Consider the following 72,089-nt stretch of genomic DNA (forward strand, 5'->3'; position numbering starts at 1 on the left):
ATTTAATAATTTTGTAAAATTAAATTGAGAAAAATAAAAATTTAAAAATTTTATAACATAAAAAAATTATAATTAATGCTCAAATAGTATTTTAAAATTTATTTATAAAATTGTATAAAAATTATTACAATTATTTAATAAATATCAATAACATAAATAAAAATTTGAATATATGTAAACTAATTTGATAACAAAATAATTATATTTTCATTAATATTATTCAATAACAACAATGATTATAAATTTTTAATATTATACAAATTTTATTTTAATATATATATTATAATATATATATATATATATATAATTAGACCATGTAGCAAATAATATAAATAATATAATTATAAATAAATTATATAATAATAATTTTTGTAATTTGCATGTGTTTTAATTAAATTATTAGTTAATTTATCAATTTATATCTAATATATAGGTATATGTTTTAATTTGTTGTATCAGTAATATTTTCTGTATTAGATTAATGTTATAGCGTAGTTAATTTTATGTTTATTTGTAAATTTAAAATAACAAATTAATGAAACAAATAAAATTAAATATTTTGTAATTATTTTTTAATTTAATAGTTATTATTATTGTCATTATATATATATATATATATATATATATTGCATTAAGTTTAAATTTATTTATTTTTTAAAACATAATAATTTTTTTAATTGATTCAACAAATTGTATGAATATTATTTTTTGTGATCATTTTTACGTGTTTACTATAACTTTATTTGTTGAATATAAGATATCTTTAAACAAACAAAATATGTTTCTAAAATAAAACTAAAATCTTTAATATTTATAAAATTTCTAAAAAATAAAAAAAAATATAAATATAAATTTTATTAATATAAAATGTTTATAATTAATGCTTATATAATATTTTAAAAATTATTTATAAAATTATATAAATGTTATTATAATTATTTAATAATTATTAATAACATAGATGAAAATTAGAAAAATATATATACTAATTTGATAATAAAATATTTATATTTTTATTAATATTAAAATATTTTTTTTTGTAACAGACTTTATTAACAGGCTTCATGCCAGGCCAGACCACTTAAATAGATCAGGCCAGGCTTAAAATAAAGCCTTTAACAGGTAACAGGTCAAACTCAGGTCTAATAATTATATTACAGGCCAGACCTATTTAGAGTAAAGTCTAGCCTGACCTGTTTTCATCCCTACTAATGTGGAGGAAAGTCTTAATGTTGCTAATCAAGCAATCTCTCAAGTAACCTCTCTCCTTATAAATGCTATAGCTGTGGATGTAAGAATGGACGAAGGATTTGACTACCAAGATGAAATATTTAAAGGCTAAAATTAGAAAATTAATGATCATAAAGGAGAAATGAATTTAATATTTCTATATTATTCTCAAATTTTTTGCATAGTTGACACTTACCTATCAATATGTAAAGATTGTTCCCCACTTTTAGTACTGTACACTTTTCCTCTTAGTCCCAAAGTAGTACTTAAATTTTTAAAAGAAAATAATTGTTATTCTAATACAATATAACAAAAATGATATTAAAGAGCAATTTTGCATTGTTTTGGAGAGTGATTCAAACCGCTCTAACAAACATCACTATGCAAAATGGATGTACTTGAAGAGCAGTTATGTTACGAGAACCACTCTCCAACTCCAAGTGTCACTTAGAGAATAAATTTTATAACTGCTCTCCAAAGTATTTTTTACAAACTGTGAATTTGAAATAAAATTTTTTTTCCTTCATGAATTTCTTTTTATAAACCAAAACTGATTCATTAAGTTGAAACTTGAGTTTGTATTGCTGAAATTTGAAATTTCTTCTTTCATGAGTTTTTTTTTATTATAAACTAAAATCAATTCTTTGTCACATTGAAACTCAAGTTTGTATGAGTGTTAAATAAATAATCCTCATTCAAGTGAATGAAACACTAGTACACATAAAAGGAAGTCAAAGTAACGAGAGGTTTCATTGTTAAGAGAGAGAAAGAATAGGGAGAAAAGTGTAACGCCTTGAATTTTGTAATATCAATTATTAATAATTCTATAAATCTAAATGTATATTCATATGTGTGTTGATTTATTTGAAAATGATGTTTTATGTGTATTAATTACATGGATATGTGTATGTATGACTAGTTAGGCTGAAATGGGATAAGTGCCTAAGTACAGGGCGAGATACTGGGTTGTTCTCGCTGGAGCAAGAGGATTCTCGCTGGAGCGAGAGGATTCTCGCTGTAGCGAGAAAGCGACAGTTTGGGGTGCATTTTTGGGTGCAGTCTCATTGTAGCGAGAGGGTCTCACTGTAGCGAGATTCTGCAGAAACCAGAGTGCAGTTTTCTTTGATTTTTTCGCTGCAGCGAGGTCTCTCGCTGTAGCGAGAGTGTCACGACCAGAAAAAAGATTTAAAGGGGTTAGGGTTAGGGGAGAGTTATTTCTCCCTCTCCCTTTGAAATTCCTTTGATCCTTTCATTCCCAAAGCCTTATTCCACCAATTAATTGCCTCCAAAGTCGTTCGGGAGCGAGATTAGAGCTCGAATTTGTGTAGGAAACGCTTAGAGGTGAGTTTTAAACAGTTAGGGTTTTCATTTTTCCTTCCCTTTCTCTGTTTTTGTGGTTTCCCTGAGTTCTCATGGAGTTTCTCCATGTGTTTAGGACGAAATCTATGAGAGGGATCATCTCTCGGTGGATTTAGCGTGTGTGTCTTCAATCCGAGGTAAGGAGGGATTCTATCCTACTCTTTTGTGCATGAATTGTTGATATTCTGCTGAATATTGTGTTGTGACTGAGTTAATGGGTAGGAAATTGCTGAGAAATGTAATGTGAGCCATGTGCTGTGATACGTGAACAATATGTGTGTTGATACGAAATTGAGGGATTTGGATTATATGTAAATGTGTGATAGAATGAGTGTGGGCACTTGTGCCGTATATTTAAATGAACATTGTGAAAATGTGGGCCCAAGGGCCGTGTAATATGAATGGAAATAGGTTAGGGGCCGTGTGTCTTGAATGAATTGTGGGCTATGTGTTGTGTGTGCTGTGTGTGCTGTGAAAATGAAATATGGGCCTAGTGCTGTGTACTGTTAAATGTGGGTTATGTGCCGTATACTGAAATGTATGCAATTAGGGCGTGTAACACCGTTGTAATGTGCTGTGAATGGTTTAGCGATACACTGGAAGTGTGGAAGATGAGGACAATAGAAATACCTTGGGGAAGAGGGAGTGGTGCTGACACCGACTGTGGAACGAGTGCACCACGGGCTACACACTTTCTTCTTGACTAGACCTCTGGCCATTATCTTTGCTGAGCGACCCGTGACTGCCCACGTGGTATCTGTGAGACGGGAGTAACCGGCGACCATTCATGGTGTAAATCTGTGATCACAATGCTATAGTGAGTGTGGCTGTTGTGCGTATGCACGAGTTTGTGTATTGTGCTTGTGAATGTGAAATGTTGCCTGTGATTGTATTTGCTTAATGTATTGGTAATGTGCTGGAGGTGAGACTCTATGCTGACTATGTGCTTTTGGGTAGTGTAGAGTACTCATCCTTATATTCATTTTTCAGGTAACCAAGACAATCAGCATCGGACTCAGTGAAGGGACGGATGGACTGCTATAGGACATATAATTTATTTTAAAAACGTGTAATTGAACTAGTCCTGTAACAATTATTTGATATTAATTTGTAACCCTTCACTTATTTCAAAATCTTTTATGAAAAATTTGGTTATCCGATTTGTGAAATTATTATTTAATTGGAATTAAATTTAAGGTGTTACAAAAAGCGTAAGAAATGTACCGAGAGTTATGGAAAGTTAACCTTATTAGCGCAGAGAGAGGCAAGTTGCCATTTTTGTAACAGTGATATAAAGAGTGAGATTTGGTGATAGAGAAAGAGATAAAGATAATGAAAAATAAGACAAAGAAGAGATTAATGATGCTGCTATTACAAGTTGTCCAACACCTCACTCTTATGTGCGTTTATAAGTTAGAAGTTATTAGGGTATTGTAAAATTTTAGTTTGTGGGAGCAATTGGTACATAACCACTATCAAAATATGACTTTAGAGAACGATTAATACATAATCGCTTTTCAAATGTGACTTTAGAAAGTGATTTTAGTATCACATTTGAAAAGCGGTTATAGACTAACCATTCTCTAAAGACTATCTAGAGAGCGGTTATGTTATTTTTCTCTACAAGTAATCACTTCAAAATATTTAACATGAAATAATGATAACTAGTTCAATTTCAAAAGGTATTTAATTGATTCATCAAATATTTTCCTAAAAATTATTTGGTTTCAAAGAGAACTTACCAAAGTATGATAATTTTTTATTCAATATTCATCAATTATATCTTTTTTTTACATGTTTTTCAATAAATTCTATCAATTATATCTTTTTCATTCTAATTTTTCTTAAAATTCAAGTACTTAAAGAGGGAGAGTCACCAAAAAAAATTTAGGTATTGTTTTAAGAATCCCTCAAAAGCCAAACACAAAGTTAAAGTCTTTTAGTGAACAAGAGCAAGCTTAACAAGTGATGGAAAACATATATGAAATGAATCGTAAAATAACAATCCAAAGATAAAATAAGATAAAAAAAATACATGACTTAAATAATAAAAAAAATACAATGATTACTAAATATAAGAAAAAATTTAAGAAGAAAATTTTAAAAAAATTGTAAATTCATAAAGGAGGAGAAAAATAAACTTGTGGCATATGCCATTGATAAATGACTTAGAGCATGTCATGACTGTATTGAGTTTCTTGGTGAAATTGTTTAAGAAGTGCTCTCTATCATTCTTGTTCTTCCTCTATATGAGAAATTGAATCGTAAAGGATGAAAAAAAAATTAAGGTTGGAGTGATTTTTGGACGAGGATGGTTGAGATGAACAAACTTGTTTTCCTTATGACATTTTAATTTTAGAGCTATCAAAAAGGGGTCAAAGCCTTAGGGCCAACCTTACCCAACCCTGGAATAATCCATTAAGGCTTGTTCCTATATTAATTTAAAAAATTTAATTTGACACTAAATTATTTACCTCATAATATATATAGGTCAAGACAGGGATACCCATGGGTTGACCTTGATCCTGAAAATACTCCTAAATTTTATCCAAGGTCTGGAAACCTTAATCTTAATTCTCAACACTCATAAATTTGTAGCACACCATATACTCCTAAAGAAAATACTTAACATGAGCACCATAATTTACAATTTCCATTTGAGGTGCTCAGTAGCCAAAATCCAATTTCTACTTTTTGTCTCTCTTCCTCATCAATGATGGAAGCTATTGTAAAAAATGTACTCTTTTTGTCTTTCTCTCAATTCTTTTCCTTTTTTTTGGCACCGTATACTCATGAATTGTAATCTAACTTGGCCTCCTTCAATTTAAGTAAAAATGTTGGTCTTTTCCATTTTAACAATATTAACGTCATTTCATCCAATTACTTAGCTGCTTGGTGCATTCTTCTTATCTTGAACCAGTTTCAAATATTAACAATGGAAAGAAGAATTATGCGTATCTGTTTAGAAATTTTCATTGAACTATTCTGTTAAACCAAAATGTTTCTTGAATGACTAGAAAGGAATACCTTAAGGTGTCCTTTTGTAATTGAGATGTATTTTTTAAGATGAATAGAACATGCTAGTGTTAACGATGAGAATGTGTGTTTTTTTGTGTCTGTGAAGTAAGGTTATCTCTCAGTCAACAACAATGAAGATTGTTCTCCCTTTTGAGAAAAATAGGTATTTTAAAATTATAAACCCCTCTAACCATCTTATGAAACATAAATTACAGATTCATTTTATTATCTTGTATTTTGTATTATTTAGTTCACTTGTAGGGCATTTTATTGCCAAATTTATTATCACTATTGAATTATTATTATTATTATTATTACTTTTATACTCAATGAGACACTAAGGCCTAAACACACAAGAAACTAAGGAATCATCCTAAGAAAGCCAAAAAAAATCTTCTTATAATAAAGGAATTAAATTAGGAAGTGCACTGAATACTTCTCTAAAACTGTCATAACATATCAACATATAAACTAATTATTCTATAAGATTGAAGTAAATACTTTATTTCACTAATTTAAAGCTCTAATCTACAAGATCTCTTTAACTTTGACTTGATCAGCTGAATAGTAAATTTTTTATTAGGAAAAATTCGAGTAACAAGCTGATTCTACTAAAATTATAGCGCAGTAGTTCAAATTATTGACAAAGTCTGTAATGAAATTAATTAATCATATGATATTCTAATTCTCTCACGGTGATTTTATCCTACAAAAATTGTTTAGATAGATATATGATACACTTATGGAGAAGATAATTTTTATGTGCATTGTTTTGATCATATACTTAATTTGATTGTATAAGCGTTGTGTGTAGATATTGTGGTCATAATTGTGCTGTTAGAAAAAAAATCCCAAGATAAAAGGTCATTATGAAACTTCACAATTAAGTCAACATATTTCAATTTGTAAAATCATTCAAAGTTCAGGTATAGATGCAATTCCTATTGAAGATGTAAATTTTGGTGCGAGAAAGATTAACCAAAAGACCCAACGTAACATCCTTGCACAAGCCATAATTAAACATAACCTTCCTTTCAACTTTGCAAAGTATGATATGATCAAAGAGTTGATTAATTATGTGGATCCTGATGTTGTAATGTCCTCTAGGAATACTATTGTGTCAGATGTTGAAAAAATTTACATGAAAGAGAAGGAAAAACTCAAAGAATTCATGTCTAATATTCCTAACAGAACATCTCTCATCTTTGAAGTTTGGACAAAATATACTAGTGAGGGTTATATTTGCTAAACTGTTCATTTTATTGATGAGAATTATTTTTAATTTTTGTCTAATTAAACCACCTCACGCTGGAATTGAATTAAAAGCCACTTTATTTGATTGTTTGAAGCAATGAGGAATTGATGAAAAAAAAAAATTATTACCTCAGATAATGCTTCTGCCAATGACAATATACAAGATATCTTGAAGAACTATCTTAGTGTAATGAATAGTTTATTGCGTGATGGAGAATATTTTTCATGTGTGTTGTTCTGCTCATATACTTAATTGATTGTATAAAATGATAAAAAAGTAGTTAATAAAGCATTCTTTAAAATTAGAGGGTTAAGTATGTGAGATAATTAGATCAAAAGATGTTTAAATTTCAAGATTGTGTGCAAGATGCTGGAATAGAAGCAACAAGTTAGTTTAAATTAAATGTGTCTAGTAGGTGGAATTCGACTTACTTGATACTTAAGAGTGCAATCAAAATTGAAAAAGTTTTTGATATTCTTGAGTTGGTTGATATGAATTATAAATATTGCCCATCATATGATGATTAGAGGAAAGGAGAAAAATTGTGTGAATTTTTAGAGTTGTTTTATAAGACTACAAATGCGGTATCTAGTTCTTGTTATCCGACTTCAAATTTGTATTTTATGCAATTTTGGAAGATTGAATGTTTGCTAAATAAATATTTATTAAATAAGAATGATGTTATAAAGGATATGTATGCACGAATGTAGTGTTAGTTTTTAGAGCTATCCTTGACCCTCGTTTAAAGCTTGACTTCTAAGCTTGATCCTTTAACCCTCAAGAGAAGGTCATGAATTTCAAGGATAAGTTTGACAAACTTTATGAAGAATATGCAAACAATTTCAGTACTACAAGTGGTGCTCAACTTTCTAATGAATCAAATTTGTTATCAAAGTTACATAGAGAAAGAAATAAGTCCAAGAAATCAAAGTTGTTCAATGCATGCTCTTTTATGTTATTTTAATCATAATGTATTTCTTACTTTTAATTATTTTTATTTTGTTTAGTTATTATGTCATATTTTGAAGGAGTTTAAAATGTTTTTAAAATAAAACTAAGTCTATCATTGATAAGAGTGAATTGGATTTATATTTGGATGAGTCACAAGTTTAGTATGATGACATTAAAGACTTTGATGTGCGTCTATTATGAAGTCACACCTCAAGATTAAGAAGAAAGAAGAATATAGAAGAATAAAATACTGATATTCTAAATTATCTGCAAATTAAAAGAAATATAAAAGGATGACAAATCCTACTGCCCAAAGCTAGGCTTCTTCAAAGCAACCAGAGAGGTTCTATATTCCAAGAAAAGCAAAATAATAGATTGAATCCCCTTTCCCTCCAAGACTCATTCTCTAAAATAGAAAATATTATTCTCTCTCTTCCTTTAACTGCCCTTCCCCACTAGTTATGCCATCTCAGTCATCTGATTCTTCTTTTTCACATATGCTCTTCTCCATCATGACTTGCTCCCTTATGGGCTTGTGGTTCAAGAAGCCCACTTATCTTTTGGGCCTCATCAATATCCTCCCTCTTGAAGAATTGTCTTGTTCTCAAGACTCAGTCCTAAAAATTGGCTTCTAATTAAAACTTCATCTTCCTGTGTCGCCTTATTTGTTGTCTTCCTCATCTAATGTATGAGCCATTGATTCACTTGTTCACCCCTCTTTAGAACACTGTGGGAAGTTAGGACAGAAATAGGCTCAATGATTTCAGCACCATCATCCTCCAACCAGGTGGGTAATTCTTCCTCTTTCTTGTAATTCCCATTGCTTTCTTGAGAATGGACACGTGAAATATAGGATGTATCCTTTAAGAAGAAGATAACTTTAAACGGTAAGTTACTTTGCCAATCTTTTCCAGAATTTTAAAGGGACCGTAATACCTAGCACTCAATTTTGGACTTATCCTTGCCATTACAAAATTTTGTCTATGTTACTTGAATTTCAAAAATACCATATCCCCTATATCAAAACTTTTGTTCGTTTGATGTTTATTAGCTTGTACCTTTATTCTGTCTTGAGTTCTCAGCAAGTGATTCTTTAGTTGCCTTAGAGCCTCATCATAATCCAATAACTCCCTATGTACTACCTCAACTCTTACTTCCCCTAGCACACTTCGCACAATCAGGTTAGGCTTGCATCCATATACAGTTTCAAATGTTGTAGTGCCTATAGACTCATAATAGGTTATATTGAACCAATATTCTGCTCAAGGCAGTCATAAAGCCTACCCTTTCGCTTGATAAGTTATGAAGCAACATAAGTAAGTTTTGAGACATGTTGGTTATCTCTGTTTGACCATTTGTTTAGGGACGGTACGCAATACTCATCTTCAACGTTGTCTCTTGTATCCTAAAAAACTCTTTCCAAAAATAGCTCGTGAATAAGGGATCCCTATCACTCACCATAGAACTTGGAATGCCATGGAGTCTTACCACCTCCACTACTAAAAATTCAACAATCATCCTTGCTATATAAGAGTGTTTTAGAGGAACAAAGTGGCTGTATTTTGTTAATTTTTCCATAACTGCTATTATGATTTTGAACCCTCTTGATCTTAGCAGTCGTGTGATAAATCAAGACTTATGTCCTCCCAAATTCTTTCTGGAGTTGGAAGTGGATGCAACAATCCTCCTAGAGAAGCCGCAATATACTTTTGTTGTTGGCACATGTCACAAGATTGAACAAACTTCAATATATCATTTTTCATCCCCCTCCAATACAAGTTGGCTACCACATGCCTATAGGTTCTATGAAAACCTAGATGTCTTGCTTGTGGGGTTGCATGTAACTCCTCTAACAATTTAGGAATCCATGAAGACTTTTCTGCAATGACTAATTTGTCCTTAAACAATAACACTTCTTGCTTATATATAAACTCTGAATATACTTTCGTTCCACTTTGTAACTCCTCAATTACTTTCTTCCATTTAGCATCTTCGTGTACTTCAGCAACTAACGCTTGATAATCCAACCAAATGGGAATGTAGATCATACTCCTCAGTTCCAACCCTTCTTTACTCCTTGAAAAAGCATCTGCACCTTTGTTCTCTTGTCCTGTTTTATAAATAATCTCAAAATTGTACCTCAATAATTTAGCCAACCAATTATGTTGACTTTCCATGGTGATTCGCTATTGTAACAGTTGTTTAAGGCTCTTTTGATTAGAAAATACCTTAATTTCTTATCCAACAAGTATAGTCTCCAATGTTGGATAGCTAGAGTCACTGCCATTAATTCCTTCTGATAGAAAGATTTGGATAAATTTCATGACTCCAACGCTTTGCTATAGTAAGCCATAGGTTGACGGTCTTGTATCAAAATGGCCCCAATTATGGTCTTGGACGCGTCGCATTCCAGTTCAAATTCCATTTCAAAACTTGGTAGCTTTAGCAGTTCTTCAAATGCTCTTTGGGAATTTTTATTCCACCCAAAGCAGTCCTTCTTCGTCAACTCATTGAGTGGTCTTGTAATTTTTCCGTAATTCTTGATAAATTTCTAATAGTAATTTATGAGGCATAAGAACCCACACTCCCTTCACATTTTTTGGTACAGGCCAATCAAACACATTACTTACCTTGGCAGGATCAACTGATACGCCTTAAATTAAGATCATGTGCCCAAGATATTCAACACTTTTTTAGTCAAAATTGCATTTCTCCTTGTTGGCAAATGACCTTTATGGTTTCTAAATGCAGTTTTGGGAATGTTTTCGACTTTCATAAGAATGTGGTGGTATCCATATTTTAAATTCAACTTAGAGAAATACTTTGCTCTGTGTAACTCATCCAATAGTTCTTCAATGACTGGTATAGGAAATTTATTGGGGATTGTGACTTTATTCAAGGCCCTATAATCCATTCATATCTTTATTAGTTATTCTTCTTTTTCACCAGTATTACTGGACTTGAATATACATTCTAACTGTACTGGATGTGCCCATTTTCCATCAACTCACCAGCTTCCTTCTTAATCTCATTTTTGTAATGGTAGGGGTAATGATAAGGCCTCACATTAATAGGCTTTTGTTCAGGTTTAAGTGTGATACCATATTCCTTAGCATGAATTAGAGGTAGTCCTCTGGGTTCTTTGAAGAAATCATCATAACACCTCAAAATTTTCTCTAATGCCTCCTATCAAACAACCGTAAGTCCCTTATTTGCTACCCCTTGATTTTCATCCAACATAATATAGAAAGACACAAATAACAACTTCTCTCGAGGTACCCCTTTCAACATCTTGGTTCCTTGAAGTGTTTCTTTATGGTTTGCTTTTTCTATTAAAAAACCATTTCACCCAAAGAAATCAACCATGACATACCTAAGATCATATCAATGTCCTCTAAATCAAACAAATAGGCATCTACCACAAATTCCTAATCTTCCATTTTGATTCTAATTCTACGACACATCCCAAATGTTTCTGCCTTGTGCCCATCCTCCATTAGTATTCACATACTTTTGGTGGTCTCCCAACTCCAACTCATAGCTTCAACCAATCTTCTAGAGATAAAGTTATTTGATGCTTTACTATCAACCAGAATAAAGAGAGACAATTCATGTATCTTTTCCTTGAGTTTAAGAGTCTTAGGTGGCTCCTGTTTTTTAGCTCCAAGGCTGAGCAAACTCAGAGCTTTGCACTTGCCATTTATGTCTCCCTCTCCTCCCTCACATGCATTTTCTAAAAAAGTTTCTCTTTCGTCACATTCCATCTGGATTTCATCACCAACCAAGATGACTTGAAACTGTTTCGCAGGGCATTGGTGCATAAGACTGTACGGTCCACCACACTTAAAACACAAACCCCTCTTTCTCCTATCCAACAAGTCTTGATAGGCTAAATATCCTGTCCCCCTATCTCTAGATTCACTTCTACTATTTTCACCTAAGTCTTCTTTAGTGTTTAAGCCAGGACCATTAATTCCTCAACTTGACCCATGGTTTCTTGGAGCGATGTGACCCAAAATATTTTAGTTAGTCTTGTAACTTGAATAGCTTCCACCTCTCGCACGTGTTTTCCCTTTTCTTGTCACCCCTTGTTACAATTCGAAAACATCATATCAATAGCACTTGCTGCGTTCATCATTCTACCGCTAGTTAGCAGACTTACAACATGCAACTTCTTAATCCACGCTATAATTTCTTCAAGTAACTCGTGCATAAAATAGGCGAAGTATTGTTTGTCATGTAATTTTGACACTTGGACCACCAAGCATCCAAACTTCTATATATATTCCTATATGCTCCTTATTTGGCGTAGAGATGTCAACTACTTGAAGACACTCCTCTCTCCCAACCCTCCATACCTTTCAATCAATTCTTTCTTCAATCCTCCCAAGTTAGGTCATCATAATCATTCAATAAAGCATTGAAAAATTGAATCGTGCCTTCTTCCATGAACAATTGAGCAAGATTCACGCTCATCGTCGCACTAGTCTCTTGGACCCTAAAATAGATTTCTGCTCGAGTGATCCAATTAGTAGGGTCTTCCCCATTGAACATAGGGAGTTCAATCTTTTTCACCAATTGTCTGAACTCGTCAAGCGCCTCTCCCTCTAAGTACTTCAAGCCAAATCCACAACTAGTTGGCTCTTTCTTCTCCTTTGGATCCTTTGTCTTCTTAGGCCCAATGAAATTCTCACCCTCTGTGTTAGGGATTTTCTCCAAACTACAAGTCATTAATTCCACCAATTTCAATTGGTTTTCTGCAGCCTCCTTACACACTATCTCCATCGCTGACTTGTTCTAGGTTACCTGAAGTCTTATCTCCTCCATGATAACTCTCATACGTTCCAACTCTTCCTCAACCTGAGCATCCGTTGCTTAGGTATTTTTTGGTTCTCCTTGTTTTACCTTGCTTCCTTTCTTCCTGGTGGTGTTCATTGATCGAAATGGTTTTGGTAGGTCAAACCAAATGTTACAAACCCACAACTTGAGATTAAAAAGAAATTAAAAATAGAAGAAAAAAATACTAATATTATGAATTATTTGCAAATTAAAGAAAATACAGAAGAATAACAAATCCTATTGCCTAGAGCTAGACTCCTTTAGAACAACTAGAGAGGTTCTCTATCCCAAGAAAAGAAAAATAATAGAATGAATCTCCCTTTCCTCCAAGACTGATTTTCTAAAATAGAAAATATTACTCTCTCTCCTCCTCTAATTGCCTTTCCCCACTAGTCATGCCACCTCAATCATCTGATTCTTCTTTCTTACATATACTCTTCTCCATCATGGGTTGCTTCCTAATAGGCTATTGGTTCACGAAGCCCAATTACTCTTTAAGCCTCATCAATACCCCTCTCTTAAAAGATTTATGATATCAGCACAAAAGTTAGAACACATCACTTTTTTGCAATATCACTATTCTATATTTTGCATCCCTTAGTATAGTGTTAGGAATATCCAACTCATACAACTTCTTCCATTGGTCTTTGATGCTGAATTTTTTTGTGGGACAGAAGACTCATGCTTATGGTATTATATCCACTTTGTACAAGTTCTAACTAATCATTGTAATGTGTGAAACTGGTGATGGTGAGTAATTTTAGGATATTAGATATTTACCTATGCAAAAGCTATTGTTGTTAGTTTGTTTTAGTACTTTGTTATAATGAAACTAGAAGAATTCTTTGAAATTAGACATAGAACATTCACTGTTGCACATTTGTGTGCAATGCACATTACACACTTTATATTAAAAGATAAAGAGTAATCTTAATTTTAATTTTATCTCTAATATCTATCTGATTTTGTTCTAACTTTTTGGCACAACAATATATTTTGATATTAGCACATCAATATGAAAAATATTGACTTGCACTTACTCTTATTGCCATTTCCTTATGCTACTAATTTTGGCTTTGGACTCAACTTTTGTAGTGTTTCTTGTTAAAAGAAAATATGAAAATTATTCTTGCTGCCAAAGAGAGTTTAAGTTTAGCAGTGATACCAAAATTAGTTGAATTATAAAGAGACTAATCAGCGTAATGTGCAAAATCAGATTGCAGGTTTAGTTAGTAAACCTATGTTAAGTACCTACTACCCAACCACTTAAGCTTATGTTGTGTTGCATATTTTGGCTTATTTCTTACTTCGGTTTAATAAGTTCCTGCACCTCGCTCAGCAGTTCAGAAGATGATATTCTTTATGGGATCCTCTAATAATTTTATTTTCATGCAGATCTCTTTTTGACTTAAATATATTTTTTAATTCATGTAAATACAATTGTTTATTTTTAGTTTCATTAAAATCTTTTAGCCCATAAAGTCCTTACTCTAACCTTGACTCTTTTTTGGCTCATAAAACTTTTGATTTATTAAACTTTTTGTCTCATAGAACTTTTTAACTCTAACCACATGAGTTAGGGTTAAGGCTTATCTAGTTAAGCTTTTTGAGAGCTCTACTCAATTTGCAAACATACATTTGAAAAGAGTTACTTATTACATTAGGGTCCTTCAGCATCTTAGTTGGAGTGATTCCGTACTAGTATTTCAAGCTCGCATAAGTTTGAGTCTAAACAAATTGAATTAAAAAAGTTTGAATTTATTTAAATATTCAATTTCAATGTATAAATTATATTTTTATGAGTATTTTTATCCCAGCCCATCAAATAGAAGTATTTTGCTAACTGATATTGTCAAGTTCTCTAAATATACGTAAAACAACTTGAAGAGTGCAATTAGTATTTATATCTTTTCTTTAAAAAAAATTATTTGATCATGGATGAGACTGGCATTCCAAATCCCTTATATCCTAATTCACCGGGTGACACAAATCATTCAAACCTATCTATGGATTACGTTAGAATCAAACGTGAAATCCACGTATATCTTTCCACATGTAGACATTGATGTAGTCATTAATATATTCTTTTTCTTTTATAACCAAAAAAAAAAAAAAAAAGACATGTTAATTATCAAGCTTAATAAGACTTTGTCAAGTCCAACAACTTTTTATGAGTTGCTTCTGGAAAGTTAACATGAATAACACATACTTTTTATTAAAAGGTTTATAGGCAACAATAATCATAACTTTATCTTACTATCGTTAAGAGGTTGGTATGACACAAGAAAATATTAGGTACGTTCTGGAGTTGGTATCTATTCTTCATGTTAGGCTTTTTTTTCTTTATCTTTCGCGAAAACATATAAGGACCGATCTCGAATCTGAGTGGAAAGAAAGCATGTCCATTATGCCTCAACATGCACACTCAGTTGTTAAACGCCACGCTACGTAGTGTAAAAACATAACTCGCATTCCAGTAGGGTTAAAGCAAATCAAAACATGCATTAAATAAACTTCAATGTATATGTATACTGTATTATATATATTTTTTATACGTGTTAAAGATATTATTAATTAACTCTTAGAGACTAAATTTTTAGGACAAAAATATATTGGAAAAAGAAATATATTCTCATTCATAGTTAATATATTAAAAATGTACTTATTATGATACTCTTAAACATAAAAAAGCATTATATATTTTCTCTAGATGGTGAGTTGTGATTTTTTAATATTTTAAAAATTAAAAAATATTTATATTTTTTCTAAATAAACTATTAACAAAACTGCTTGTTGATATAAAATTAATAATTATAATTATTTTAAATATAAAGAACATCGAACTTTAAAGTTTACCTATTAAAAAAACATAATTATCTATGTTGTTTTAATCAACCCGCGTTTGTGTAATGATAATTTCAGCTTCGATTAATATTTCTTGTTAATTCTCTTGCCTTATTAGCTAGTCCCTTTTGGTTGTTAAGTTTTCCATTACTTGATGTATATATCTATTCTCTCTTTAGGAAAACCGTAGCACAAAATTCACAACAATCAATACGATCATTTCATTTTTGTTTTCATTCATATACCAACTTCCTGATGATCAACAGGGAACCTTTCTAATCCAAATTAACTACATCCTAGAGAGAACCCATTAACACTTCTTATTTCACCCCAACTAGATGGGTAGATTAAAATATGAAGAGGGTATCAAAGGTGAAATTTAAATTTATAGGCTACTTCATCACACTTGGATCCAATAAATTCTTATTATTTCTGAAATTTGAATGTACTTGCACTGTGAAATGTTGTGGTGACTGATTAAAAGTCTCAGGAATTATAAAGAAACTAAACACGTTATCTGCTTTCTTAAGGGATTGAACAATCGTTACCACATCACTCTATGAAATTAATCCTACATATGCTTACAAAAATTTTATAAAAGAAACTAAAAGATGAATTTACGTTTCTTTTCCATTTTTCTACTAAAAAAAAGGTAAAACAACAAAATTAGTAGACTTTATAAATCGGATTTGATAAAATTAATTCTGAATATTATATATAATTCAGATACATGTATGAATTAATTTAAATCATCCTTTTTATTGAAATGTATATTTTTTGTATTAAAAAAAAGGCAAGAATTGATTTTATAACTTTAAAATAAATTAATTTTAGTTTAAATAAATTTTTAAAGAAGTCATTGTAAAAAATATTATAAAAAATAAATTAAATTTCTCTGGTGACTTAACAATTTATATTTTTCTATTTCTGAAAAAAATTTGTTATTTTTAACTTATAAAAAGTATTTATTTGTTTTTTTATAAAAAATTCTAAAAAATTTATTAAAAATAGGCGTGACTTGTTAATTATTTTTGGTTTCTCCGTCATGAAAAAGAGCTCCAAATGGTAGATGAAACAAGGCAAAATAAGGTAACACATCTCGAATCTTGACCCTTTCCAACGTGAGTACATTCTCCACACGTACATGCCAATTTTTTTCCTTGGAAAGTACAACACAAAGCGTGTTGGTTTTTTTATTTCACAAAGCGCGTTGACAGTGATCTATCAATTCGACACCCAAGTATATGCATACGAGAGCTTCTAGAAAGCTTAATTCAGTAATATTATTATATCTTTTATTATTTATAAAAAATACTGATTAAAAATTAATATATTATTGAAAAAATATGAAAACATTGCATTATTTTCCCCCATTTTCTAAGTGAGAAGAATAATAAAAAATGATTTAGAATTGCTTAATTGAATTATAAAATTCTAATCCTTCTTCTGGGTCTTATCTCGTGCAAGCAAACCAGCGTGGTCTTTGGGTGGGTGGTGTTGAAATTTGAAATTGATGAAAACAGAGGACTCTACACACCTCCCATAGTTCATAGTCCATACCCTCTTCTGTCTTGCCCTTTCAATTAATGCCTTGTGTCCCCTAAACATCAAACCCTTCCAGCTGTCCAATTTTCTTCCCCATTAATATATACTATGAATAATATCCTTTTTAAAAATATTAATAAGCATTTTAAGGACATTAAAATTTTAATTTTTTATTAAAAATCATAAAATATACTTAATTTCATCACTTTAATACATTTTATTTAATTTTAATAAATATTTATCATTTATTGATTCTTTAATTGGTATCCTAAGAATAATCATTAACATTTTCAAATCTCAACTTTTAGAATTGAGTTTGGCATTCAAAAATAAAAATTATATTTTTATATTAAAATTACAAAATATAATACATATTTTTTAATAAAATTTTATTACTATTAATTACTTATTTAAGTTGAGGTTAATATTTTTATTTTTTTACCCTTGACACCATATAATATAGATATTTTTTACTGATAATAATTTTACTTGAGCTAAAATTATTTACAATATAGTGACTTTTTTATAATATTTTTCATATATAAAAATTATTTTCTTTAAGAGAAATCAATCAAACATGTATTTAACAATAGAGTACGGGATGAATATAAAGAAGAGTGAGATAAAAAAAAAAAAAAAAAAACACAATACACTATATGATAAAAAGAATGAAAAATAAATATAAGGAAAAATTGTAAAAAAATCAAATTTGTTATATTAAAGAAACAAGAAGGGCATTTAAATCTGCATGTCCCACCCTCACCCCATGTATTTGGATATGGGTTGCAATCTGATTCTTTTCTCACAATAAAGCCACAACTATCACACCATAATAGAGTCATAAACGTGGTTTGACTCACATTTTAAATTACAATTGAAAAAGAAATCTTGCTAGCCTTTCCACATTGAAGTTCTACATATAACCCAGCTAAGATTGAGCTAGCTATACATCACACATTATTTTCTCTCTCTCTCTCTCTCTCTCGGGTTCAGTATTTCATTTGAAGCACAAGCTCATCATGGCTGATGTTCTGAGTGAAGAACAAATCGTTGAGATCAAAGAAGCCTTTGGCTTGTTTGACAAAGATGGAGATGGTGAGCAAGCTTTCTCTTTTATGCATTATCTATGATTTCACCAAATAGGTCTCTCTTCTTCAGTTAAATCTAAATTCTTTCACGCTTCAATTATTTCATAAATACAATACTTATAAATTATGTATGATAGAATTGTTATTACACATACACACATAGTGGCTATTTATAAATTGTGTTTATCTTCATGTATGTTTAATAGGGTGCATTACTGTGGAAGAATTGGCCACTGTCATCAGATCATTGGATCAGAATCCTACAGAAGAAGAGCTCCAAGACATGATAAACGAGGTCGATGCAGATGGCAATGGAACCATAGAATTTGTTGAGTTTTTGAACTTAATGGCCAGGAAAATGAAAGTAAGTTATGCTTCTTTGTTACTCCATTCTATATTAGTGTATATATTATGTCAAGTAAATTGAATTCATAACCCTTGAAATTTAATGAAATTTTACTCAGTTATCTTTTTTTTTTTTTGTCCCATGTAAAATTTTCTTTAATTTATATAATATAATATGATATACCCTTTTTGATAACATCATTTATGCTTTTATATTATTTAAAAGAGGTTAAATTGTTGAAGTAATGTAAAAAAATGAAAAAGTGTAAAATAAAAGTTCATCAAATGTTAGGATGTAAAAATGAAATTTATTCTATTCCATATTTATTTACAAAAAATCAAAAGCATTAATATTGCATGTGTTGTCAATCCTTAATATCCTTCTCATTACACAGAAGGCAGAGACTAAGTCTCAGTTCTGTTTTTTTTTTTTTGGCATTTAGGAGACTGATGCAGAGGAAGATCTCAAAGAGGCTTTCAAGGTGTTTGACAAAGATCAAAATGGCTACATTTCAGCTAGTGAGGTATGTAAACGTTATTCTTTCTATTCACTTTTTATTCTAATTTTCTTTCTTTGACGGCAATGACAATTCAAAGTATTCACACTATTATACCAAGGTGAGGGTTTATACAAAGTAGGTTGGGTCAAGATGTTGCAAAGTGCAAACTAGATTACAACTCTTCAATCCCTTCCATCTTGCATTTCTTTAATATTTTGGGCATGCTTATATATATATACTTCAACCTATCTTAATAAAATTTCCTCTTTCAGTTATCGATGTTTTAATATAAATGTTTATAATTTTGTATTTATTCATTTTTAACCACAATCATTCATAATATATTATAAATAAAATTCACGAAATTACTTTCGTTTTAACTTTATATAAGTATGTTTTTAATTTTATTTTTTTAAATAAGTATTAATTTTTTTCTTTATATACATGAGTTTTAAGTTTTTCTTGAACTCTCTCTAATAAATTTATAGTAAAAAGGAAACGAAATGGGCATGTATTAGAAAGAGGAGATAAAAGAATATATCATCTAAGTGACTTTACATAAACTTAATAAAAAAAAAAGGTACATTAATTTCATGTACAAAATTATACGCATCTTTTTTCTTTTGCTAATAATTATACGCACCCTTAATAATGCACATCTAGGACAGTACTTTGTACCTTTCGGCAACTGATGAATAATAGCTGTTTGATTTAAAATTGGTCTTGGGTTTTGACATTTAAAGTGTGGAAGAGAATCTTGATTTTCAGTTTCCACTTTCTTAATTACTTATTAGTAAGTAATAACTATGTATATTCACAAAGACACACATGTGTGCACACCCATATAATAAAATATTTCCATGTTTTGCAGCTGAGACACGTAATGATCAATCTGGGTGAAAAACTTACTGATGAGGAGGTGGAGCAGATGATTAAAGAAGCAGATTTGGATGGTGATGGTCAAGTTAACTATGATGAATTTGTCAAGATGATGATGAATATTGGATGAAACTTTCACCCAACACATTTCTTATTCAAATTCATTTGGACCCAACTCATTCCCTCGCCAGAAATAAGTGTTCCAGTTAATATTTGTTGTACTCTTTTTGTAGCCCATGATGTGAATGACCAACGCATTAGAGTGAGATCTAAGCCACACCATTTGATTTGTTCAACTCCAAACCATAATTATTCTTTCTGTTTTAGCTTACTATTCCCTTATGTTTTAAAATAACTAGGATAATTTACCCTCTATTTTTAACGGGTATTTAAATTTTATTGTTCATCTTTTAAAAGATTAATATATGCTTCGATTTATTTTGTTTCAATATGAATCATTTCTTATTTATTTTTAAGTATCGACAATAGCTTTTGGACTTTAAGGTTTTGTGACTTTAAGAAAAGCAAAGAAGATTCTGATTGAAAATTTAAACTTGATATCATGTCTTAGAGTTGTTAATTTAGATTATTCAGCTTAACTTAGTCTGATGTGAGCAGTATAGTGGGGCCAAAAAAGTTTAGAATTTTTTATTACACCTTAAAAATGGTGGCCAAAACTTGGCACTATACGGATAGGAGACTTAGAACATCTCCAATGGCAAATGCTTAACCCACTTTATTTAGAGAAGCAACTGTAACTTACATAAAAATACCGTTTGAAGAGAGGTAAGTTGACCATCTAGATAAGCAACCATATCTGAACAATTGTTACTTAATTGAGAATTCAGCAGAAAGTGAGCTCATTCATACCAATTTTTTTTAACAAAAAATAACATAAATCAGAAATAGAAATAAAATAAAAATTATAAGACAATTTATGAGATTCATTTAGTAAATTTTTAAGAGTTGTATGATTAGAGATGAAAGTTGCATAAATGACAAAAAATAAAAAGAAGTTATGTGAAATTGTAGAACCTATATAAAAATTAATAAAATAAATTTTAAGCAACTTATGTAAGTAAGACCATTGGAGATGCTCTTATGTGAACTGGCCTGTATATTATAATTAATTATATTATCAATGCACCAATAATAATAATAATAATAATTAATAGAAAATTGAGTTTTATGATTTAAAAAAATCTAAACTGATGTCATATAGAGGGTTAGGGAGAAAAAGAAATTATGTAAGCAACCCTATATGGATCGACCTACATCAAACCTGCTTTTGATGCAAGTCTAATCGAGCCAAATTAAGAAAACTACAAATTTATTCAACCATTAAAATTAATGAGTCAAGTTCTACTTTTAATGAGTATATTAGGTTGACTCCGTCTTTACTAAAAACTGATAATACATGTTTAAAATTAGTTACCAATAACTTTATAAGTTAAAAATAAAAATATTTTAAGAAATTTGTATATAATTTCTCTTCCATTAACAAATCCATTTATATTAAAATAGTAAGACATAAAAACTTACTATTTTAAACATAAAAAGAATTTAAAATTATTAAGACTAAATTAATATATTAGTCCCTTAACTTTTAATTTTATTTTATTTTGATCTTTGAAATTTTAAAAGTATTTCCATTAAAAATTAATATTCAATTTTTTCTTTTTACTTACCCTTCCTTTTTAGCCCCTCTTATCATTCATCTTCCTTTATTTCTTTTATTATTATTATTATTATTCTTTCTTCTCTTTTTTTTTTTCTCCTCCTCTTACCCCCTGTCAATGCCTCCAAAAATTTCTCTCTAAAATATGTTTCCTTATCTTCCTTATGTTTTTGTTATTATTATTCACTTGAATGTACTAAATTCTCATTCTCTTCCTCTTCTTTTTCTTCCTTTTCTTCTTTCCCCTTCTACATATAAGTTCACTGATACCTTCTCCACGGTCCATGTTATCACCTCCACTACAATCATCATAACTTTTGCACTTAACTCACCATGCCAACAGTCCCGCTAATGCTAAGATCTAACAAAAAAAATCACTAAACTATTAGAGTTTAAATTGGGTGAAAATAGGCTGTGGAGATATTAGATGAGAGTTAAGAGAAAGAATGAAAAATAAAAAAAGAAGAAAAGAGAAGAAAATACTCAAAGGAAAAGTAGAAATATAAATGTCAGTGGAGAAAGAAAACAATAATTTTTTAACGAATTTAATATTTTTTACAAAAGAGAAAAAGGACTCATTTAAAATATTTTTGAAAGTTAGAAAACTAAAATAGAACTAAACTGAAATTAAAATAAAATTAAAATAATCAATCTACTAATTTAACCAATTATTTAATATATTAAACGATAAAACTTAGTATAAAAAAGAATATGTTAATACTTTTAATTCTTGTATAAAGTCTTAATCAATAATTTTTACAGGGAGATGTTAATCAGTGTTTTTATTAATTTCTTAATCAATGTGTTTAAGAAAATATTTTAAAGGTTTTTTATTTTAAAATGAAAGAACATTATAACGTGCTTTGCTTGGAAAATGGACCTGCACTAATTAAATGATACATTATAATTATGAAAATCAATTGAAGGGGTTTTAGCATCTCTCATTTGGAAGAGGCATGTTACAGTTGAATGGGAACACTTTCAGCTCATATTCTTTGACTTTGACTTAAAAATCAATGGTTGAGTTGGACTTGAGTATGTGATTTATTATAAGGAATTTAATGGTGCGAGTTTGTCATTTTCTTGACTTCTAGCAATTGCAGTCTTATTTTTATTTTTTCCATCTTTATGGAGTAGGATATAAACTAGTCCCCTTCATATTAGTTGTTACACTAACTTTACATGTACACTCTTTCTCCAAAGATAATGCGTACAAATCACATCACCTGTTACAAGGTGATGCCTTTAAAAAGAAAAACCCAATTGAACTATAGAGAGCTTGCAATTAGCTGTCTTTTTGGCATGCAGCGGGTGACACATGCACATTGTTAATATGTTTCTTACGATTATAATGTTCTCATGTGTCATTAACTGAAGAGGCCACTTAAATCTGACACCTTGTTGCCTTTGATTTTTAAGTTCTTTTTTAACCACACTTTTTTTTTTTAATATTCTTAATTCAGTCAATTATATGGGTCATTAGTGTGACACCAATCCATACGTTTTTTTTTTTAGAAAGCAACCATTGAGTAAGTGACATCTACCGTTAGTAAATAAAGAACAATACGTTGGACTAGTGGAGACAATGCTATCATGTGATGTGACTGACAACTGAATTTCATTGACTTCTATGGTCTTGTGGCTTTGATCTCTACCATCATGTTGTGGATCGGAAACTATATTATGATTATTTGATTTCAGAAATGAACTCATGATTTATCTAGTCTAGTAAAAGATGCGTAGAATAACAAGGATAAAGCAAAATGCCCTCTTGTTTTAAATAAATTGGAAGAAAGTTTATAAGTTGTATACCCTTAGTGATCCAAAAAAATGTTTTGCTATGGTGCATATTGAAACTTAACAATTCAAACCAAAGCATACTAATGTTATTTATGTTACTCTCTGTTTTGGAAAAAATGATTCTGAATTTCTTGAGATTCCAAGAATCCATAATTTTGGCACAGGACAAGAGAATCTTGGGCTTTACTATAACTATTTTTTTGTCATTTAGAATGGGGATATGTCATTAAGGTAGGTTAAAACACCATAAAAAGAATTAGTTCTTCTCTGAAGCTATACAGATTGATCTATTCGGTTAGCACAGAGATGATAATCAAACATAGTGACGAGTTTATGCGCATAATTCTCCAAAATCATTGTAAAATAAACAAATGTTACAATCAAAGGCAAAAAGTTTGCCTCTATCAAATCACCACTGGTTGCTCTCTCTTTCCATTTATGAAATCCCTCAAACAAAGTAAAATTTAACTTCATAAACCATCTCATCTTGAACTTGGATCGAGAATAATCAGGAAAATGAATAATCACCATAGTTGCTGAAGTGCACTCACTGTTGGTTGATCTAACCATGATGCCAGCCACCAACATTCTCTCCATATCAAAACTTTGCTTTCAGAAAAAAAAAAAAAAATTAGAAAGAAACTCACAACACAAAAAACGAAAACAAAACATAAGAGTAAGTGTAATTCTAAAGGTTTTAGTTTGCCACAGTTGCACAACATATGCAGCTGCTGAAGAAGGAAGACCGAGGCTTTCGCTTTTCTTTTCCTTTAGGTGAAGTTGATGACACTTCTTTCACTGCCTTCTTTGTGCCAACTTGGTTATCTTGTGTTTGTGGCGTTACCAGAAGATGAGCTTCTTCTTCTTCTTCTTTTAAGAAACCTATGAATGGAGCTTTAGATTTCTTAGAGCAACTTCTTTCCATAGTAACTATTTTCTCTTCCACAGGCATTTCCTCATTTAGTAACGTGCACTGCTCATACTCAGCATGAGGCATTGATTTGATGAGATTTAAACTAGTATGGTTTGCCAATCTTTCATTTGCAGACTTATCATGGTCAAGCAACGGAGTTTGATCTGATTCTTGTGGCCTTGTTTCGGTTCGGAGGTTGCCATTGAAACTTGGAGATTTTTGTATCTGACAAGAGATGTTTGGATTATCAGGATATGATTCAGTACTGAGCCTTGTTACACTGTCTCTTGTTTCATAGCCACCATTTGGAAATATAGAACTGTTTGAACATGGTTCAATGGACATAATACCTGTTGAGGTTGTTAGTTCCGCCCCTGATAATGAACCTTCTTCTATGTGTTGTGGATAATCTTCTCCTTTTTCCTCAAATGATTCATCATCATCCAAGTCCACAGATGGAGCAGTTAACTTTGGAGAATCAACTTTGTCAATGTTTGTGCCAAAGTTTTTTCTCTCGTTTGTTTGCTTCCAATCTGAGTTTGGCTTGCTGATAGCAGTAAAACTTTTGATCAGCTTCACATTATCCTGATGGTAATCATAGATATGCAACAAAGACGTATCTTGCAAGGAGGAATATTCTTCTTGGTTTTTGGTTACCAGATCAGAATTGCATTGTTTTGACTTTTCATTCCCCCCAAAAGTTTGGACCATGGCATTTGAAGCTTCTGGCTTTACATTTGTTTCTTCAATTTTATGCTTATAACTCTCTCCATCCTCATGTCTGCAATCAATAACAGTTAACCCTGCAACAAGACTAGCAATTTTCGCTTCAGGAACCAAAGAGTGCTTTTGTTCTGAAGCAGCATTGCTTTCATCTGAAGCCTTATTGACATAGGCCTCAAACAGGACTCCATTCTCAGTGACTACAGGTTCTTCAAATTGATCACTGGTGGCAAGCCTAGAGACATCAGAATCAAGTAATATATTTCTTCCTCCATTGGAACCTGTAGCCATATCACATGTATACACCATACCAGTCTTATATTCTTTCAATGAGTCTTTCATGCATTGATCTCGGTTGTAATCATGCGAACTCTCCAATGTCAATCCACTTATGCTCAATATTCTTTCTTCATAAAGTACCTTGCCGTATTCCTCATGGTCAAACTTACGTGGATTATCCACAATAAAAGATTCAAGAAGTGTGTTTAGGGACTCCTCAGTAGCATAATTTACCTTGGTCAATGAATTACCATTGGTGTTGTTGCCAATACTAACGGAATCAGATGTTGTTCCACCAGTATCTATCAAACTGCCCCCAAATTCATTTCCATCTTTACCATTTGACTTGTCTAAACATAACAATCTTTCTTGGGATTTCATTTCTTTTTCTAGAACATCATTCTTAATATGCTGAAAATGAGAAATCTCTAGCAAATTTTCTTCTAGGAGTGATTCTGTGCCTAGGAATGATTGTTCAGAGAGAAAATTGACCCGCTCATCATGATTAGCAGGTAAATTTGATGATTTTTGAAGCTCTGAATCATTTGACATATTCACAGCATTCAATGTTAAAACTGTTGTTTCCTCGTCCCCTGCTAGAATTTAAAGCAAGGCAAAGAATAGATATCTAAGTTTTCATCATGTTTAACATCTCTGATAATTTAGAATTTTAATTTTAAAAATTAAAATCTAATAACATTTCAACAATAGATCTATTATTCTAGCATTAATCCAGTAAATGTGGATGATAAGACCATCAAAATATTAACAGAATAATAGTCCTAAGTCCTAACCTTGTTTGATTGAAGAGTCGTTATTAAGGTGATGATTATATGATACTGATAGATGTTTCTTTAAGTACGACTCTTCCTGCTTCTCATATTCTTGAGTGCTTTCCAAGGAAGAACTCGATAAGCTCTCTGAGTTTTCATCTTCAACTTCAACTGATCCAGCATTTGGAGACTTTTCATGTCTGATTTCAGTTATTCCATACCCTATAAAACCGAACCGAATTACAAAAAGTTTCATACTGTGTATCTAAGTTACTATTAGTTATTTGATATGAATCATTCTGAAATAATTTACTAACCTGGACCTTCAAAAGCATTGCTCAAATTCAACAGATCATTAGTAGCTGAGATGGTAATATTTCCTTCAACATCTGTGCCATTAGAAATAGGAATCACTGGAATTCCATCTTGTTTATCTTCAAATTTACTTGTTTGATCATTGAAATCTAACCTTGCTGCTATTTGATCGTCTTTTCCTTCATCTATTTGATGCTTTTGGTGATCTACATTAACATCATCTCCAAGGGCATCCCCTTCAAATAAATAATTTTTAAATGAATTTCTTTCATAGTCTAAAGACATTCCCATAGTTTTCTCCTGAACATCTACTTCAGTAGTTGGATGCATCTGATTTTCCATATTTTTGTCACTTTCACAAGTATCTTCTATAGCTTTCTCTTGATCATCTATGGCTTCAGCTGTTGGAATCATTTGCATATTCTCTTTCACATCATCTGCATGACCATCTTCTTGCAGTGTAACTTTCCGAAGTTCAGTTATTGCACTTGCATCTACAGAAGCTAGTCCTACAGCTTTCTTCTGAACATCTTCAGCTTCAGCTATTGGACACATTTGATTTTCCATGTCTGCATCACTTGCATGAGTATCTTCTTCCAGTGATCCATTTTCATGCATGCTTGTTGTGTGGTTAGACTCAGAAGCAAACCACATGGCTTTCTCATGAGCATCTTCATCTTTGGCTTGCCCTTTTACAACTTCTGGATGATCATCTTCTTTCCATGTAACTTTCCCGAGTTCATTTGTTATATCATTGGAAGCTTTTGAATCTTTTATCGTGACATAATTGGCTATAGATGTCGGTATATTCTGATTTTCTTCTTTGGCACTGTCTGCATGGATATCTTGTAACATCTCATTTGCAAGTTCCTTAGTATCTTCTTGGAAAGTCTTTTTCTCAGCTTCACTTATGTTATCTTCCTCTGTAAAACGGCAAATGAAAATTAAAAATAGAAAAAATGAACAAACTCTACATAACCAAACTTTCTTCATCATTCCAATAACATGTACCTTTGATAGCAGATGTGTTATTGTTGCCCATTTCGTTGCCCATGCTCAGCTTTCCAAATCCTACAATTTAATCAATCAATGTAAAGAGATTATGATACAATTACCAACACACACAATTGCTTATAATAGTGCAAGATATATCAAAGGAAGCTCCATATTCAAATCTTCAAGAACAACAATGTTATACCATACCATACCATGATCATGATGATGATATTCACATGCTCCTAGCTTTAAACACTGGAGAAGAGCTTGATTTCTGTGACAATGCCAGAGTGTTTATACTCGATTGAAACAGCCACTAACACGGTGTTTCTTACTGCATAAGCCTCATTTTGGGTCATCTATCTGCTTAATAACCATATCTTTAAAGTAATTGAAAATATATTATACATCTTTTTCTAAGAGGATAATGTGACCAAATAATGTTCACTTTCGGTGAGTCTCCATGATTATTAAGTAGCCTCTCACTGGCCTATCCATATGAACATGTTTTAAAATGTTCATAAACTATTGTTATGTAAGAATCCATATGGTCTGGCTTTACACTCCTCATAACAGAAATTTGCAAACACAATTTAACAACTTAATATCATCATTATTCTATACTGCTTGTTGTTGAGCTTTTGGGAATACATATTCAACCTCAAACGGCTTTCCATGTGTTTTAGAAAACTTTCCAAGTGTTATGCTTTTCTAAAGTAAGGAGTTTGCACTGTCTGAAAATGACTACCATGGACAAAGGACCCAATGAACCATATATCTGACAGGCAGGCATTAGGGACATGTTCCTTAACAATTGCCGAGAATGAGGTTCACATAGTCATTGCCTATATATTTTTCTATTTGTATATGATGATCATGATTAGGCTTATTTCGTTTGGTTTGTTTAATGTTTCTTCAAATTTTTTTTGTAACAAAAGTTTATTCTTTGTATGCAAGGTGGCTTGGGAAAGACCATAGTTTTTAGTATTGGGCTCATCATTATGTGCATTATGTTTCGGTACTTCCAATCTTTTCTATATGATAAGGAGTTAACAACTCAGACCTTTCTCAATTCTTTTTCTCTTTGGAAGGAACAGAAGAAAAGTTGGTGGCTTTTATGAAACGAGTGATTTCTATGTCATCTCTTGAGTGTTGTCCTCTTATTTAACTAACTTTAATTTAAAATATCCTTCTTTATTAATCAAATTAATTATTTAAAGACAATTAAATAGGAGGATATGATAATAGGTAATATATTAAATACTCCTTTAGAAAATTTTATTTTCATTTTCTCACGAAAAATTAACCATGATTGTCCCGCGGAACATTAAGTAGATGGACAATGAATGAACATTAAGATAATTAAGATCAATTTTGGTTTTCTAGTAATAAGGAAGGGCTGGCCCCCAAAACTATAACAAAACCTATTTTTATATTAATATTAATATTATCTCAATATTTGCATATTTAATATTAAAAAAAATTTATTCCTACTGTTCATTTTGGTTAGTAAAAAGCATTATTTGGTGTTGTAGAAATAGGTTCGTTTTTGTTTTTGTCAAATATATTTATATTGTCTGCAGGTGTAAAGATATATAGGATTTTAGTCATATTAGGCCCAAACTAGATAGCACTTAATTTATTTGGACTTTGGACTTGATTTCCTTTGGGCATGCTGGCCTCTTTGCTATGTACCCATTCTGATAAAAAAAAGAAAAAAAAGAAACAAAAGGGATATAATATTTTTTCTAATATTAAATAATATAAATACCAACTAATGCATTGTTGAAGAATAATATATCTCATTTATTAATATATGTTAGTTAACCGTGTAAATTATTTGAGAGTTTTATTTTCTACCTTCGTGACTTTTTACTAACTAGTAATTTCTTCGTAAAATTACGTGACTATGACAAAATTAATATATTTTAAAATAATAATTAAATATACATTGTATGATTATTTTTAAGTTTGATAAATTTTAGATAAATTATAAATTATTTTTTTTTTCAATAAACCTCGTCACAGTAAAGGAATTTCAATCTAATTTATTTTCTTTATTCATCTCAATATAGGTATATCATACACCTTTTTTCTTCATCCTTTCTTCTCTTAACACAGCAATGTTTTCAAGAAGAAAGAAATTTAGCACCATCATCAATACTCTCATAAAACATTGAAAGAAGTATACTAATCAATGTGTGGAGGCTTTAGAAAGAAGACGAATAATAGAAAAATAAATAAATAATAATATAAGAGTTAATATTTTTAAAATTTTAAAAATCAAAATAAAGTTATAATAAAATTGAATTTGACTCTTAAATTAAAAGACAAAAACTTTAAATCTTAATAATAAATATTGTTTTACATTAAATAAAATTAAAAATTTATAAAAAATTAAAATTATTAAATTAATAAATAAATAAAATATAAAATATTACTTAATATGATGAAAAATAATTATAACATAGAACACATATAAAAAGATATTAAGAGAGTGTTTCTAAAAAAATATGATAAAAAATAACTATAACACAAAACACACACAAAATATATCAACAGAATTTTTATTTTTTTTTTAAATTTGCTTATCTTTGTATATAAAACTTATCTAATTAAATAATAATTTAAAACTTTTAGAAGAAGAAGTTACAAAACATTATATCAATTTATAATAAATTTAGAAGAATTAGAATCTAACTCTTAAAACTAGTGTTTATACGTGATAATAAAATAATAATTTATATGTGACAATAAAATAATAATATAATAAATAAGTATAATCTATAATAGATTTACACAACTTGCAATATTACATTCACATTTTTTGTCGAATTTACATTGGTAAGTTAACTGGCAATAACTTGTCAACAAAAAATGATGTTTTTTTGTCGTCAATTTGGTGAAGATATTGATTACTTGGTAATAAATTAAAATGTAAGGAATAGAAGTTTCTTGATAGGTTAAAGCCTTCTCGGCCAACCTCTATATATTTGGTGTGTTCATGGAACACATAATTTGCTACAATTTGAGCATAAACTGACTATCTTGATGAGCAACATATGAGATGTTAGGGCGAGTAATTATTAGATAAATAAAGTTTTCAACTAAATTTTGATAGAGAATATAATTAAGCAACAAATTTCTTTCATTTGTTATATTTGATATTTACTTTTATAGGAGTGTCCACTGAAATTGCATCATTTAGACATGGTAAAGTTAATAAGATCTTGGATAAAACTTGTTTTGATTCATAAAGATGACATCGAACCAATGATGTTCTTCTAATCTCAACAAATATGTAAGATGGCCTAAATCTTTCATGTGAGAAGTAGAATAAATCATTTCTTGAATCTTATTGGATCCAATACTAGTAATATCATCCATATAAATTAGGATGAGAATTATCCCTATAGAAAACTAACTAAAAGAATAATGGTATTAACTTTGTGAAAAAGAGAAGTTAAGAAGCGTACTACAAAACATTTCAAATAAAGATTGAGGCACATGTTTATGTCCATATAAAGATTGTCTTAGTCTACAAACATCTAATGAGAAGAGCTAGGCAAACTAGAAGGAACCTTTATGTAGATTTCTTCTTTGAGATCATTGTGGAAGAGGCATTCTTCATGTCCATTTGATAGAGTTACCAAGATTAAGAAGCAACAATAATTAGGATACGTTCTTATTGTAGTTAATTTGGCCACAAAAGCAAATGTCTCCTTATAATCAATACTATATTCTAGCTTATTACTAAGAGAAACAAGATAAGCTTTGTAATGGTTCAAATAATTGTAAGAGTGTAGCTTGATAGAGAAAACATATTTACTATAGATATGTGTCTATATTATATGGACAAGAAATAATGTCCTAAGTGTGATTCTCTTCAAATACCACAAGCTCTACTTGGATTGTATGTTTTCAACACTCTTGTTCAATTGCCTATTTATAACTAGAAAGAACTAAAATAGGCGTCAAAGCAACTAAGAAAGATATAGTGAGGAAAAAAATACACCAATTTAAAGGTTAAGATAGTCTAGTGGATCAAGAAACAAGAGGTATCACTAAATCTAGCGCATATTCACAATCCTAAAGAGAACTTAACTTATTACAGTGTCTTTCATGCATAAATTTAGGTTTGAAATGTTCTTCCATGGTTAAATCATTGAAAAAGTGAGGTATAAATGAAAAATGAAGGAAATTATGGTTCAACATATAATTGAAAAATTTTGATGGTAAAAAAATAACATTCTTAGAGACTCGCATATGATGAGCATGAGGATTATAACAATCATAACCTTTTTGTGAATTAGAGTAATCTAAGAAAGCACACTTAACAAATTAAGTATTAAGTTTATGATGTTCTTGAATAGGAAGGTGTACAAAATAAATACAATAAGATATAAGAATAACATAATAAGGAGTGCATCCATATAAGTTATAAAATGGAGAAACATTATGTAAATTAGAAGATGGAAGATCGTTTATTATATGGATAATAGTAGAAAGAGCTTCACACAAAAATGAGAAGGAATAAAGGATTTAAGAAGGGTTCTCACCACATCAAGATGTTGAATATTCTTTCTTTCAGCAACTTCATTTTGTCATAGTGTTGAAAGACAAGAGTGCTAAGAGATTATCCCCATGAAATTCATTAACATATATTCACCACTTTAAGAAAATCTCAAATTGTTGTATTTGCAGATAATTAAGTCTCAACGAGAGCTACAAAATGTTTTAAAAAAAAACCTATGCCTTAGACGAAAGAAAATACACATGTAAAGAGATTGTAATAATCTATGAAAGTAACAAAATACTTATAGTATGCATAAGTAATAACAAGTGTAATACCCCGAACATCATTATAGATATCATCAAAACATATAGCTGCATAGGATGTAGAAGTAGAAAAGACAATTTTACTTTTGCCAAGTTTACATGTGGTACAATTAAAGAAAACAACAAGAAAGTGAGAACTTGTGTTGCCTAATGAACCAACTTTTAAGAAAGTATTGAGTACTTAATTTCTAGATATTTATGTCTCTTGATTTCTAATTTTAACATTAGTACAAGCAAGGTAAGGTAAAGAAAATTAAGGACAAATTGGAAATGAAGAAAATTGTATAGGAAAGAGAGACCCCACTTTAAGCCCCTTTCATGATCATTTTTTTGAACACTTCTTGCCTAATACAACCAAAAGAAGAAAATTGCAAATTAAAATCATGATCCATTAATTGCCTAACAAAAATAAGATATGTAGACAGGCAAAAGGACATAAAAACAAAAGACATGAAAGAAAAAACATAACCGATGACACTTATTTTTTGTGCTCCATAATATTTTCTCATATTAGACAAATGAATAATTGTTTTTTATATAAGATTAAAGGCTCTAGAATCAAAATTTAGAAGCAAGGGACAAATATGTTTAGTGAAAGACTAACCCGAAAATTTTAAAAAGTAAGAGACTAATATATACAATTGTTACTATTTAAAAGACTAATTTGGAAGGGGAGTTTACTGTATATAATTTGTTTCAAAAGTTAATGAAAAAATCTTTACTTCTGTAATTTTTTTCTCACATTCAAACATTTTTCTTTTTATACTTTTTAAAATTTTATTACTATGAAGTTTAAATTTTCACAACTAAAAAAAGATCTACAGTCATAGAAAAACATAAAAAAACATAATTTAGTCTTAAAAATATTATAAAATTATTTTTTGGTGGTGATTGTGAGCAAGATCTTGAAGAGCTAAGTGCTATTTTATTTAGTTTTTATGATTGATCTTTGATCTATTATTCTGACATGATTTTGTGTTGCAGAGGTTGTAAGGATTTTTACAAAATGGTTAGAAGGGATAGTTTTTATTGTAGAAAGAATAAATGGCCTCGTGAAGAGCAGTAAATCCACTTTACAACTAGTATGTATTATTTTGTTTTTGTTATTTGTGTCTCTGAAATGCACGTTTTGGTTTGTGGGAGTCTGCTATGAATTAGTTAGCAGTTACTATTTTGTAAATACTATAAAAGAACTCTTGTATTGGTTTTCAAGTGTGACGGGAATAATAATAAAAATAAGTGTTTTTCTCTTTAGGTGCTCTTGCATTTTCTGCATACTTTGATTATCTTGATACATAAAGTTCTCTTTTGATCATTTACCCAACAAGTGGTGTCGTGTGTGGGACAAAAGAAAGAATCAATAATGACAACGAACTTCAATATTGAGAAGTTCATCGGAGCCAACGACTTCGAGTTGTGGAAAATCAAGATGGAAGCAATCTTGATTTAGCAAGGGTGCGAGGAAGTGTTGAAGGGGGAGATGAATATGTCATCATCTTTAACGCTGACGGAGAAAAGGAGCATGATTGATAAAGTAAGAAGTGTAATCATACTGTGTCTTGGTGATAAGGCACTAAGAGAAGTCACAAAGGAGAAAATCATTGATGGTATATAGGCGAAGTTAGAGTCTTTGTATATGACAAAGTCCTTGGCTCACAGACTTTGTTTAAAACAACAACTTTACTTGTTCAAGATGGTGGAATCAAGAATGATTGAAGAGTAGTTGGCAGATTTCAACAAGATCGTTGGTGATATTGAAAATATTGGTGTAAAGCTTAAGGATGAGGACAAGGCCGTTATTCTCCTCAATTCTTTACTGACGACCTTTGAGCACTTTAGAGATGCACTGTTGTACAAGAAAGATCAAGTGATTACTCTAAAGGAGGTTGTGACCTCGATTCAAACCAAAGAGTTACAAAAACTTTTAGATTCGAAGGGTGTAGAGGAGGTATCGTCTAGTCTGGTAGTAGTGGAGAATAAAGGGAAGAAGAAAAAGTCTGAAGGCAAGAAGCAGATCCGATGTTATAAGTGTCAGAAGGTTGGTCATATCATGAAGCACTGTCTTGAGAAAGTTGCCAAGGAGTCTCAAGTCCAAGAAACTGCAAATGTTGTAGAGGCTTCTGAGGGGTATGAATCTGCGGAGGTTCTAATGACTTCTTCTGATGACTCACTAAAAAGTTAGGTCATGGATTCAAGGTATACATATCACATGTGCTCTATAAATGATTATTTTGAGACCTTAAAACTGAAGGAGTATGGGACTGTACTTCTTGGGAACAACAAAGCCTGCAAGGTTCAGGGCATTGGGGCGGTCAGACTGAGGATGTTTGATAACCGAGAAATGTTGTTGGAGGATGTGAGGTATGTTCCAGAGCTCAAAAGGAACCTTATGTCCATTAGCATGTTTAATGTCATGGAGTGTTCCCCAAGGTGGAGAATGGAATGATGAAGGTGTCCAGGGGAGCGTCTATAGTTGCTAAAGGAAGAAGAAATAATGGGTTATATATTTTGGACGGGTCTACTGTCATTGCATATGCGTCTGCAGCAAGTCAGACAATAGTAGACAAGGCTAAACTATGGCACTTGCATTTGGGTCATGTTAGCGACAAAGGCTTGGTAGAGTTAGAGAAGCAACAACTGCTGATGGGCAATAAGCTTCAGAAGCTGAATTTCTGAGACCAGTCTGTTTTGGGTAAGTCTCATAGAGTGCAGTTTGGAACAGGCAAATACACTTCCAACAAGCCTTTTGAATATGCAGATACAGATCTGTGGGCTCCATCGAGGACTCAGACACATGGTGGAGGGTCTTATTTTCTGAGCATTATCGATGACTTCACAAGGAGAGTATGGACTTACATTCTAAGGAACAAGGCTGAGACGTTTCAGAAGTTCAAAGAATGGTATATTCAGACCGATAATCACCAGGGAACCAAATTAAAAGTACTGAGTACAGACAATAGGTTGGAATTTGTTTCAGAAGAGTTTAAAATTTTTTGCAAGAACCAAGGAATTAAGAGGCATAAGACTGTGGCAGAGACTCCTCAACAAAATGGACTTGCTGAAAGGATGAACAGAACCATTTTGGAGAGAGTCAGATGCATGCTCTTAGGAGCAGGGATGCCTAAGACCTTCTGGAGAGAAGCTATAAACATTGTTGTGTATCTAATTAACAGGTGTCCTTCGTTTGCTCTAGGGTACAAGACACCGATGGAAGTTTGGAGTGGAAGACCAGATGACTACTCTAACCTAAGGGTGTTTGGGGCTTTGTCATATGCACATGTCAAGCGGGATAAGCTGGAGGCACGAGCTGAGAAGTGTATCTTCCTCAGAAACGTTGACGGAGTCAAGGGATATAGGCTATGGAGGTTAGAACCTAAACCTTCAAAGATTATTATCAGTAGGGATATAACATTTGATGAGACAAGAATGGGAATGCTCGGTGCAAAAACTGAAAATGGGAGGGAGAAAGCCCACATTGAGGTGAAGACATCTACAAGCAGTCCTAGAGAGGATCATTAGACTAATTTAGATGATGCATTAGACGATATGTCAGACGAAGTTGGGCAAGTAGCTTCAGACTCAAGGAGACCTGAACGTGCTATTAGCGACTATTAGCTAGTCCATGATAGAGAAAAGAGGGTTCCAAAACCAAACAGAAGGTTTGGACAGGCTAACTTTACTTATTATACTCTAAGTGTGGCTAAAGAGATAGAGAGTTCAAATGAACCGAGAAACTTCAGCGAGGCACAAGAGAGTAAAGAGAGGCAGTAATGGCAATATGCCATGGATGAAGAACTTGACTCACTGAGGAAGAACAACACATGGAGACTTGTAGACTTACCTAAGGCTCGTAAGGTAGTCGGATGCAAGTGGGTCTATAAGAAGAAAGACGAAATTCCTGGAGCTGAGAAAGCAAGGTTTAAAGCGAGGCCTGTGGCTAAGGGTTTTACACAAGTTGAAGGTGTGGATTACAATGAGATATTTTCACCGATGGTAAAGCATTGTTCCATCAGGATTTTGATGTCAATTGTAAACCAGTTTGACTTGCACATGGAGCAATTAGATGTCAAGACAACCTTCTTACACAGAGATTTGGATGAAACCATCTACATGGAACAACCAGATGAAACCAACAGAGATATTTTCATCGGTGGTAAAGCATTGTTTCATCAGGATTTTGATGTCAATTATAAACCATTTTGACTTGCACCTGAAGCAATTGAATGTCAAGATAGTCTTCCTACACGAAGATTTAGATGAAACCATCTACATGGAACAGGCAAAGGGGTTTGCTGTAGATTAGAGAGTGTGTCTTCTTCAAAAATTATTGTATGGTCTGAAACAAAGTCCAAGGTAGTGGTATAAGAAATTTGATGATTTTCTGATAAGGATAGAGTTCAAGAGGTGTAGTTATGATAGCTATGTCTATATTTTAAGTAAAGAGCATGACCGTCTGTACCTACTCTTGTATGTAGAGGATATCTTAGTGGCTAGCTGGAACAAGCACTTGATCAATGAGCTCAAGACGAAGTTAAGTTCAGAATTTGAGATGAAAGATCTTGGGGTGGCTAGACGCATACTTGGTGTAGATATAGTGAGAGATTAGACAAAGGGTGTTATGTGTCTGACTCAATAGTCCTATATGAAAAAGGTTGTGGAAAGGTTCAAGATGCACCAGTCTAAACTTGTGGACACACCTTTGGGACACCACATGAAGCTCTCAAAGACTCAAGCTCCTGTCTCAGAAGATAAAAGGTGGAGAATGGATGTAGTTCCATATGCTAATGTGATTGGAAGCATCATGTATGGAATGGTCTGTACAAGACCAGACTTGGCTCATGCTATAAGTGTTATCAGTAAGTTCATGGAAAACCCAGGACAAGCACATTGGGAGATGTTGAAGTGAATGCTAAGATACCTGAATGGAACTCTAGATTTAGGTTTGCTATATAAAAAAAAAACATCAAGGTGGAGCTGTGATTGAAGGGTTCGTAGATGCAAATTATGCAGGATGTTTGGATACATGGAAATCCTTATCAGGGTATATGTTTACTCTATTTGGAACCGTAGTAAGTTGGAAGGCAAACCTTCAATTAATGGTAGCATTGTTCACAATAGAAGTCGAGTATATTGCATTGGTAGAATGAGTGAAGGAAGGACTATGGTTGAAAAGAATGCTGACTGAGTTAGAAATTGAACAGGTGTGTTCAAATTCATTGTGATAGTCAAAGTACTATTCACTTGACCAATCATCAGATGTACCATGAAAGGACCAAGCATATTGATGTGGAATTTCATTTTATCAGAGAAGTGGTTAAAATAAGAGCAGTGAAGATTATAAAAATTGCTTCTGAAGATAATCATGCTGATAAGTTAACAAAATCCCTGTTAAGATGCAAGTTTGAGAAAATTTTAAACTTGGTAGGTTTCGTTTAAGGAGACCGTAAAGGTTTAATGACTGATATTTCAGAGTTAAGGTGGAGAATGTTATTTGTGTCTCTAAAATACATGTTCTAGTTTGTGGGAGTCTGTTACGAATTAGTTAGCAATTACTATTTTGTAAACACTATAAAAGGACCCTTGTATTGGTTTTCAAGTGTGACAAGAATAATAATAAATACAAGTATTTTTCTCTTTAGGTGCTCTTGTATTTTCTGCATACTTTGATTATCTTAATACGTAAAGTTTTCTTTTGATCATTTACCCAATAGTTTTTAAAGCTAATTCATAATGCTACCGTCTTGTTTCTGTCATATTACGATTGTAGTGAATTGGCCTCATAGTTTCTACCCCACCTTTTATCTAAAAAATTTACGATTGCATGTGATTTTAACTTTGAGTGCTGAGTTTCTTCCTGGAGAGAAAGAGAGAGAGAGCAGTTTACAGAGGATAATAAACAGTGAAATTTTTTTTTATAAAATTAACCTTTTTTAATAGAAAATAAATTATTTAAAATATTTTGAAAAGTGATAAGACCAAATGAATTAAAATAAAATTTCATAATGAAATCAAATTTAGTCCTTAAGAGAGAACACTAATTTTATAATGATTTAATTAACATATAATTACATTTTTTTATTATTGATTTTTTAAAACAAGCAAATCGCATTAAATTTAGTTAAAAAAACTTAAATAAATGCATAAAATATATTAATAGGTTTATTATTTAAATTTTTTATATTTAATTAATCATTTAATAAAATTAATTGATTTATTAAATCAATTAAGAATAACTCAATAAAGTTATCAAACCATATAGATTAATTCAATCAAAATTTAAAAATAATAAATTCTACAATTTTTTAATTTCACATTGTTATTTCTTTCAATCTATATTTTTTAATAACAACTAAACACGAATATTAAGAATATATATTTTATTTTTATTAGTTTTTAAGTAATATTTTTGTAAACCAATTTTATTTCTATAACAATAAAAAAAATTTTTTTGCAGATATTAGCATATAATTTTGAATGTATTTATATTTAAATTATATTTATTATCATTTATAAAAAAATATGATGTTAACAAAATGAAGATATTTTTTTTATTTTTGGTAGCAACTTAATTATTTTATGTTTACTTTTATTTATATTTCTTGTTATTAATTTATTTTTAAAAAAAATATTTAATTATTTAATAATTATATAGTTAAAATTTTTACTAATAATTCTAAAATATAATTAAAAATAGTGATTTACCATATTAAATTTAGTTAGAAAAATATATAAACAAATGTATAAACTAAAATATAAAGGTTTGTTTATTTAAATTTTGTAATTCATGTCGTATAATTTTGTTATATTTTTGAAAAAAATAAAATTAATAAATTCTAAATTATTTTTTTTACATTTTGTTAATCTACTTTGTAAGATTAATATTTTTTATGTTAATGTAATACCTTTAATTTTGTTGCCCTTAAATAGAAAATAGAAAATTTAGTGCATGATTTCTCGCTCAAGCAAGATAGGTTTTGCTCAAGTAAGATATAGTTTTCTCAAAGAATAAGTTATGGAGCATTCTCGCTCAAGCAAAAAAAAATAGGGTACTCTATGGACCCATTCTTGTCCAAGCGAGATGTTGCTCTCGCAGGAGAAGATGTCTCTCGCTCATGCGAGAATAGTAGAAAATTGAGTAGTTCCATTATCTGGTTTTCTAGCTCAAGCGGGGAAGGTCTCGCTCAGGCAAGAGTAGAACTCGCTTAAGTGAGAACGCGCGAATCTAAGGAGTATTTAAGTGACCTCAGCGCTGGAACTTTCATTATTCTCATCAAACAACACTCTCTCATTGTTTCTCTTTGTTCTCTCATCTTCTCCTCTCAAAGAAACATCTTTTAGATTCGAGCTCGAACGTCTATTTCATTTGGATTCAAGTAAGTTTCTCGGAGTTCAGATCTCTAGTTTCATTCCTTTTCTTCAATTTACTCTTTCTCAAAAGACATCTACTCTCAAATACTTAGGGAAAACTCCATCTTTCAAATGATATCATCCATCAGGACCATTGTATCTCTCTTTTGGATATCTAGGAAAACTCAGTCTGAGAGACTCATTTCTAGATAAAAAGAGTTGATCTCAAACCCTAACTCCTTTTTGGTATTTTGGTTTGAAAACACTAAGTTTTTCTATTAGAACCCTAGAATCATAATGTTTTTCTTAAAATCTAAAGTGTAGGAATAGAGAGCTTGAGATGAAAAACTCATGATTATTCTTAGAACTATCTAAATATAATTTGTAGCAAAAACTCTAAATAAACTATTTTTGAGAAATATTATGATTTTACTAGTAAACATTGCTCAAGGGTAGTTAAGATTTGCTATTTGATATTTTTGGAATAATAGACATATTGTGAATAATAGATTATGCCAAACTTTAGGATAGATAACTTTATTAATACTGAGAAAGTATGTGTATTGAAATTGTATGATTGGTAAAACAGAATGAGTTTTTCTCCAAGGAAGTTTCCCTCATTCTTTCAAAAAAGTTGTGATGGCACTGTTAGGGCTCTCATCCTAGCTTTCCAAGCAAGCTTGAACCTGAGCGATTCTGGGGTGAAGTAGGGGGTGTTTGAGTTGGTTGTATCATGGATCCAAGCCCTAGCTTCAATGACCTTTGACGGATAAAGAGAAACAAAAGTGAGAAGAAATCCAAAGAGGAGATGGACTTGATGGATTGTAGAAGAAAAAAGTGAAGATCGACTCGGCTATCCTTTAGAGGCGCGAATGTGTTCACGGACTGTATGAGCGAGATCACACAATGGTAAAATAGAGGCCTGATCAGGTGTTCTCTACCACACTTTTATCTGAATCTTGTTCGTATATGGATAAAGTTTTAGGGTCAAAAGATGTAGATTTAGTCTTAAACAATGACAAAATTTTAAAATCAGCATTAGATGATTTTAATATCATATCTGAACCTGAAGATAACATGGATCTGTCTTCTCTTGCCCAAAACTTGTGTCCTGATCTCAAGATTCCCTTAGAGGAATATGAAGGGTGCTGTGTCCCTTGGAGATTTACCCTTATAGTGAAGCTTTTAGGTAAAACTATTAGTTTCATTTATCTTAATCAAAGACTAATTAGTATATGAGGGAAAATGGGTCTTTGGCTATACTGGATTTAAATAATGAGTTCTTTTTAGTTAAATTTGAAAACATTGATGATTACAAATTTGCTCTGTTTGAAGGGTCATGGCTGATCTTGGATCACTACCTTCTTGTTTAGAGGTGGAGACCCCTGTTTAGAACTAAAGACTATAATCTTAGAAAGATTGCAGCCTGGGTGCGAATCCCTGATTTGCCCCTTGCATTGTACAATAACAAATTTCTCTGGCAGGTTGGATCCTATTTAAGGTCTATGCTGAAAGTGAACCCATTTACTTCTTTGTTATCTAGAGGAAAATTCGCTAGGATTTGTGCTGAAATTGACCTTAGGAAGAAACTAGTTCCTACTTTTAAGGCATTAGGTCAATAGTTTAAGGTAGAATATGAAGGATTGCATTTGATCTGTTTCCATTGTGGTAAATATGGGCATAGGCAAGATTTGTGTGTTGAAAATCCTCAATCTAGTCAGGTTGGTATAGTACCTGATGCTAATATAACTAATAATACAGTTAGGAATAAGGACCTTGTAGGGCATAATTCCAATCAAAATAAGGACATGGTTATAAACTATGCTCATAATGGGGGTGGTCAATAAGGAGGACATTTTTGGGCCCTGGATACTGGCCGAAAACCAACCTTGGAGAAAACCTAGTTCTTTACTTTATAATGGGAGTTCTTCCAAAATTGGGAAAGTCAAAGAAATTTTTGTAGGTTCTAGATTCGATTAGGTAATTCTAATATAGACCTTGATCAGGTAGATGATGTTAATGATCCTAGGCCCTCAGAGGCCATTCAGTCTAAGGACATAGTGTCTAAAAATGATTTTCCTACTAGACATTTCAAGTATCAAACTTCTAATAAGCCTAGTGAACCTATTAGGAAAGGAACTAAACCTAGATTGACCCCTAAAATAGTCATTGTTGGCAAAGGTAATAATAGTTCTCCTCAAACTGAGATGGAAAGCATTAATGGTAATGAGTATGATAACTAAAAAAGAGATTCTAGGCAGGAAGGTAAGGAAATACTTTCTTTAATGAGAATTTTTTAACATAATATATGAAACAACAAGACTTAGGGTAATAGTATTTAGGATTTAATTGGCCTTAATGCTAAGGATCTTTGGAAACAACAGGATTTCCACTATTTAGAGCCTACTGATAAGCCCCCAGACTTGTCTTTAAAGATGGAATTAGATAGTGGTTGTAAAATGGAACATCATTAATTTGGTGAAAAGTATGTTGTAGAGAATAAAGCAGGGATATCTCAGCATCCTTCAGATGCTTCTAATTATTCATCTTGGAATTTATGAATTATTTTTTCGGGAATTATAGGGGTGCTAGGGGTAAGACCTTCTCTAAGCTTATTAATGACCTAATTAAGATTTATAATTTGGACTTTGTTGCTATTTTTTAACATAGAATTAGCATACTAAAGGCTGATCGAGTAATTGAGAAATTTATCTTGGATGGCTCTACTAGGGTTGATGCTATAGGATTCTTCGGGAGGATTTGGTGTTGTTGGAATAATAAGAAAATAAAGGTCACTGTTTTGGAAAAAAAATAAGTATTTTATTCACTTAAAAATCCATAATGGTCAAAGGGATTGGGTTCTTTCTTCTGTGTATGCTAGTCCTTTGGAAGGGCTCAGAGTTGAGTGTTGGGAGTCACTCATTAATATTAGTAATTCAGTTCAATGTCCCTGGTGTATTGTTGGGGACTTTAACTCCATTCTCTTTGAAGGTGAAAAATATGGGGTTTAGGACTTGTGGGCTTTAAGACTTGGGTTTCAAAGGGACTCCCGTTACTTGGCAAAGAGGAAATATTAAGGAGAGACTTGATAGAGTTGTGATAAATAACTCTTGAAAAATGTTATTTCAAAATAGCTCTGTTATTCATTTTCCTATTTTAAAATTTAATCATGCTAGCTTATGGTTGAAAATTAGAGGTAGATGTAGTGATAGGTCTAGCCATAGGCCTTTTAGGTTCTTAGCTCCATGGTTGGCTCACGATGATTTCAAAAATCAAGTCAAGAACTCTTAGATTAGTTCTAGATCTTGGACTGAAAATGTTAATAACTTTAGGAAAAATATTTTTGATTGGAATTTAAATGTATTTGTGAATATTTTTTAGAAGAAAAAGAAAGATATTAAATAGAATTAGAGGCATTTCTAATAAGTTAGTTGTCCAAGATAATACTTTTCTCAAAAATCTTATGAAATCCTTATTATGGCTAGAGTACTAGAAAATTTTAGACTCTAAGGAATTATTCTGATTCCATCACTATAAATCTAGTTGGATTCAATTAAGAGATAGGAACAATAAGTTTTTTCATAAAGCAGTGATGATTCGCAGGAAAAATAATTATATTGAGACCCTTAGAAATGATAAAGGTAAGTAGGAATTTGATTCTTCTAAACTTTAAGCTCTTGCTGTTGGATATTTTATAAATCTTTATTCTGATCAATGTTTTATTAGTCATCCTTTCCTGACTATGTCTACTTTTCTTGCCCTTATGGATAATGATGTTTCCCTAATGAATTCTGCTCCCAGCTTAACTGAAATCAAGGCTGCCTTGTTCAGTATAGGTAACTTCAAATCTCCTGACCCAGATGGGCTCCATGCTCTCTTTTACAAAACTCAATGGGACATTTTAGCTCCTTTTCTACTTCAATTTGTTTCTGATATTTTTAATAACCTTGATAGAATTTCTCCAGTTAATAATATTGCCCTTTCCTTAATTCCTAAAGTTAAGTCCCATGAACATATTCAGCAATTTAGACCTATATATCTCTTTGTAATGTTAGTTATAAGATTATAACCAAAATCCTGGCTAATAGGATTAAGAGGATCCTTCCTCATATTATCTCAGCCAACCAAACTAGTTTCATCCCTGGGAGGCAGAGAATTGATAATATCCTGATTTTGCAAGAACTTGTTCACTCTTTTCATAAGCTTAAGAACAAGAATAATTATATGATTTTTATATTGATCTAGGAAAAACCTATGATAGACTTAGTTGGAGTTTCATTGATGAAACGATGCAGGTAATCAGCCTCAGCCCTAAATTCTCTTCCATTATAAGCCACTGTATCTCAACCTCTTCTATGTCTATTAATTAGAATAATAATAGAACTGAATATTTTAAGCCTCAAAGGGGAATTAGACAAGGGGATCCTTTTCCCCTTATCATTTTGTTATGTGTATTGAGAGATTGACTCATATGATTCAGGATAGGGTTAATAATGGTAGCTGGGTGCCTTTTCCTTTCAGCAATAAGGGTCCATATAATTCCCATCTATTTTTTGTTGATGATATAATTTTGATTACTAAGGTTGATTCTACTAATGCTAGTATTATTTTTGAAGTGTTAAATAATTTTTGTTCAGTTCAAGTCTTTCTGTAAAGCAGGATAAGTCTACTATTTATTTTTCTAAGTGTTGTAATTATGTTATGAAAATAGACCTGAGTAGGAGACAAGGTATTAGAGTTTCTAATCAGTTTGGTAAGTATCTTGATATTTCTATTAGCCCCTTTCTCCCTACCAGAGCTGATTTCCAGTTCATTATAGATAAAATTAGGAAGAAGCTCTCTATTTGGAAAATAAATTCCTTGTCTATGGCTAACAAAATTACCCTTGCTCAGTCTTATTTAATGAGCATTCCTAATTATTTTATGCAGGTTGTTACTATTCCTAAAATTGTATGTAAAGATATTGATAGAATCTGTAAAAACTTTATTGGGAGTTCTTTGAATAGGAGGAAATGCCACTTAATTAATTGGAAGATTGTCTGCAAACCTAAGAGTGAAGGGGGTTTAGGTTTTAAAGACATAAATATAAATAAATCTTTTATAATGAAACTCTGTTGGAGGCTTATAACTTCTCCTAATGATCTTTGGTCCCAGGTTATGTTTAACAAATATAGCTTTGAATTAGGTAAATCTCTTAGAGTTCCTAATAGCCTACATGCTTCGCCTTCATGGAAAGGAATGATAGTTGTTTGGGATTATTTTTCCCTTGGGCTTGGCTGGGTTTTAGGTAATAGAATGAATGTTAAGTTTTGGCAGGACAGTTGGATCCCTGAGTTTCCTAAACTGTCTAACTGTTCTACTTTTCCAATTCTTGAGAATGATTTGGAGGATCTCGTGGCTCTTTTTTCTCTTCAGGGTAGCTGGGATTGGGTAAAAATTAGAGAATTTCTTCCCAGTCCTATTTGTGATTTTATTGCTCTTATTGATCCGCCTGTTTTATCTAATAGCAAGGACCAGATGTTTTAGAAACATAATCATAATGGGTTGTTCTCAATTAAATCAGCTTATGATCTTATTTCTAGAGTCAATCTAAATGTTCATAGTAGTAATAATAAGGTTTTTGATCTTATTTAGGAATGTAAGGGCTCTCATAGTATTTATGTTTTCCTTTGGAAAGTTACTAATGGTAAACTTTTAACAAATCAGGAAAGATTTAATCGTAATATGACTAACTCTTCTTTGTGTGTTAGGTGTAATTCAGTCCCAGAATCTGTGATTCATGTTTTAAGGGATTGTTAGTGGGCATCTTAAATTTGGCTTAAGCTCTTTTCCCCTGATAAATGGTTTTTTTTTAGCATGGAGCTATCTAATTGGCTTCTTTTAATTTGACTACTCAAAATTTTGTTTTGTATCTTTTTGGAATTCTCTATTTGTTGTCGTTACTTGTAATCTTTGGAAGAATAGGAATTGTATTATTTTTCAAAATTCTCCTTTGAACAATGATAGTTTGCTGAATAAGATTGTGTATAAATTTGGGTATCTACTTTTTTGTGGCAGAGATACTGTTGCTGTTAATGGTTGTAAGCTGCAGCCTCATGGTCAAATCAGATGGAAACTGTAACATCGTAATTCTTAGTACCCCTAATATGTTGAATTTTGACAAAACCTTTGTCAATTTTTTTTAAAAATTAAATTATTAGGAATTAGTAAAAGTGACTTGAGAGTTTTATATTCATTAAATAATTTGTGATTTTTTAAATTTTTTAAGAAATACTCAAAATTGGCCAATTTTGCAGGCATCTTAGCAAAAAAAAAATTCAAACTGAATCTGATTATATAGCAAACAAATCTACAAAATTTTAAAAATTTTACAAGAGACTAATAATATTAGAAAGATCTTAGAAAGTAAATTTTTACAATAAAATTTGATAAATTTCAAAATTCTATTTTACAACACGTCTAATTAGCAGACAAGAAACGAACCGATCCGAGAGCAATTTGAGTGAATTAAAATTTTAGTGACCATCCTAGTATTATTTTAAATATTCTACTACCTTGTTTTAAAAGTTTTCCCTACCTGTTAAACTGAAAAAAAAAAGATTTACATTTGCAAAGTGTAATTTTTAAGTTAAAAAAAGTGATAAAGTAATTAAATTTTGACTTTTAAAAGTGATTAAGAGAGAGAATATGCATGAAAAATAATCCTCTTCTCCAACAAGCTTCCCGTAAGTTCTTTCTTCTATTTTTCTCTCAAATACTCTAACTTTCAAGCTTGATTTTGAGGGCCAAACTTTGATTTTCTTGAGAAGTTTCAAGAGGTAAATTTGCTACCCTCATCCTCCTCTACACTTTATGATTTTATTTTTTAAAATGGTGCTTATTTAATTTTCCCTTCTTACTTGGATGAACTTGAATAGGAATGGGAAGAGTGTTATCTTGCTTTTATTGTTGTGGTTTTACACCTAGGATACTAGAATCATGCTTGAAATGGAGGATTAGAAGTGGTTGAGCTAAAAACCTAAGAACCCAAATTCATAGATCACTGTTCACTAAATTTTGTGACTTGTATGGACTGAATTGAGAGTTTATTTCTTCATGAAAGTTGTAACCCTTTTAATACTTGAAATTTAGCCACTGGTTTCACCTCAAACGGATATTTATAACTCAAGTTATGTCCATTTTACTAACAAGTGTTCTAGTTGTCACCTTAGGAGGTTACCCTGTTCCAATAGCCACGGATTTTGATTTACTGAGACTGATGAGTGTAAAATTAGGACTTGACTCCTCATAAAAGTTGTAGGAAATTGTATGCCTGAAATTTAGAAATTGGTTTCATGTCAATAGCTTATGTGTAGCATGAGATATGGTCAAATTACTAAGGTGTGTTCAGAGTGTTAGTATAGTTGAGCCCTGTCAGAAACAACCATTGTAAACTGAAAACTGGCACTATTCTATAGGGTATTTGAACTTAATTTCTTCATAAAATTTGTAGATAAATGAATCCTTAAGATTTAGAAACTGATCTCATGTTAAAATATTAAGTATATCTTGAGTTATGGCAAAAACACTTAACCTTGTGCAATCTGCTCGAAAATTTTCCTGTCATGACTTTGACTAGCTTTATTGTACAATCTATCTCGAATTAGACTTTGACCTCTCATCAATATTGTAGATAATTATGTTATTGAAATTTGGGCTTTGACTTCATGTCAAAACAGTCTATATAACTTTAGAAAATTCTAAAATACTGAACCTTGTTCATATTCATCATTAGGATTCTTCCTACTCTAAGTGTGTACCAACTAGGATGATATTTTTTAAGTTAAGTGTAAGGTGAATGTGAGCTTAACATATTACCAAAAATGGATTAACAAAACAAAATAAGTTTAAATTCCTATGAGATAAAATCAGAGAATTATAAGGTTCTAACTAGCATTTTATTACGTGTATAGATTTTGTCAGAAATCAACTTCAGGCGTTGGAGAGAACAAACATAGATGTAATAGGTAAGCGGTAGGCTATGTAGTAAGGATTATATCATAAACTTGTTTAACCTTATTTGTTGAAATTATCTAAATTTTGTTATGATTGATGATTGTGATTTCCTTATATGCTTAATTTTTATAATGATTTACTTATGTGTTTCGTGGTGAAAATATATGTTTCATACTTCATTAAGACATAAATTGCGTTATATGATATGAATTGTCATTGAGTGAGCATTTATGTGCATGGCGATTTTTCATGGGAAAGTTAATGAAAATAAATTGAAATGATTGAATGATGGACTGAGAACCCTTATAAATTGTATTAGCAAGTTTTCTGATTGTAACAGGTATTTGGAAAATTTTGGAAAGTCCGTATTACAGGGGAAACTCTGTCAAAATTTTGAAAAATATTCAGACTTAGAAAATTTTTTAATCATTCTCGAACAAATTTAGGAATTTGGGAATATGAGACTTTTCTAAGAAAAATCACTTAAGAACTCATACATTACTCATCTGAAAATGGTATTTTGTGTAAAATGGAGAATCGGAGACTATGGACTTTGGGAATACGATAAAGAGGTCCTGAGAGAGGACTTGGGGATAGGAAGGGTAGTGGTTGGCAGCCTTAAAAGACTCAAGCTCGCTACCTGTTATCAGGGATTCCATTGTACAAACTCTCTTGTACCTGGCTGTGCTATTGCCGTATATCATGGTTAGCGAGCTACTAGGTTCATATTTAAGCATGTATCTCAACAATCTCGTGAATAGATTTCCATACCTAGTAGTGTCAACTCCTAACTACCCCAGCACTGATTTAAGAAATGATTTGGGCCTGCATGCATGGACATTTTAGAAAAACAAACTAGGATCATGCACCATCATCATCATTCATTTGGAATGCAATTGATCTGTAAATGTTTATGATGTTTGATTTTAACGTGATGTATGAATTGTGGCTCACCCTATTATTTTTCCATTTTCTTTATTTTCTCTGTACTTGTGGTACTCATTGAACCTAATCGGTTACCACCTGTATTAGAGGGAGATGGCCCAGATTCCACATCAAATGAATATGACAATCAGGCTCATTAGCCCGAAGCTACCAATGGCAGCACGATTGGGGTAGACACACCCATACTTTTGCGGGCATACTTACTATTACCATAAGGACTAGACTAACCCTTGACTTAATAATAATCCTTTTCAGCCCATACCACCACCAATTCCCCCTCCAGCTGAGGAGGAGGAAATAGATATTAATATTCCAGAGGATCATGATCCTTTAAACATCGATGAGTCTAGCGACTTAGAGATGGACTTAGATGAGGAAGATTTATCTCCTGAGTCTGAAGATATAGATTTAGAGTAGGACTAATACTACTTTGTTTTTTTTTTTTTTTTTTATGTATAATGGCATAGGTTAGTCATAGGCATTCTTTTGTTGTACATAGGCCTTTATGGTACCGGGTAGAAACCACTCTTTTTATTTAGTTGTGTTGCTCTGTAAGAAGTCATCCCCGGTGTTGCCCTTATTATTTTGAAGAACTGTAACTAATATTTTATCTATATATAATTATGTTGCTAGGTGAAATGGTAATTAAGTTCTCCAGTATGCGGGAAACTTATTGACCATTTTGCCCTTTGTATTACTGTAAAAGGATATCTAAACACTTATGAAAGTTTACCTTAAGTACTTTATGCAACGACGAAATTCTGAAATGTTTTATCAAAAATCTGGTTGTTAAAGTTTATATTTGTGATTAATGGTTTAATACATCGGTATTATGTATAAGGAGAAGATTATTAGTATATATAAAAAATCACTAATTCTCTAATTGAGGGTTTATAAAGTAAGGTGTTACATTAGTGGTATCAGAGCAATTCGGCCCTTTAGGCCTGGGAAAAGGTCTACTTAAGCTGTTGTGCACTCTTTGTAGTGAATTGTGTGTAGGAAATTATCATGATTTAACATCAATGATGATTTCTTGATGACTTAGTCAAATTCGATTCGATGAATAGGAAACAATGGTGAGACAAGGTGGTCGATTGGCTGCTTCAGTGGAGAGACTAATTGCTGCAATGGAGCAGGGCTGACAAGCTTGGATGCAACAGTACCGTACCTCAAGGTGATGATGCCTTAACAAGATTCAACTTATTCGAGAAGAGGAACCCTCCCAGATTCAATGGAGGATATGATCCAGAAGGCGCACAAGTTTGACTCAGAGAAATGGAGAAGATCTTTCGTGCCCTACGATGTACAAAAAATGACAAGGTTGTGTTTGCTACTTATGCACTAACTGAAGATACTGAGTATTGGTGGCACAGAGCAAGACAAAAATTGGAGAGGCACTTTTCGGAAGATGTTCGAGAGAAGAAAGAGATGAAGTTTTTGGCACTGACGTAAGGATCTATGAATGTAAGAGATTATGTAGCAAAATTTGAAGAAATTTCACGGTATCACCCCCACTACCACAATGCCATCAACGAGAGGCCTAGGTGTGTGAAGTTTATCAATGGACTTCACCCTGAAATTAAGGAAGCCATAAGAATGCAAGAGATTCAAGAGTTTTCTACATCAGTGAACAGATGTAGGATTTTTGAAGAAGATCATAAAGCAAGGATTGCCAAGTTCAGAGAACACCATTCTGAGTCTTCAAGGACGAAGAACTATGGGCCTAACGCAATCAAAGAAGAGGGTTTGGAAGAGGACAACCATATTAGAGGCAACAACGTCAAAAGGGACCCACAACTGAGCTTCCTCAGAACCGTGGTAATAATGAAAACTATATGTCGGCCCCACCTAGAGGAAGATATTTTGTTTGTGGAGGAGAACACTATAGGAAAGATTGCCTAGTAAAACCGTTAATATGCTTTAGTCGTAACAAGCCTGGGCATATGTCCCATGACTGCTTGATGATGAAGAAGGAAGGAGATGGAGGCAATGGAAACTATCACAACTGAAATCCTAGTGGAGGGGTAGCTAGCATGCCAAAGGCTTATGGTAAAGTTTTTGCAATGAGCGGAAAAGAAGTATTTCACTCTGACATGATGATTGGAGGTACATGTATCATCCGAGACACCCCTTTATCTATAGTGTTTAATTCAGGCGCATCGTATTCATTTATTTCTAGTAGTTGTGTGGAACGTTTGAGATTGCCTACTATAGCATTGTCATTTGATTTTTCTGTTTATACCCCAGGTAATGACCCTGTTATCACTGCCAAAGCATGTTGAAAGTGTCCTATCAGTATAGATGGTAGAAACTTTGTAGTGCATCTCTTCTGCCTTCCTTTAAAAGGATTGGAGGTTATTTTGGGATTGGACTGGTTATCTGACAACCATGTCATCATAGACTGTTGTAGGAAGACTGTTGTGTTTAAAGATTTTGAACACGACAATTCTGAGCAGTCAAGGATTCAAGGTGCCAACTACGAAGATGTCTCCTTAAAGGAAGAAGTTCAGGGATTTGTAATGTCCTTACTGGCAGAAGGAAAGGAAGAAAAGTTAGATGATTTTCCAGTAGTGAGAGAATTTCTTGATGATATTCCAGGATTACCCCTAGAACGAGAATTAGAATTCAGCATTGATTTGGTACTAGGAGTAGGACCTATTTTTATAGCCCCATACAGAATGTCCCCGTTGGAACTATCAAAACTTACAAAGCAACTAGAAAAACTCTTGGAAAAGCAATTTGTTAGGCTGAGTGTGTTATCGTGGAGAGCACCAGTACTGTTGGTGAAAAAGAACGATGGAAACATGTGACTATGTGTTGACTACAGACAACTAAATAAAGTGACGATTAAGAATAAATATCCATTGCCAAGAATAGATGATTTTATGGATTAATTACGTGGGGCAACAATATTTTCAAAGATCGATTTAAGATCGAGGTATCATCAAATCAAAGTACGATCTGAGGATATACCAAAGACTGCTTTTAGAACTCACTACAGACACTACGAGTATTTGGTTATGCCTTTTGGAGTGAGCAATGCCCTAATTGTGTTCATGGATTATATGAATAAGATTTTTCATCCTTTTCTGGATAAGTTTGTGGTTGTATTCATTCATGACATCCTTATATACTCCAAGAGCAAATAGGAGCATTTAAGAATTGTGTTACAAATCTTGAAGGAAAAACAATTGTACGCAAAATTGTCCAAGTGTGAGTTTTGGCTAAATAAAGTGAATTTTCTTAGACATGTCATTAATGAAGGAGGAATAGTCGTTGATCTAGCTAAGGTTGAGGTAGTTTTGAAGTGGGAACAACCAAGACTATCACTGAAATAAAGAGTTTTCTGGGATTAGCAAGATACTATCAAAGGTTTATTGAAGGTTTTTCTCAATTGGCCTACCCGTTGACCAAGTTGACATAAAAGGGACAGCCTTTTTTGTGGACCCCATAATGTGAGTCTAGCTTTCAAGAATTGAAGAGTCGTCTTACTTCCTCACCAATGGTAATTTTGCCAGAACCTAACAAGAACTTCAAAGTGTATTGTGATGCATCTAAGTTAAGATTGGGTTATGTATTGATGCAAGATAAAAAAAATAGTTGTGTCTGCCTCTCGAAAACTACGACCACATGAGATAAATTATCCTACCCATGATTTAGAATTAGCCGCATTAGTGTTTGCTTTGAAGATTTGGAGACACTATTCGTATAGAGCACAATTCATAGTGTATAATGACCACAAGAGCTTGAAATATCTCTTTGATCAAAAGGAATTGAATATGCATCAAAGACGGTGGATGGAATTCTTAAAGGACTATGATTTTGAATTGCAGTATCATCCCGGAAAAGGGAATGTAGTTGCAGCTGCACTTAGTAGGAAATCTTTACATGCAACATTTACGATGATATGAGAAATGAAATTGATAGAAGAATTCCAAAGCTTGAATTTAGCAATGGAGTTCTGTCCTAAAAGTGTTGTGTGTGGTACTCTCACTATCACTAATGATTTTCTACAGCAAGTACAAGAAGCTCAATTTAAGGACATTTTTCTCTGTGAGAAGAAAGAATTAACTAAACAAGGGAAAGAAATAGAGTTTATGGAAGGAATAGATGGAATTTTGCGTTTTAAAGGAAGAATATGTAACATGAGTATTCATCCCGGAACAACAAAAATGTATCAAGATTTGAAGAAACTATTATGTTGGCCTGGAATGAAAAAGAAAGTCACAAAGTATGTCAAAAAAATTTAGGAATTTGGGAATATGGGACTTTTCTAATAAAAATCACTTAGGAACTCATACATTACTCATCCGAAAATGGTATTTTGTGCAAAATGGGGAATCAGAGACTATAAACTCTAGGAATACGATAGGGAGTCCCTGAGGGAGGACTTGGGGATATGAAGGGTAGTGGTTGGAAACCTTAAAAGACTCAGGCTCGCTACCTGTTGTCAAGGATCTCACTGTACAAACTCTCTTGTACCTGACTGTGCTATTGTCGTATATCATGGTCAGTGAGCTACTAGGTTCATATTTGAGCGTGGGTCTCAACAATCCCGTGGGTAGATTTCTATAGCTAGTAGTGTCAACTCCTGGCTACCCCAGCACTTATGGTAATAAGGACTAGACTAACCATTGACTTAAATAATAATAATCTTTTTCAGCCTATACTACCACCAATTCCCCCTCCAGCTAAGGAGGAGGAAATGAATATTGATATTCTAGAGGATTATGATCATTTAAACACCAATGAGTCTAGCAACTCAAAGATGGACTCAGATGAGAGAAATTCATCTCCTGAGTCTGAAGATATAGATTCGGAGTAGGACTGATACTACTTTGTTTTTTTCTTTTGTATAGTGGCAAAGGTTAGTCGTAGGCATTCTTTTGTTGTACATAAGCCTTTATGGTACTGGGTAGAAGCCACTTTTTTTGTTTAGTTGTGCTGCTCTGTAGGAAGTCATCTCCGGTGTTGCTCTTATTATTTTAAAGAACTGTAACTAATATTTTATCTATATGTAATTATATTACTAGGTGAAATGGTAATTGAGTTCTCCAGTATACAGTGTTGTGTAATGCGGGAAATTTATTGACCATTTTGCCCTTTGTATTACTGTAAAAGGATATCTAAACACTTATGAAAGTTTACCTTAAGTGCTTTATGCAACGACGAAATTCTGAAATGTGTTATTGAAAATCTGCTTATTAAAGTTTATTTTTGCGATTAATGGTTTAATACACGATATTATGTATGAGGGGAAGATTATTAGTATATAAAAATAAGTCACTAATTCTCTAATTGAGGGTTTATAACGTAGGGTGTTACAACAACTCCTTCCAAAGAAGCAGTTTAAGCTAAATAGTGATGGTTCTGTCCATCATGCTTTGGGAAAAGCTAGCTACATGGGACTTATCTGTAATCACAAAGGCGAATTCATTACTAGTTTCTACAAGTCTCTCCATTTCTGCACCCCCCTTGAGGTTGAACTTTGGGGTCTTGTTTAGGGCCTTAAGCTAGCTGTTTCTAATCATGTTCAAGTTCTTTGGATATATTGTGATTGTAAAGATGTCTTCTCTTTAGTTGTTAATGTTCAAAATAGTGATCATCCATTGTATTATGTTATTAAGGATATTCGAAACCTTCTTAGAATATCCGTTTTGTTAGATTTAACCATATTCTTAGGGAAGCTAACCAATGTGCTAATTGGATGACTAAATTAGGTGATGAAGTTGAGGTGTCTTTTTATTGTTTTGACAAAGCTCCCACTTCTTTAGAGCCTCTCCTAAGGCTTGATGATCTTCAGGTTTCTTGGCCTAGGATGTTAGTCTAGTTGTGTTGTGTTTTTGGACTTTGTAAACCCTGTTTAATAGCAAAAAAAACAACTATACAATTGGTCTGAGTTTGGAGGTGTCTGACCTTTGACATATTTTATTGATCTGTGTGATGTGAAATTGATTGATGATCTTTCTATGATGGACTGATATAATATGATAAATATGAATGTTTGTCTAATGACTAATGTTTGTTGAAGTTAGTGCATTTGAATTATTAAGGAAAATGACATGATTGTGAAATTATGAGTTCTGTGATTATAATACGTGAGTCATAACTGACTAATAGGTGTAATTATGATATATGTATTGTAATACATCGAAAGGTGTACTTACAATACATGGGTTTATATAAATCATAACTCATGTATTATGACATGTTGATTGATGAAAAGAATATAGAAATGAAATGAGAAATATTGAGAAAAAGAATGATATGAGAAATGCTAATAATAAGTATAGATAATCATAGAGATATACTGGGGTGTGAAAGACAAGAGACGATTATGAAATTTGGGAGAAATTAAGGTGATGGATGCTTTCTATGAAATGTGCATAATTATCAAAAATAGAAGAAAAAGACACAACGTGCCTCACACTCATTTCCTGACCTAAACCCTTGACCAACACTTTTGCTAAAAAGGGTTGGGTTGACATATGTTGTATTCGTGTGTAGCGGCTATCCAACAACTAACTATATTATAAAGTCCTCAAAGGATCCTAGGGGCAATGATTATGAAAGTATGATGAATGTGAAATAGTGTAAAAATTGTGTGATTATAGTATATGCATTGTAACATATCAATTGATGTTGTTATGATATATGTGTTATAATACATCATCGAGTGTAATTAGGATACATGTATTGTGACATATCGATTAATGTAATATAATACATGTATTATGATATACAAATTAGTGTAGAAATATATGTTATGAATATTACAATATGTGATTGATTTTTTGTATGTGCTCTTTTGTAGTAATCATTTGTATGATCTGTGTTATTGTTAATCAATGTATGATAAAAATGCGTTAGAGAAGTAATATTATGTACTTATTCTTTTAAAATAAGGGATTTAGTGGAGTGGAGAATACTCACACTTATTAATTATTTTCAGGAAGAAAAATGAAAAGAGAATAAAGATGGTTGCTCAATTCTAAGATCATAGTCTAATGACCTTGTGAGGGAAGACTACTTTGTAGTATTTGAATTAAATTGAAGTGTGTAATATTTTATTAAGTTTTTATTTTCAGTTAATAAGGTTATGTAATTATTTCATGTTAAAGTTAAAATTTATATCACTTGATAAATTTTGTTATAAATATCAATTTAAAGTGTTTGTAATATTAATAGTTAATTATTTTGATTTTATTTTGCATTCAAATTCTAGATAAAAATTTACTATACAAGAAATAATCTAAATTAAGTAAATTGTTCGAAGAAAATTTTAGTTTTGCTCTGTTGATAAATTAAAAATGCTAAAAACTATTTTATTTTTAATCTTTGAATACTTTTGAACTTTTACAAATATAATGATAAGAGTATAAGTTTCATTTCATTTTCATTTCTAGTTATATTTTATCATTTATATTTGATAAAAATAAGAATGTTAGAATTAATATATTTATTAATAATTATATTTAAAAATTAAAAATATACATTATATTATTATATAAATATGTACGATAATTTTGTAAATTAATTTATTTTTTATAACAATAAAAATTAAAAAAGTAATATACTTTTATTTGCACTCATTAACATATACTTTTAATATTTATATTAAAATTATATTTAGTATACTTTAAAAATATATTAATTTAATAAAAAAAAACTCATATAATGTAAATACATATTTACTACAATATATAAAATCTATATAATGTATGGGTGTACTTAATAAATTAATTAACATATTTAATTTATTTTTAATATTTATTATGATTAAATTAGACTATTAAACAATATAAAATATATTATTAAAAAAATTAAATTAATAAATTCTATCATTTTTAATTTCATTTTTATATATCTTTTAATCTAAATTAAGAATATGTATGGTATTATTATCAGTGTATATGTATAAAAATTTTGGAAATTAGTTTTTTCATAATAATAAAAAATATATACTTTTATTTGTGAATTACATAATTTTTAATATAATTTATATTAAAATTACATGTAGTATTATTTAAAAAAATATGAAAGTAATAAAACAATAGAGATTTTTTTATTACTTATGTTTAACTTGTATTTTCTTTTAATCTAACATTTTAAAGTTATTTATTTACTTTTATTTATTAACTAATAACTAAATTAAAAGAATTTAATAATATGTTTTATTGTTATAAACTTATATATATGATAGTTTTAAAAACTAATTTATTTTTAAATTAAAAAATATATTATTTAATTTTTTTTAAATAAAATAATTTAATAACTAGTATTATAAAATGTGGGTGCGGGACAGAGTAAATATTATAATATAGGAATTAAACATGTTTATTATGACTTTTTATAAATTAATTTAATTAATTAATAAAAAATATTTTAGATTGAGAATAAACAGGCTCTCCAATGATGGGATGTATATATATAATTTGGTATGGCGTGTGTGTGGGTTAAAAGGTAAGAAGAGATAAGGCAAACGCAATCGCAATGGCAACGGCAACGGCAACGACAGCGGCAGCTTCTGCGCTATCGTTTCGGAAGAGCTTCGGCGTTAACAGTAACACAGCGTGTGCCTGTATGTTATTCTTATCTATTCTTCTGTCTGACCTGTTCTGCCCCTGTCGTTTCATTTACTTCTGAATGTCGTTTCAGCTTCGCTTGGCTTCCTGAACTCTCAGTTGACAGGCCTCAGAATCTGCTCCCCAAAATCTACCATTGCTTCCCCATTGGTATTACCCCCCACACCCCTCCCCATCGTCGCAAGTAACCACTTTTCTCTTCTTAATTCCTCTCTTTTCAAATTGTTACTTTTTTCTTTTTGTTCCTTAGAAATAACCCATTATTTGTTTATGGGCAGGGAGAGTGTGCCCCTTCACTGGGAAGAAAGCCAACAGGGCTAACAAAGTCTCCTTTTCGAACCACAAGACGAAGAAGCTGCAGTTTGTGAATCTTCAGTACAAGAGAATTTGGTGGGAAGCGGGGAAGCGCTATGTAAAGCTTCGTTTGTCCACTAAGGCGTTGAAAACCATAGAGAAGAATGGACTCGATGCTGTTGCAAAGAAGGCTGGAATCGATCTTAGGAAGAAGTAACCCTCTCTGCATATGATTGTAAGAATAATTCATAATTCATTGCTTTTATTTGTAGATTTCTTTCTGTCTTTTTATGCATTATTTTTGAGGATTAGGTTTGATTCTAGCCATGCTGCAGAAACTAAATTTGGTGAGGTTGAATCTCATGAATTGAAACCTCTTTAATGATCAGCGTTTATAGTTTGCCCATTCAGTTTTTAGTCACCCGTTTTTGTTGCAACGTATATTTTGTATTGGAAGGTATCAGAATTAATTCTCCAATTATAAAATAAGCAAGCCCTTAATACCTTTTATCTGCATCAATTATTATTAGAAAAACTCTCAAAACTTAAAAGTCATACAAGTTGAGGAACATGTTAACCCTAATCGAAACATATGAAATATATTTTGAATTGCAAATTGATTGAGTAAATTGCAAATAATTGGACTTTGCTAAGATAGGCGTTTACATGTATCCTCTTCTTCGCTATCGAATCTATTGAGATGTTACATGAATTGGGGTCATAGGTAGAAACTAGAAAACTTTGCCATGGGAAATTGCAACCAGTTTTGTAATTCCTTTTGCTAGGGAAAGAAAAATAAAGAATTTAAAAGAGAATTAAAAGGAATGCATAGGCAGAAAACCGTGGTCAAGTAACCTGCTTGCAGTTTCGTGGTAATAATTATGGCATAAAAGCCCAGAGTGCGATTAGTCAGAATAAATATAAGCCATATATGGTCATGAGCTAACATGCTAACTGCTCCTGATTTCTCGTGAATAAGTTTCTGCGGCTAGTGACTAATCAGTGCCTATAGCACTCTGTCATGTTAAAGTTTATGCCGTATTATTATCGACAAGAATAGAAGACACGTCAAATATAAGTTGTACTTTCCATCATCATACAGTGAGAAACCGAGAACGGCTGCCATAGCTGAATTGAGCATGCAAAACACTATATTATGCCAGAGCAGAGACTATTTATCTAGTTTAACAGATCTTCATAATAGACGCAGTAAGATGGGAGAATTTGTAAGAGACTATTCAATTCTTATGTAATGCACAGTGCCACACTGCCACCAAAACTCAGATAAACTAGTGAGTTTACAAATTTCAGAGAATATTTATCCAGAATTTATACAAAATAAGTAAACTGAATATTGTCTTCCCGTAGGAACATAAATTTTTTTATCATCTTCATGCATTTGATAGTAGATATTATAACTCCTATTGCCAAAACCCCATAACCTTTGATGGTTCACCGCCACATCACTGTACAGCAACCTGTTACAAATTTCGCAAGCTTATGATAAAATTTAATATAATTTTTTGAACTCAATTTATCACAGTAGATTGAACGAGGTTGAAGGAAAAATCACATTTGATAGAGATCAATCAAATATTTATGTAAAAGCACGTTGCAATAAAACAAACATAAAACATGGAATTTTAACGTAGATCCAAATATGCACTGAAATTGTACACTTGCTGCTTTCAAGCTTCATGACATCCAGCAAAACAGGAATGTCTATTCATCTGCAACATTCTGCATAAACCTCTGCAACACAGGATCCGGGCGACACAATGTGAAAGGAATATATATATTGAGAATTAACTAGTACTTTGGATTTAAGATGAATGGTCGTTAAGTACTAAAATACAGGTTAAAGAATATCTTGCGAGGCCTTACACCAGATAAGTTCAGATCCCCTCAATCTATGATTATTTGTTGGAATCAACATCAACTCATCTAGATAGAGACGAGAGACCGGTCACGGATTTTCATGTCTAAGATATGAGTAAAAGTTGACGATAAGATAAGATAACTTGATATTGAAATTATCTAAAATTTTATATGCATCTTAATCAAGATAAGTATTACACTTATATATATTGGAAAATAATATAATTATATTTTTTTAAAAATTATTAATTATTATTTTCATTTGATTATTTTAATTTAATTTTTTATGAAGTGTTATTTTTGTCGATATTTATTTAAAATTTTAAACCATTGAAGTATATCTAGTCAAGATGTTGAGTGACTACCATTTATTTTTGTAATAATCAACTTTGTGGATAGACAGTTAGATTCGTAACGTTTACTTGTGCATGAGCAATTACACATAAAGTTGTATATTGATATATGATTTTTGACTACTAAGATCATCTTTGAGGACATTGATCTACACACACCTCAAACTAACTTATTAATCAACTATTTCGGGGTCAATATTACAACAATATATATATTGTTCGAGATATTAGGCATAATAGGTTTGAAGACTCCCTTATAGGTATAGTAGAAACTAGTCTTGACCAAGAGTCAGTCTACTTTAATTGTTATCCAAACAAAACCGCGAGTCTTATAGATAGAAATATCCTAGATTATATTTCTCAATATTCACTTTCATGGTTTAAACATGAAAGAGGGATCTATTCCCACAGCCTTGATCTACAGGATTCAATACAAAGTCATGAACTCTTGTGCGTCTACAATCCTTTTCAAACTTCAGAAAGGAGAAATAAACTTGTTTATCACCGACATGACTAGGGCTAATGTTTCCCTTCCAAGAACTATCAAGTAAGATGAAGTCTCTCTCCCGGAGAAGTGAGTTATGGATAAGGTTATGCCTTCTGTTCCTCAACCTACTCCTTAAAGACATTACTCAAGATAATTTTACGAAAGATGAAATAACTTAGGATAAATTCTTTCTCTTCAAGAATTGAAGCCTTTACACAGTCTGGGTATGCTTTTGCGAGAATATCTTTCTCTACTAGATCCTAAGCTATTTGATCTGAGATACCAAGATCTATATGTCATGTTCCTTCTCATTTAAACTACATGGTTTAGATACTTCTTCTAACATCCCTAGAACTCCTTATCATTTTGATAAGCATGAAGAAAACTAGAGTATCCAATCTCCAACCTATTCTTCCCTTAATGAATTATGATATTATTTTATAAATTTGTTATAGATAAGGAAACCCTTAAAAATGATTTCTATTCTGAGGATTGGAAATTTTAGAGAAAGTGGTTCTTCTAGAATTACAAGGGTGTTCTTTAGTACTCCAAAAAGAAGATGAAGCAGAATCTTTGTCTACAAATAAAGAATCAAACAATCATATCAAAATGAAGATGACTATTTCAGAATTGATCTAGGTGACATTTAATTTGTAACATATACTGTAGCAACAGTTCCAGTTAATTAACCATAATTGTAGAAAAAGTGTTTTTAAATTCTACATAAGGAGGCTTCAACCAAGTTGTGAGGTACCATTTCATTTAGTAAGACAGTGAGTGTTTAGAGAGAAGAGCTCTTTTGAGATAGAATCTTGTAAGCTTTTCTTTCAAAAGTTATTAATAATATTATTTTTTTCTTGTATTTCCTATTTCTCTTTTCCCTCTAAGCTAGTTTTGTTCAGATTATCGTTGTCCAAGTTTCTTTCCTTCTCTCTCTATCGGTCTTAAGCTAGTTTTTATTGTCGTTTCAATGTTTTATGTTTTAAATTTTATTTATTTTTCTAGATTTTATATTCTACATTTCATTTAGTAGTTCTCCTACTGTCTACTTTCCTCTAGTCCTTTTAATTTTAATCTTTTTAATTTTTTAGGGTTTAGGGTGGGTGTGTGTGTGTGGCCGACTTTATAAATTTAATCTATATATTAAAATAGAGATTTTATAATTATTAAAGAAAAATTTATATGATAGAAATCCTAACATATTCAGCTTCCTTGAAAATGTAAGCATATTTTTCCTCTATTTTTTTCTCCTTTAATCTCATTATAAAAATCTTAAGCTCTTTTATTAAGTATATGTAGTAGTATAGTGTGATATTTCTCAAATTATTTTCACGGATAATAGTCGTGTGCCTAAGCTTCCCGAGTGGAATTTGTGAACTAATTTAAAATTTCTCAAATTATGTTTACTATTGACTTAATGCTTTTTTGGCAAAGGTAGGGCAATGCAAGCGTAATGTGTGTTTTGGAAAGTTAATGGCAAATTTGCTGGGTGGAAAGAAAAACAACTTTCTTTTGCATGCCTGAGTGACTCTCTAAAAGTAGTATTAATGTTATTCATCTGTATCCCATGATGACTTAGCTTATTCAATGAATTCTATATGCCTTAAAAGAAAAGAAAAAATTAGAAGAAAATTTAAGCCAATAAATAAGTAAAATTAGAATACTTTGTACAAATTCATTTAAGTAATAGTTATAATTAGTATTAATCACAATTGACCTTAATGTTAGGTTTAATTGAAGTAGATTAAGAGATAACAAATATTGAATTTAGGAATTGGAGAGAATTTTGAGCAATTGAATCAACTTATGAATATTAAAAGTGTAGGTGCTAGATTGTAAATTTTAGAAATCTTAAAGATATTTCTTAATATGTTTATTCCATTTTAAACCAATATCTAAGTTACATAAAAGAAATAATTTTCAAAATTCATTTATATCAAAACTTTCATCATTTACTTATTATTTACAATCTAAAATTTTATATATTAGAATTTATAATTAAAAGTTTTTGAAGGAAAAGGAAAGAGAAGGATAAAATGGTATGTGTGTGTGTGTGTGTGTATATATATATATATATATATATATATATTTAAAATTAATATTTTTTTTAAAATTCATCAACAACAGTCACTAAGTCTTAAAACTCAAATTAAGTACTATAGAAGTTTTTTTAGAGGATCACAAATGAGGACTCCTTCAGTCTTAGGCTCTTTACTCTCCAACCTAGATAATCTTTTTTCTTTCTTGTCCTCCATAACCTTTTTCTTATCAACCTTAGTAGGTATGTACCACAACTCAAACCTATCCTTATTCTCATAAAGTTGTAACCATTTTGTTGCTTTCATAATAGTTTGTCTTAACCCAAATCCATATTGACAGCCTCTATTGAGCATGATTTTAGCTGTCATTATGGATGTATACAATTGAGGCTTCACGATTAGGACTTCCTCTCCAACATAGTGATATCATGATTGATATGTGCCTCATTTAGCACCTTCATAAGAGTCTTCTATGTGGCTCAGAGTTTAGTAACAAGGATAAAAGATATATCCTTGTTGGAGTTATGTTTAACTGTTCCACAACTTGGTATTCACTTTGCCGAATAAATTTCAAAAACTCGCAAGCTTCTTCATCAAACACTACCTTCTTTATTTCAAGCATTTTCTCTTCATTAACATTTTCAAACTTGCTCAATTTGCTTTTCCCCTTTGAGGATCTCTCTATCTCTTTTGTTCGCTCTTTTCTCAGCTCCTCGGATGTATAAATACGACCACTTCAGGTTATTCCACCGATGCCAACAATATTCGAGATGGCAAGGTTATAAGAGTTAGCACCTTGTATTTGGTCTTCCTTCAGATTGTCAATATAAACTATTGCATCATATTCTTAGAGTACTACTTTGTTTTCTTTGTCAAAATGTAAGTACAATTCACCTTGAATGAAAACATTTTTAGTATGGTAAGAATTGTACGTATTTGCAAAATAGAGTGTGATCATGAGTTGAAGAATAAGTACAATTAGAGTACACAATCAGAATTACAAAACTGAAGTAACTAAAAATAGAAAAAGAATGAAAATTGTTTTGTATTTTATCTGTTGAATATGCAAGAAAATTGGAACTAAGAGCATATGAAATAGAGGCAAAGAATTCATCCTCCTTTCTTAGATGATGGTTCTCATTTTAGAATGGAAATTGCTCCTCTTCACCATCAACAAAAATACTAACCATGTAGGGATTTCTACAAATTGTTCTATTATGCAAAATGTACCATGAACTATGTTTAAAATCAGAAGAACCAATTATACAGCAAATTCATTTTTGAGTTTAGCAGGGTTATGGTCCAAACATACAAGTTATTCCCTATGTTATCAGCATGGCATAGTAATTACAGGGAAACAAAATTGCAACAATGTCTTCCAACAATTTACAATGAAATATTAACATCAATCAACACTGTTGAGTTGTTGCAATCTATTCACTATGCAAATTGCAGCAAAAATTATGCAAATATCAGCAAAAATTATGCAAATGGCAACAGAGGATTGATTATGCAAAGTGCAGCAAAAATCATTCAGCATTTCACAGTGAAAGTATAGTCCAGAGTAGCTACTATGGGTTCAAAACATTCACAAAGTGAGCACTATGACTAGGGATAATAACTATTCTAAGATTGTAACTAGGGATGATAACTACTCTAAGATTAATGGCATCAAAGATCACAGTAGGACAAAATCAATGTGATTCAGTGATGTGAAGTGAATCAACAATGCAAAGTAATCACTATGACCCTATAATTCATACAAAGTAGTCACTATGGACTCAGAAACGCTCAAAGTAAGCACTATGGTCAGCAAAAGTGGCTACTCTAGAGTTCAACATCACAAATCACAGCAGAATAGTCCATGCAATCATTTCCACTATATTTTAATTACACATTAACATCAGAGATTGAAGGTTTAGTTCATCAATTTCAACCTATGGGTCTTTATTTTATTTTCCACAAATTTGAAATTGAAAACCCTAAGTCGCAAAATGAAAAGTTGAGAAATTACCTGGAATAAGAGCGCAAATTAGAGTGAAAGTGTGAGGGATGGGTGATTCTTAGTGCAACAAAGCAATGGAGAATAAAGGTGCAAAGAATTCAGGGAAGGAAGAGTGAGTGAATGCAGTGAAAATGCGAAAGTGAAAAGTGACGTAAACACTTTGGTATTTACAGTGGGAATAGACGTAACTACTTTCTGTTACGAAAGTAACCACACGTACTTTAATTGGTTTCACAATGCTGCGCATGTTTACTTTCAGTAGTGAAAGTAAACACTACAGTAGGCGTCTTTTATTTAAAAAGTGGATTAGCATTGCGCGTGTTTACTATGGGTAGCAAGAGTAAACGCGCACCTTATTTTGACTCAAACAACTTCTACGTGTTTACTATGGATAGTGAAAGTAAACACTACAGACAACGCTCCTCTTTGTAATTTTCAGAGTGGCTGCGCGTGTTCATTATCATAAATGATAGTGATTATGCGCAGCTAAATTAGCTAAAATGCCTTAAAAGTAACTACTATCAGTGTTGAAAGTGCTCACTATAGAGAGCAGAAAGGCATACCTAGACTGAGAGTAGTCACTATGGCCATGGAAAGTGATTACCTTCATGAGCAACTCTTATTTCCTCCATCAAAGTGGTTACTTTAAGTGCTGATAATGTTCACTCTCATGCTGCACTTGGCCTTTCCTTGAAATTATGCAAAAAAGCTATCCAAAAATTGCTTGACACCTTCTTCAACATCAAAATTATGCAAAAACACATGACATAGCAGAGTTAAGTGCAAAATGAAGTGATTATGCAAAAAAACTTAGGAAAGAGCAAAATTCAGATGCAAGACCAATGAAAAATGCAGAAAATGGTAAAAACTCAAGGAAATTGTGAGTTGCCTCTTACACAGCGCTTCTTTAATGTCACTAGCTTGACATATAAGCTTGATTACTCAGAATATGTCAGATGGTTGAGGTCCAAGGTAGGAATTTGTAGGTTAACCTCCTTAACTACCTCCAAAGGAATTGAATTCTCAAGAAAATGCTTCAAGCAGCGGCCATTCACCTTGAAACTTTTGCTAGTGAAATCACTTTTGATTTCCACTACAACATTAGACAGCATTAGAGAACACTTGTGTGACTATGAATGAGTCAATCCACCTTGAACAAAACTTTCCAGACATAAACTTGAGGCATGTGTTGAACAAAAGCACTTTTTGGCCAATACAAAATTCCTTCATAGCTATCAACTTGTCATATATCTCTTGATTCCCTCCTTGTAAATCCTTGAATTCTCATAGGCCTCTAAACACAGTTCTTCTAACTCTTGTAGTTGCAGTTTTCTCTGCTCTCCAGCTGAGTCATAATACAGATTACAGGCTCTCATTACCCAATAGGTCTTATGCTCTATTTCACTGGCAAATGACATGCTTTGCCATAGATAATCCTATATGGAGACATCGCTATAGGCGCTTTGAAAGTAGTTTTATGGGCCCAAAAAACATCATTCAGCCTACGGCTACAATCATTTCTATGAAGTTGTATAATTCTCTATAGTATCTTCTTTATCTCTTTGTTGGAAAGTTCGGCCTATCCATTGTTCTGTGGGTGGTATGTTATCGATACCTTGTGCAGTACACTATATTTCTTTAGCAGAATCTCCGTTGTTTTATTACAAAAATGGCTTCTTTGGTCATTGATTATGGCATGAGTGACCCCAAATCTGCTAAACAAGTTAGTACAAACAAACTCTGCAACAATTCTAATATCATTAGTCTTTGTGGATTTGGCTTCTACCCATTTTGATACATAATCTACAAGTAAGATATACAAAAAATCAAAAGAGGGTGGAAAAGGGCCCATAAAATCAATACCCCAGACATCGAAGATGTCACAATACACCATTGGTTGTTAGGACATCTGCTGTCTCCAGGTGATTACTTTTCTTGCCCTTTGACATCTTTCACATGTCGCATAGGCTTGCCACGAGTCTTTAAAATGGAAGGCCAGTAGAATCTTGAGTCTAGGACCTTCCTTGCTATTCTTTAAGGTCCAAGATGACTTCCTACAGCTGAAGCATGGCAAAATTGTAGTATTAATGGAATCTCTTGGTCAGGAATGCATCTTCTGATCACTTGATCACTGCAGAACTTTCAGAGGTACCAATCATCCCACACATAATGTTTTGCATCACTCTTGATCTTTTCCCTTTGAGCCCTTGGTGAATTTCTTGGAAAAACACCTGCAACCAGAAAATTAACTATATCAACATACCAGGGTATATGTAAGGTGCGCAACTCAAGAAGTTGTTTATTAGAGAAATCATCTTTGATAGGAATGTGTTCAGGGACTCCCTCTATTCTACTTAAGCGGTTAGCCACTAGGTTTTGTGCTCCACTTCTATCTTGAATTTTCAAGTCAAATTCTTGTAACAAAAGCATCCAACAGATGAGTCTTGGCTTGGAATTTGTCTTTTTCAACAAAAACTTCAGAGTTGCATGGTCAGTGAATACTAGAACCTTTGATCCTAACATATATGATCTAAACTTATCCAATGCAAAGACTATGGCTAGCGACTCTTTTTTAGTGGTGGTGTAAGTGGACTGTACAGGATCTAGGGTTCTAGAGGCATAATAAATCACATGAGGGGTCTTACCAACCCGCTGTGCAAGGATAGCTCCTACTACATAGATGCATCACACATTAACTCAAATGACATTGTCCAATTCAGAGGTTGGATGATTGGAGTACTAATAAAGGCTTTCTTGAGGAAGTTGAACTCCTCCTTACATCTCTCATCAAAATCAAATTCAGCTTCCTTTTATAATAGCTTTGAGAGAGGAATGGCAATTCTTGAGAAGTCCTTAATGAACCTCCTGTAAGATCCTGCATGTTCAAAGAAAGAACGAACCTTTCTAACACAAGAGGGGTAAGGTAATTGTGAAATAACATCCAATTTTGCAAGATCAACTTCTATGTCTTTTTCAGAAATTATATGACCCAAAACTACATCTTGTTCTACTATAAAATGACATTTCTCAAAGTTCAATACAAGGTTAGTTTCTATGCATCTTTTTAACACCTTATCTAAGTTAGCTAAACATGCAGCAAAAGATAAGCCATAAACTGTAAAATCATCCATGAAAACATCTATGCAATGTTCTACTAAGTCAGCAAAAATACTTAGCATGCATCTTTGGAATGTTTCAAGGGCATTACATAGGCCAAAGGGCATCCTTCGATAGGCAAAGGTGCCAAAAGGACAAGTAAATGTGGTTTTCTCTTGGTCCATAAGTGCAATATAAATTTGGAAATAACCAGAGAAACATCTAAAAAGCAATAATGAGACTTACCAACAACAATTTCTAGCATCTGGTCAATGAAGGGTAAGGGAAAATGGTCCTTCTTTATTGCTTTGTTTAGTCTCCTATAGTCTATGCAGACTGTCCAACTATTCTGGACACTGGTGGGTATCAATTCATCTTTCTCATTTCTTACCACAGTGAGTCTATATTTCTTAGGAACCACTTGAACTGTGCTGACCCAAGTGCTATCCGAGATAGAAAAAATGATCTCAGCTTAAAGTAGGTTGGTAACTTCCTTCTTCACCACATCTAAGATAATGAAATTCACCATTCTCTAAAGATGTCTAACTGGTTTAGCCCCTTCCTCTAACAAGATTCTATGCATGCACAGGGAGGGACTGATACCGGGGATGTCGACAAGCATCCATCCAATAGCTTTCTTGTGCTTCTTGATCACTTCTAGCAGCTTATCCTCTTAATCACCATCAAGCTTGGTGGAGATAATGACTGGGAGCTTTTCATTTGCTTCCAAATAAGCATATTTCAAATGCTTAGTTAGAGGCTTCAATTCCAATGTGGGAGGCTGCCCTATAGAAGGAAGTGGTCTAGCACTTTCATTTGCTGAAATCTCTGCAATATGTAAATCACTATGGTTAGATTCAACTGTACTTACTATACTCATAATATCACATTCTAACTCTGGATTTTTCAACTTTTTCAACATCAAGAATTGTAGAATTTTCATTCAAGTACTCAGCTTTTTCAGCAAAATATTACATAAGAGGGAATTGTCACAAGAATCACAAACATGAGTATCTACATAACAAGAAAAGTCAAAAAAATCATCTCCTTCTAAAAACTCAAGACAAATTATCATCTACTAATGCATCAAGTAAATCAACATGAAAAACAGAGTGTTCTTCATTAGGGTGCTTCATTGCATCCAAGATGTTGAAATAGATTACACTATCTCCGAATTCCATTGTAAATGTCCCTGCATAAACATTTATCTTTGTTCTTGCAGTCTTTAAAAATGGTCTTTCCAAGATATTGGTGCTGCATTGCTTATGGAATCTCCCTCTTCCACGTCTAATATATAGAAATATGCTGGGAAGATAAGGTCATTCACCCTTACTAACACATCTTCAATGACTCCAACTGGGTATGTTGTACTCCTGTTGGCCAATTGGATAATTACACCTATGGGCTGCAAAGGTCTAAGAAACAGAGAGGTGAAAAAAGACAAAGGTATAACATTAATAGATGCTCATAAATCTAGCATGGCATTATCAATTCTGTTATTGTCTATGGTACATGAAATTATAAATGTCCCTGGATCCTTGCATTTTTTAGGAATGGTAGTCTTTTGCCTCTCAAATAGAGCTGATACATTTCTACCTATATTCACCTTTCATTACCCTTCAAACGCCTTTTATGAGTGCATAGGTCTTTCAAAAACTTGGCGTATCTTGGGATTTGCTTGATTGCATCTCGCAAGGGTATGTTAACTTTCACCTTTCTGAAAGTTTCTAGAATTTCCTTGTCGGTTTCCTTAGTTTTTCTATTGGGCTGTATTGCTCTTTGAGAAAATAGGAGAGGAATTGATCTTTCAAGGATTTTTGTTGCACTTGGATGACTTGGAGGCTAAGTAAGTGTAGGTTCTAGAATCTCTGGGCTATTTTCCTCTATATTTTCTTCTTCCACAACTAAGGTACAATTGTTGTCCTCTTTTTCCTTTGGTTGTTCAACTCCTTGCATAACTCTCCCAGATTTCAAGGTAATAGCACTCACATTCTTTGGGTTTACAACAGTTTGTGCAGGTAGGTTGTCAAAACCTTGAGATTGAATTTGGTTCAAGGAAGAAGCTAATTGTCCCATTTGATTCTCCAAAGTTTCAATGCTAGCTTCTGTCCTCTGCAGGAATGTTATGTTGTTTATTGTCATTTGTCTCGTAAGCTCTTCTAGTGATGGTTCATTCTTTTGAGATGCAACTATTTGTGAAGAAGGTTGATGGTGTTACTGGACTTATTATGATTGGTATCATTTGCTTGGTCCAACATTGTGGGATTGGTAATGGGTGTTTTGTTGCTGGTTGTGCTGCTATGAAGAGTTTCCCCATCTCAAGTTTGGATGGTTTCTCCAACCAGGGTTGTATCTATTTGAAGACAAGTCCCAATTTGGCTATTGCTACGGTTGCTAAAAAAGAAATTTGTTAGTGTAAATGTTTGTAACATAAGCTTGGGGGTTACCTTCTGAGGCATCAGTCTCTTGCAGTGTGGGGCAGTTATATGTGTAGTGATTTGTGGCAGAGCATATCCCATAAAGCATGGCTAGAGTAGGTGCAACTGAGGTCTTTTGCATTGACTCTACTTGCTTGACTATGGAGACAAGTTCATCAATCTTATGTTTCAACTTGGCTGGATCTGTAGTTTGAATCTCATTCATATTTTTTGTCACACAAGAGTTTTGTCTAGTGGCAAATTGCTGAGAATTGGTAGCCATGTTCTCACTCAAGTTTCTGGCTACTACTAGTGTATTGTCCGCTAAGGCTCCTCCACTGGCTGCATCTATCATGCTCTTATCCATTAGGTGTAATCCCACGTAGAAGTATTGGATGAGAAGTTGATCACTAATCTAGTGGTGAGGGAAGCTAGCACAAAGCCTTTTGAACTTTTTTCAATACTCATAAAGTGTTTCCCTCTCTAGCTATCTTATTCCACAGATTTCCTTTCTAATGGATGCAACTCTGGATGCAAGAAAGAACTTCTCTAAAATTGAGCCTCTTGAGGTTGTCCCAACTTGTGATTGATCCAGGAGGAAGATAATAAAACAAGTCCTTTGTTGTGTCCATCAATGAAAAAGGAAAAGCTTTCAATTTAACATGCTCCTCTGAAACACCTTGTAGCCTCATAGTTGAGCAAACTATATAAAACTCCTTGAGGTGTTTAAGTGGATATTCACCTGCAAAGCCATGAAATCTAGACAACAAATGTATTAAATCAGTTTTTAACAAATGGAAAACCTAAAGCCACGTAATTTTATGAAAAATTTTGAAGTTGGTTAATTAAAATTAAATTTGGTAAAAGAAAATGTATTTTGAGATTAAAATTACTTTCGTAAGATTATAAAGTTTATGATACAAGATAATGCAGTTATACACGTATCCTACGATAAACAATACAAAAGATGAAGGAGGATCACACAACCATATTGCAAATCGTTAAAAATATTTTTATTTGTAAATGAAATATTTTAATTTATATTTAAAATATGATTCATGTTGAAAAAATATTTAGGATAGCGTAAGCTATACATAAATCTCTTATAATTTATTGGACAATCGAAAGTAATGTAAATCATACATCGATGTTGTAAAAAATTTGTATAATAAAATGAAGAAATGATTGGTTACTTAATTTATCAAAATTAGAAATCTGACTTAAGAAAAATTAAAATATGAAATTAATTTCATTTAATAAAAGAAATAAATATATTTAAATTAATTAAAGAAGATAATTATTTAATAAAAAATTAAACTTCATTTGATATATTTATATTACACAGAACCTAAGATAACGCTAGTACACAAAAGTCTTAACGATTTAAAGCTTATAAAGGTGAAGACGCTGCAAAATAATACTATAAATCGCTACATTAATATAATCAAAATAGTTTAGATGATAGATTTTAATTAAATAAAAAAGTAATTAATTAATTTTAGAAATCAGTTAAACTTATTAATATATGGATGGTATACAAAACTTTAAGATAACGTTGGTACAAATAGATTTTATTAATTTATAACACATGAAAATAGAGAAACTACACGTTAATGTTATAAATTAACCGAAATATTGTATTACTTATTTATTTAATATTAAATTAAAAGTATAATTTGTTTATTATCAAATATTTAAAATTATACAATAAAATAAATGATAATAATGCCAATTAACATAAATAAATGATTATAATTCAAACAATAAAATAATAAAACAAAAACAAAAAAAAAGGATTAAGTCAACTGTAATCACCTTTTATTATATTCTAATTTTTATTGTTAAAAAATTAATAGATAAGATTAAGAGAACTAAATAATAAAAATAAAAAAATAAAAAAATATTTTATTTATAATATATCAACATAAAAAAGTAAGAATCTTATTATTTTTAAAAAAAATAAAAAAGGGTTAAAAGGTAATAATAAAAAAATTGACAAATAAAGAAATAAATAAGTTAAAATAATAATAATAAATAAAATAACATAAAATAAATCAAGCCAGACAGTTGATTGAATCTTTTTTATACTTTCTGACCTTTATCTAGTATATTATTTTAAAAAAATTTAGGTAACAATAATAAACAAAAAAAAGTACATGATTTGATTAACTTTTATTGCGTGTGCAGAATGTGAGTTTATAAACAATAACCATACCTTAGAAGATTAAGGAATGTTTTATATAAAAGCAACAATAGAAGATGATGGGTGACTGAAACGGTGTGATTTTTTCCCTTTCTTTTTGACTCGATTTCTTCCTCTACTCCTTTTTTCTTATTGGTATATTTTTTTCAGATAAAGTTTGCTCTATTCACCCCTTCTCTAAAAACTTGTTGTCTCCTCTCAGAAATTTTTTTCTATCTTTCAGATAAGAAAAAAAAACCTCTAAAAAATTTTTGCTCCCTCAAATTGCTTCTCCTC

The 72,089-nt window shown here is 31.8% G+C and overlaps 3 protein-coding genes across 5 annotated transcripts; all 3 read left to right on the top strand.

Moving 5' to 3' along the window:
• The first annotated feature begins 17,992 nt into the window (after positions 1 to 17,992).
• Positions 17,993 to 20,298, top strand: LOC113872128 (calmodulin-like protein 8). Of its 2 annotated transcripts, none has more exons than XM_027509417.1 (4): positions 17,993 to 18,136; positions 18,336 to 18,493; positions 18,918 to 18,998; positions 19,846 to 20,298. In XM_027509417.1, the coding sequence occupies exons 1-4, from the start codon at positions 18,061 to 18,063 to the stop codon at positions 19,981 to 19,983; spliced, it is 453 nt and encodes a 150-aa protein (XP_027365218.1). In that variant the 5' UTR covers positions 17,993 to 18,060; the 3' UTR covers positions 19,984 to 20,298. The 2 variants fall into 2 exon arrangements, with proteins under 2 accessions (XP_027365218.1, XP_027365217.1); XM_027509416.1 differs by having other exon boundaries at positions 18,061 to 18,137; positions 18,316 to 18,493; positions 19,846 to 20,128.
• A 30,191-nt stretch (positions 20,299 to 50,489) lies between these two features.
• LOC113871490 lies at positions 50,490 to 53,281 on the top strand. The gene is made up of 3 exons (XM_027508586.1): positions 50,490 to 50,703; positions 50,803 to 51,095; positions 53,120 to 53,281. The coding sequence occupies exons 1-3, from the start codon at positions 50,490 to 50,492 to the stop codon at positions 53,279 to 53,281; spliced, it is 669 nt and encodes a 222-aa protein (XP_027364387.1).
• Positions 53,282 to 56,887: 3,606 nt separating this feature from the next.
• On the top strand, positions 56,888 to 57,743 carry LOC113873173 (50S ribosomal protein L28, chloroplastic). Of its 2 annotated transcripts, none has more exons than XM_027511179.1 (3): positions 56,888 to 57,031; positions 57,115 to 57,225; positions 57,320 to 57,743. In XM_027511179.1, exons 1-3 carry the CDS (start codon positions 56,950 to 56,952, stop codon positions 57,550 to 57,552), a joined length of 426 nt encoding a protein of 141 aa, XP_027366980.1. In that variant the 5' UTR covers positions 56,888 to 56,949; the 3' UTR covers positions 57,553 to 57,743. The 2 variants fall into 2 exon arrangements, with proteins under 2 accessions (XP_027366980.1, XP_027366979.1); XM_027511178.1 differs by having other exon boundaries at positions 56,888 to 57,037; positions 57,320 to 57,738.
• Positions 57,744 to 72,089: the final 14,346 nt, after the last annotated feature.

This window comes from Abrus precatorius, unplaced genomic scaffold (genome assembly GCF_003935025.1).
Source record: "Abrus precatorius isolate BTA unplaced genomic scaffold, Abrus_2018 Scaffold7, whole genome shotgun sequence".
Lineage (NCBI taxonomy): Eukaryota > Viridiplantae > Streptophyta > Magnoliopsida > Fabales > Fabaceae > Abrus > Abrus precatorius.

Bases quoted from the DNA above. Each gene is read 5' to 3' on its own strand.
- LOC113871490 (XM_027508586.1), top strand. From the start codon at position 50,490: ATGCCAAAGGCTTATGGTAAAGTTTTTGCAATGAGCGGAAAAGAAGTA. The intron at 50,704-50,802 runs GTAATGACCCTG...TTCCTTTAAAAG, and splicing joins TTTTTCTGTTTATACCCCAG to GATTGGAGGTTATTTTGGGA. The intron at 51,096-53,119 runs GTACTAGGAGTA...AATCTTTTTCAG, and splicing joins TAGAATTCAGCATTGATTTG to CCTATACTACCACCAATTCC.
- LOC113873173 (XM_027511178.1), top strand. From the start codon at position 56,950: ATGGCAACGGCAACGGCAACGACAGCGGCAGCTTCTGCGCTATCGTTT. The intron at 57,038-57,114 runs GTATGTTATTCT...ATGTCGTTTCAG, and splicing joins CAGTAACACAGCGTGTGCCT to CTTCGCTTGGCTTCCTGAAC. The intron at 57,226-57,319 runs GTAACCACTTTT...GTTTATGGGCAG, and splicing joins ACCCCTCCCCATCGTCGCAA to GGAGAGTGTGCCCCTTCACT.
- LOC113872128 (XM_027509416.1), top strand. From the start codon at position 18,061: ATGGCTGATGTTCTGAGTGAAGAACAAATCGTTGAGATCAAAGAAGCC. The intron at 18,138-18,315 runs TGAGCAAGCTTT...AAATTGTGTTTA, and splicing joins TTTGACAAAGATGGAGATGG to TCTTCATGTATGTTTAATAG. The intron at 18,999-19,845 runs GTATGTAAACGT...CATGTTTTGCAG, and splicing joins GCTACATTTCAGCTAGTGAG to CTGAGACACGTAATGATCAA.